Source organism: Pristis pectinata, chromosome 9, assembly GCF_009764475.1.
Source record: "Pristis pectinata isolate sPriPec2 chromosome 9, sPriPec2.1.pri, whole genome shotgun sequence".
NCBI lineage: Eukaryota > Metazoa > Chordata > Chondrichthyes > Rhinopristiformes > Pristidae > Pristis > Pristis pectinata.
The window spans coordinates 78,810,677-78,872,231 of NC_067413.1; the positions used below are offsets into that span (position 1 = coordinate 78,810,677).

The window sequence follows — 61,555 nt, forward strand, 5'->3', positions numbered from 1 at the left end:
ACTCTGGGGAGTTTTGTAGAACAGAGAGACCTAGGAGTACAAGTACGTTCCCTGAAAGTGTTGGCACGAGTAGACATGGTGGTGAAGAAGGCATTTAGCATGCTGGCCTTCATCATTGAGCACAAGAGTTGCAGTTGTTCAAGAAGTTGGTGAGGCTGCATCTTAAGTATTATGTACAGTTTTGGTTACCCTGTTATAGGAAAGACAGCATTAAGTTGGGAAGAGTGCAAAGATTTACTTGTGGATCTTGTCATTAACACTGAGGTGCAATTTGAAGACCTTGCTTTAGTTTTGATGGGATTCATGGCAGAGTTCTTAAACGACAGATCCCATTGCTTTTCCCTGCCACAAACAGTCATGCTTTCTACTGCATCATATTACATTTAACTTCCCCTCTACCAATTCTGCTTTTTACTGCTTCTCTAACTCATTTTTTACTTTTTGAATTAGCCATTGAGCCTTTAACCTTCGGTCCTTTGTCACCTCATCTTTAACCTTGCATGGGTGAATCTGCATTGCTACTGTGATGTGTGTAGACTGTAAAACCAATGATGTAATTGCAACTCTTTTAGATCTTCCCATTGGAAAGAGTTTCTTTTACAAAAGAATGGGATGGCTGTTTTAATCATCAATGCAATTATCTACCTAAGCCCTATTTAACATTAATTAGGACTATACACTGGATCTGTAATGGTTACTTTTCCAAGTGTAAAATATCTTTATCACATTGCATATTAAACATTTCCAAAACTAAGCAGAAAAAATCAAAATGCTTTTAAAAAAATATAGCCAACTGGAAAAAAATATCCCCCACACCCGTGCCCCAAACAATCTCCATCATAACAGTTACAGTACACATTCTAACAGTTGAACCCCTCACCTCATTTGTAAAATTGTGTCAGGTTGAAATATTTAATTGATTATATAGAGTCATAGCGTAATACAGCATGGAAACAGCCCTTCAGCCCAACTTGTCCATACCGACAAGGTGCCCATCTAGGCTAGTCCCATTTGCCTGCAGTTGGCCCCTATCCCTCTGAACCTTTCTTATCCATGTACCTGTCCAAGTGTCTTTTAAATGTTATTTTACCCGCCTCAACCACTTCCTCTGGTAGCTCATTCCATATGTGCACCATCCTCTGTGTGAAGAAGTTGCCCCTCAGGCCCCCTTTAAATCTTTCTCCTCTCCCCTTAAACCTATGCCCTCTAGTTTTTCATTCCCTTTCTCTGAGAAAAAGACTTCACCCTAACTATGCCCCTCTCTGGGTTTGTGAAGTTATGGAGTTATACAGGTTGCAGTGGATGTGATGCACATTTAAATTCACTTTTGTGCATTTTGAGTAGGTGATGAAGTATGTGACCCCATACATCTTGCCACTCTTCCTCTCTCTCAAATACTTTGCTACCATATTTCCCTCAGGCTTCGAGTCCTGGCACAGAGCTGAGTCTGGTGCAGTGTGGAGACAAACTCACAGGAAACTAGTTGGAGAACGAAGGAAAACCTGTTTAGGGGATGTCCCAGCATTCTAAACCATGTTCTTGTTATTTAGGTAGCCAAAAGTAGAAACTGAAGATCATCTCAACTAACCATCTCATAATACCTGCACATCACCTATTCCTATAAACAGCAAGGACTAGCCCTGATCCACAATGGGAACCTGATGCATTTCAGTTAGTGAGCCGTAGGAGGGAGTACTTGGTGAAGCACAGAGCTCAAACAAGGAAGTGTGAGGTTGAGTTTAGTTGAATCTCTGTCTAAAGCAGGCATTGTGGCCTCAGAACATATGCCTGAAACAAACTTGGTTGCTAGGATCTGTAGTAAAAAGATATTTTCAAGTGGGAGAAGCAGTCACTGCAGTTTGGGGGCAACTATGGGGGTATACCAGGTAGAGAAATCCAAGGTTGTTTGTCCATTCCTCCAATCTTAGATTCTGTTAAACCTCTTCCACATCTTTTCACCCCTTTCCTTTCACCTCACACATTCTTCATCACCATTCCTGCCTTTTAAATCTCTAACAAACAGCAGGCATTTCCTTCATCTTGCCCCACGTCTTTTGCATTATGCTCCTTGAATTGTAATCTATGGCAAAGTGTCTTCCTTAAAATGAGTTAACAGAAAATGAATGCAATTATAATGATATAAACAATTGCCAAATTATCTCAAAGCAACTTAAAGACTCTGTTCTCTGAATTGGGTCATCTGAAAAGGTAGACAAGACCTCAGTTTAAAGTCTCACCTATGATATGAGAAACGTTGAAGAGTGCTACATTAAACTCAATTAGATTATGCAATCTGGCTCTTGCAGGGATTAAGCAATGAACATTTTATGTACTTTAGCCAAGCAGATTGCCTGATAAACTATTCAGAATTAAGCATTTAGGCAATTATTGCTTAACATTTTTTTCCTCCACCCAAATTCTTCATCCTCAATTGTAGGACAAGCTTGATTGAGGTATGATTTTCACCATGCTTCCACCAAGTAGTCATTGTTGATCGAGTCAAAGCAGCAAATGGACTATATCCATGATTAAACTCAAATTGTACATACCCCAATGGCCTGCATGCAAACATTTCCCAGCATGGACATTGGAGGCCAGTGAAAGGTAGATTAGTTAATTGCTCCCCAGTCCAGCAGTGCGAAGATCAGTTGTGTACTTACTAACACATGCCAAGTCGGACAGGCCAGGAAATGAACCAAAAACCATTGGGTCTATAAAAGTTTATTTCAAACATTTAAAAAAAATGTATTATAAACCTCATGGCCAGTAATGACAGAATTGCCTCAACTTCTGTTAGATAAATTTTGCTAAAACCACCTGCAAGGGCTGAGACAATACCAATACAATGGATCAATAGGCTGGCACACCCACTAAATGACCAATATTTTTGTTCTGATTTCAGCTATTTCTTTTCTTTCTTAAAAATAACCAGAATTTAGAAAAACTTTTAAAACATTACACAACTACAGAATAGCACATAGCAATTTATTTTGACACAACATACATATGCTCTACATAGGCAGTTGGCGTACCATTTTTTTGATCATGGCAAAGGACATGCACCAGTATACCAAAACACATGTGACAGATTACAGCAGGAAATCTTAACCCATATGGCAGTATATTGGCATAACTAAACAACCCTTCAATATTTATGCAGCATCTGTGAATTATGTAAAAATTATATTATAATGTTACACAAATCCAGAGAATATGTAATCAGAGCAAATGCAGGATACAAATAACTGCTACATGTATGACATTCAAAACTTCAATCCCGCAGAAACAAAACCATCTCAAAAAAAGACAAAATAAAAACAAAAACACAACCTTCAAAAAGTGTCCAATTAATATGTGCTTAGTGAACACAGCATGCAAGATAGAACCTTCACACATAAAATAGCTGTTAAATGTTACAGAATCACTGTTTCCATCATACAAACTATGTACATTCTATACACAGTGCATCAAATGCTCCCTTTTCCATCTCTCAATAGCAGCAAGCATATCCTGCTATTGTGCATAGCAGTACAGTTCAGGAGAGGAAAGAGTGTCTAAATATTTTTATAGCTATTTAATAACCATGTACTATTTTGTTTTTTTCCCCTAAATGTATCAGTGCTACATCTCCACATACACTCCACGTTCTGCAGATCCATCTAATTAATTAAAATCTTTCTAAAGGGGGAAAAAGGAAAAGTAAACACGTATTTAGTGCAAATATCTAAGTTCAGGCAACTTTAACCCAATGTTTTGCCTGGGCATGGAAATGAAGAATCATTTGAAATCTGGGAAATAATTATTCCACATTCTATGAGACCCACACAATTTATTTCTAACTTCTGAGATACTTTTATAAAGTAAACCATTTGGTTTTAAGAACATACCTAGAAAGTAAACAAATTTATTTTTAAAAATGAGATGGTAGGGTATGTTTATCCCCCTCCAATTTGGTGTAAATTGAGTTGAGGAAGCTTCAGTGTATAAAGATGGATGTTATTGCTTGAACCATAAGGCAAAGCAATATGAACAGATTTACTGAGAAATTAATCCCAGATACTAAATAGATTTGTATAGCCAAGTTTGCAGAAAATAACCAGAATTAAATTAAATTGAAAATAGAAAGTTCATTAATCACAGTCAGCTGAAGTTGTAGCACAATATACGTAATTTTACTACTGCTGCAAAGTTGCTGCTAAAGTTCCCTCTTCACACTACTTATAACGTAACCAGAGTGATATCATAATGCCATGAAAATGATACCAGTCAGATGCAATGTCATTAAAATACAAATGACAGACATCTCCTTGATTTTTACCCACTTCCAAAACTAACATTTTTCACAGAAATAGATTGTAAGTGTGATGTTAATGCTTACTATGTTAAATAGAACATATTTACAGAATACATTTGGAAATATATTTATGAAAAATTGATAATTGTGATCTGTTATCTTAAGGTGCAACTGACTAATAATGGATTTGCATGCAATATCTTGCTTAAAATGAAGACCAGAGAACTAACATATTGTTTAATCAATTTACAACTTAAGGCAAACACATGCATATCCATTATTGGTTAAACATTTAAGTGCAAAGTATTATAGATTTGTGATTGTAACTAGATTTGGAAGAGGAATTGGATTAATTCATCTGTATTTACAGATAGCTTAGGTTACTGTAGACAGCTTAGGCTACAAGTGTGTGTGCAGTTCTCAGTTTCTTTATCTACTTTTCTGTTAGAAGGTATGGTGATAAGGAAAGTAGCAGCACAAAGAGCAGTTCAAAGCAGGAGTGTTATTCTATGCGAAAGGAGATCAGGAAATGTTTCTCCCTTCTGCTCATAAATCAGGGAATATGGAAATGATTGAAAGTGAACACACACTCCTGCTCCCAATTACTAGTAGACTTTAATGGTTACAAGTTAAAGTTTTCTGATAATGTTTCCGAATATGTAGAAAATTCATCTGTTAAAACAGATGTGCATATTTTGTAATGTGTGACCAACTATAATCATTTCTGATCAACAGGAATTAACAGGAATTAGGTTCTCGATCCTCACACATAAATACTATTAAGCATTAGAGCTGAAAATAATTTAAAGAAAATGTACCCTTTCCTCTCAATTTACAACTTTTCCCTGCTTCTACAATACATTCAAAACACCATCTCACATTTCAGAGATTTGTGTTAAATACTGGTATTTCAACATTGTGAAATAAAAAAAATCTTCATCCTGTCTACTTACATTATAAAAACACTTGGTTTTATGCTTCACACACTTATTTGATCATATTGACATATGTTCACAATAAAGCATACCATACAACAGGAAATTATCTTGGTTTTGTCAATTGCCAAATATCTGGTATTAGCTGCTTTAAATTTTCATGCTTGATTCCAAGCAACCAATCCTAATTTGTCAGTGTTTGGTTAACAATTTGGATCAGTTGTAAAAATATAACTATGTGACAATTACCCATTATATGGCATTATATCCATCGATAGCATTTAGTCTGTTCTTTTTACAGCATATCAAAGACAAAAGAGTGCAACTCAGACAGTACTTGTTTCCACCTCTCCATCCATGTGTTTCTTATATTTTAAATAAAGGCCATCTTATTAGCACATATTACACTTAGCAAAAGCAGCTTTTAGTTTTGGTTAGATTTGTCTATTACATGTCAGAATATTAAAGAGATTCAACCCTCCAGAAAAAAAATCACATCTAGGTAGGTTAGGAGCTAAGTTTATGACAGAAATTATCAGCTCGCAGTTTTAGTGTATATTCATCAGCTCCTAGTGTATATTCATGGCCAGTTACAGGATCAGAGCCCTGCTAGTGTTGCTGCCATTATAGGCATTAAGATACCTTCGAGCTTGTTCAGTCATTATTAGCTGATCCTCCGTCTTTCCACAAGCAACTGCTTCCCATTCACTGGTCATCTACGTATCATACAAAATAGAAAACAGTCATAGAAAATTTCCATAAAGTAACACACGTGACTTACAGGAACATGAAAAGCAATCCAGAGCTTTCTGACAGTCAGTCGTTCTTATAGAAATCTAAGATTTTGATAGATACTCAAAAGTTGCACCAGGACAAATTCTTGTATCATACATGCCATATTTGTAAGTAATTGTTCAGGATATATTTAATGTTATTTAGCAAAGAAAATAAAAGTACAGTTAGATTGTCTGACTTGTAAAGTCAGATTTCCTCATGACTAGAACCAACACAAAATTTCTATAAAGTTTAGTAGTTATGTTTATTATCTATGGTGTAATTCTTCAAGTCAGATAACCTCAAATTCAAGCATGTAATCGGTTTAGTTCATTGCCAGAACTGCCTTAACCAGTGTCACGTACCTCGTTTTTCTTTCAGTTAAAATACTTCTTCCTGGATTGCAAAAAACAACACCCAAAGCTTTAATCCCTTAATTTAAAATCAATAAGCATTTAGGTAGATGAAATAGAGAGAAACTGTTGTCATTGGTGGAAAGATCAAGAACCAGAAAACAAAGATGCAGGAGACTGGCAAAAATGACACAAGGAAAAAAAAACACAGCAAGTGGTTAGAATCCAGAACATACTGTCAGTGGAGTAGTGAAAGCAGACTCACAGTATCCAAAAAGCAACTGAATACGTAACTAGCAGGAAAATAATTGCACAGCTACAGGGAGAGGATGGAGGATTGGGGCAAGCTAAATTGCTCTTGCATAAAGCCAGCGAAGTCTCAATGATTGAATGACCTCCTTCCAGACTGTAACCTTTCCATAACTGGAGGGATTAAAACAAGGAGCTCTGGGAAAGCTGGTACAAATTTGGGAGGTTATAATATGCTCAAGTTCTAGGGAGAGGACAGGGAACTTTGGTTGGGAATAATGAGGTTGTGCCATTCAAAGTCAAGGGGAAGACTGTGTATATGGGTTGAGAAGTTTGGATGACATTTGTAAGGAAGGGCAGCACAGTGGCTTTAAGTGCTGCTGCTTCACAATTCCAGCAACCTGATCTCCGATGCTGCCCATGTGGAGTTTGCATGTTCTCCATGACCATGTAGATTGCCCTCAGGTGCTCAGATTTCCTTCCACGTCTCAAAAATGTGCTGGTTGGTAAATTGACTACTGTAAATTGCCCCCATTGTAGATGGGTGGTAGGAGAATCAGGATGGTGTTGCTGGGTATACGACAGAGAAGGCTACAGCATATAAGTGAGGGGAACGGGACTGATGGGATTACGCTAAGAGTCAACATGGACTTGATGGCCCAAATGGCCTATGTTGTAAGAAAATGAGAAAGAATATATTAATTAGGTTGGCAATGGATTCAAGAGTATAATGAATCGATATGGCGGCCAAAATCACCAAGGATGGAATGTTGTGAGTTCAAGTGATAAGGGAGGAAAACAGTGAAGGTATCATGTCAAATTCCTTGCTGATAGGCAAGAGATAGTGACAGACAGGTGCGGGGGAGGACAGGAGAGTAGATCCACCAGAGGATGGGTCAAAGGTAAGGAGAGAAAGGAAATAAAAAACCTATCACCACCTTGTGCCTTGCATCTACCTATCACCACCTTGTGTCCACCCCACCTCCCCTCTTTTGTCCACCTATCACTGCTTTGCTTTTCCCTCCTATATATTGGGATTCCCCTTTTCCCCTCTTCAGTCCTGATGCTGCCTGGCCTGCTGAGTTCCTCCAGCATCATAGTATTTTTCATCTAGACTCCAGCATCTGCAGTCCTTTGTTTCTCTAGTGTTCATGGACTGTTCAGAAATCTGATGGCAGAGGGGAAGAAGCTGTTCCTGAAACGTTGAGTGTGGGTCTTCAGGCTCCTGTACCTTCACCCCGAAGGTAGCAATGTGAGGAAGGCATGTCCTGGGTGGTGATGGTCCTCTATGATGGATGCCGCCTTCTTGAGGCACTGCCTCTTGAAGATGTCCTCGATGGCGGGGAGGGTTGTGCCCATGATGGAGCTGGCTGAATCTACAACCCTCTGCAGCCTCTTGCGATCCTACACATTGGAGCCTCCATACCAGGCGGTGATGCAACCAGTCAGAATGCTCTCCACCATACATTTGTAGAAATTTGCAAGAATCTTTGGTGACATATCCAATCTCCTCAAACTCCTAATGAAATAGAGCTGCTGGCATGCCTTCTTCATGATTGCATCAATATGTTGGGCCCAAGATAGGTCCTCTGAGATGTTGATGCCCAGGATGAAACTGCTCACCCTTTCCACTGCTGACCCTTCAATGAAGAAGAGTGTATGTTCTCCTGACTTCCCCTTCCTGAAGTCCACAATCAATTCCTTGGTCTTGCTGACATTGATTGTGAGGTTGTTGTTGCGACACCACTCAAAAAGCCAATCTATCTCATTCCTGTACGCCTCTTCATCTCCATCTGAGATTCTGCCAACAACAGTGGTGTCATAGGCGAATTTATAGATGGCATTTGAGCTGTGCCTAGCCACACAGTCATGGGTGTAGAGAGAGTAGAGCAGTGGGCTAAGCACACAGCCTTGAGGTGTGCCTATGTCGATAGTCAGTGAGGAGGAGATGTTACTACCGATCCGCACTGACTGTGATCTCCCAATAAGAAAGTCGAGGATCCAGTTGCAGAGGGAGACTGATTAGAAGGATACCAAAGATAAAAGACATCCTTTTGGCCAGCATAAACATATGGGCTGAATGCCCCTCTTCTGAGCTATACATTTTTATAATTCTGTGAACTTCATCAGATGTCCATCTAGCTCTTCAGAGATTTGTTCAAGATGAATATGATTACATTAAACGACCTATTCATCATAAATCAGAACTTCAAATGTCTTGTTCTATCTTTCACCTCAGCTTCCTATTTCCACAATGTGACTGCTGGTCGGGCCACCTCTTGACTTCACATTTCCAATGCCCTCTTTGCATCGATAAACTATTGCAAGGCATTGTGGCTCAGACCCTGGCCTGCACTTAATGCTACTAATTAATCACCATCATCAACAACACAAACTTCCTGCTTCCACTGTTAAAGATCCCGTTTTATTTTCTCATTCATTTTTCCCATATTTGAAGTACCTTAGATTTTTTTTTAGGGTACACAGAGTTTATGGCCATCTGAAGTTCATTTAGTCCCATATGATTATTAAGCCTTGGTATGATTTACACTTCGATCTAGTGGAAAATTATCAAGTTTACTACAAGGCAACTATTCGATAGAAGCTGCAGCAACATTAAATGTTTTTTAAAAATGGCAACACTTGACATATAACTGTCGTTGTCCTATGCAAATTCAGTAACCCCTTTGGGTACTGATTTTGTTTTATCTACATTAGTTGGAGTAACCCCATTATTGCAGTCACACAGTGAAACTGCAATGTGCCTGACATTTCTGGGAGACTAATAAAACAAAGTGTAGTGACTTCCTATAGTCAAATTTCAAAATCGCTCTGAAATTTAGAGCACAAGTCAAAGTATAACAACAACATTTGACTTTGAAGATTAAACTAACAATTTGCATTCTCACATCAAGATCTTGACCATTTAAACAAAAAAGTGACTCATTATATTACTCAGGCACTCCAGAACTTAGAGTCTTGCTTCTTGATGAACTGGTTTAGTACATTAATACACAACAGTATAAATGTGACACTATTTCTCCATTATAATTTAGCAAAATGGGTCACATTATTGACAAGGCAAAATTACTCACCTTGCTAATGCTGAAAGATACAGGTCCCACGAATACAGGATTTGCAAGATAATTATACCTGATTATCCTCCAAATAATGCATTCTTTTCTTTCCAAAATCTTTATTCAAGCAAATTACAAATTATGGGGATGGTGGAATTAGTCTTTCATTTTCATTGAATGTAATTGAGGCAATACATGGAGGTGAACATTAACAGTGATCAATAATCAGACAGAAAGCCAGCTAAAGATTAATTTCTTGCTTGATTTCCTTTATAAATTTAAACACTAGAAACTCATTTTGTTTACTTTTCCTTGCCCAAAGTAAATATGCAATTATTGCTGAAGGCATCATTGGATACACCTGACAATAAGCTCAAGATTATTCTACAAACCTAGCCAAGATTTTTAAGAAATGGGAAGGTCTGCTAACTAGATGGCTTGGCTGAGTATCAAACACACAATAAACACCACTCTGGCCCAAAGAAGTATCACTTCAAATAACTTCCCAAGATGAATCATCTGAAAATTACTTCAAACATGAGACTACAGTCAGTGCGTATCGGTAATAACATCTCCTCCTCACTGAGGATCAACACAGGCGTACCTCAAGGATATGTACTTAGCCCACTGCTCTACTCTCATTACACTCATGACTTTGTGGCGAAGCACAGCTCGAATACTATCTATAAATTTGCTGATGACACCAATGTTGTTAGTAGAATCTCAGATGGCGATGAGATGGTGTACAGGAGTGAGACAGATTGGCTGGTTGAGTGGTGTTGCAATAACACTCTACGTCAGCAAGACCAAGGAATTAATTGTGGACTTCAGGAAGAAGTCAGAAGAACACACACCAGTCCTCATTGAGGGGTCAGCGGTGGAAAGGGTGAGCAGCTTCAAGTTCCTGGGCGTCAACGTCTCAGAGGATCTATCCTGGGCCTAACACATTAATGCAATCATGGAGGCAGCATGCCAGCGGTTCTACATCGTTAGGAGTTTGAAGACAAGTTTCTATAAATGCACAGTGGAGAGCATTCTGACTGGTTGCATCACTGCCTGGTATGGAGCCTCCAATGCACAGGATCGCAAGAGGCTGAAGAGGGTTGTAGACTCAGCCAGATCAATCATGGGTGCAACTCTCTCCACTATCGAGGACATCTTGAAGAGATGGTGCCTCAAGAAGACAGCATCCATCACTAAGGACCCTCACCATCCAGGATATGTCCCCTTCTTGTTACTACCATTAGGAAGGAGGTACAGGAGCCTGGAGACCCACACTCAATGATTCAGGAACACCTTCTTCCCCTCCGCCATCAGATTTCTGAAAAGTCCATGAACACCACCTTGTTATTCCTTTATTTTTGTAATTTATAGTAATTTTATGTCTTTGCACTGTACTGCTGCTGCAAAACAACAAATTTCATGTCATACAAGTCAGTGATATTAAATCTGATTCTGGACATATGGAATAGCCCCGCTCAATCGAAGATGGATCTCTCATCTTCATGATCCCCTCCATTCAGTCACCTATAGGAAAAAAACACTGCTTTTTTGAATGGGGATAACTTATATGATGATTATTATTATTCCTATGCTATTAGTGGACAGCATCAAATAGCTCATAGAGATAACTTTTAGGCTGTAAAATTTGCCTGAAAGAAGATGAACAGCTTCCATTTGACTTTATCCGATGAACCCAACCTTGGCACCATTCCTCACCCTTTGCTTGTCCTACCCCCTTAGCTTTTGTCAGTGTTACTACTGATGCAACTTTCCTGAAAAAAAAATCAAATGAGATCAAGAATTCACAACCAACTATTAGTGCATTGGAAGAGTTACATTTTCCCCAAAATTCTAAAACAATAGGAGTATCCATCAAACACTCCTATCAATTCTAAAACAACACAGAGGACAAAGGAAAACCATTGGCAAGGTTCTTCTCAATATTTGTGCTAGAAACCTCATTTGAAACCTTTGTCTGAAACCTGGTTGTCATTTTATAAAATTTTATGATCAACATTTGTTGTAGCTGTCATCAGCCTAAAACCAGTCAAACTCCAGAATGCTTCCAAACTCTGTAGCCAGTGTGTACTGGGTCCAAGGAAGAAATCTTATTTATTTTGGGTTGATCCATATTTCTGCTGGTTTCTAGGTCTTACTATGACTTCCAATATTACTGCACTTCTTTGCAAGGACTAGTTCTCTGCTGTACTGCCTATACTTCAGCATCAGGCTGCTTCTGTGGGCTTAGCTGACTCTGATCTGTTCCTGCTGATTCCCATCCTGCTCTATTTCCTATACTAAATGATCTCTACTTTATAGCTGCTCGGCTGCTTCCCATGCTACTATTTGATCTGCTCCACCTCCAGAACGTTATTACACATTGAAGACTGGTTCACCTTTTGCTCTTGATCGTGGGCATTCCTATCTTCTCTATAGCTATTCTCATTTGTGTTGTACTTCCAGGTTTACTCTTCACATTCCCATAACCTTTCTGCTATTGGTCCTTGTGTTTCAATATTAGTGCTTCTTGTCTAATATGCCAAATCTGCTAATGCAAACTCAGCCCCAATTTGAAATTTCCTTTCCCTCTCCCAATTTATTAACATAAAACTCTCTCCTAAATTTGTGCCCCTCCATCATGGAATTTCCCATTTGATCAGAACCCTTTTGTTGTAGCGAAGTTTGTTGTAGCAATCTGATGGGAAAAATTCAGTTAGAAATTGCATCCTTTAAGAGCTTGGTTTAGTGTTCCACTTTAACTTCTCTGGAATCTTTAGCATAATCACCCACAGTATTTCTGCTTCTATATTCTCTTTTATTGTTCAGCTCAACCTTGATTGCACCAGCTTAATTCCATTGATGACTTTCAACTTTATTTGTACATAACTTCCACTGATCCCTTATATATGGACAGCACAGATATCTCTTTATTGGTTTAATAACCACATTTTCTGATACACCTCTGTGAAGAGTCTTTGGATTTGTTGCGAGTTAGCATATAAATGCAAGTGCAACAATCTGTTAGAGGAACTCAGCGGGTCGAGCAGCATCTGTGGGAGGAAAGGAATTGTCAACATTTCTGGTTGAAGACCTGCATCAAGACAGAGCGGAGAAGCAAGATGGCCTGTATAAAGAGAAGGGGAGTGGTGAGAAAAGAGTCCAAGGTGATTGGTGGACTGAGGAGAGGTGTAAGAAGACAGGCAGGTTGCTCCAGATTCCAGTATCTATAGTCTTGTGTGTGTCCTTTATAAATGCAAGTGTTTGCTATTTGGAAGACAAACGACAATGGATATGACATCTTCCAATATGATACTGGTATAAACATAACCAATCCACAAAGCCCAATAAGCACCTGACTTAACATAACACCAATGTTTAGACGTAGGAACACACTTTTTTAGGATTCTTTAAGAAAAGGCTTTTGGAGTCAACACAAAATGCTGAAAAACTCAGATCAGGCAGCATCTGTGGAAAGAGAAACAATTAACATTTCAGGTCTGGGAACCTTAGCAGAACATTAATGTTTTGTCCCAGACTTCCAATTTTTTTTTATTTTCACGTTTAACTGGACATTGCACAAGTTCCCAAATGTTACTTCCAAGAAACCAGAATCTTTCACATCATGACTGATGTTCCGAAAGCAAAGCCAATACCACCCGGTTCTCCTTAACAGTCATGTCCATGCAAGTTGCTTGAAACAGCCCAACGTGAAGATATGCAAGATATGCAAGTAGTACAAGTTCCACTGTAGATTTTCTAGAAGGGTTTGTTACCAAAAGAATTATTTCTAATTGTCTTGCCCTTTCATACAAGGTGAAACGGTAAGACAATTAGGTGCAAATCATGAACCAAATTTTCAAGGGAATGACATGAATAAAGGAGAGCAAGTCTCTTGTCTAAAATTAAAATTTTCTAAAGCAAAAGATTCTCCAAGTTGGGTTTTGATTGCTTTGTGAAATATGTTAAATGAAGTAGTAATTTTTATATTATGTATACACACCACATAAATAAAAACAGTGCCACAAGCTTACCTGCAAAGGGATCTCAAATCGCACAGTTTTTGAAGTATTTTGCTGCTTTATTTCAGATAAGATAACATTCCTGCTCCAAGTACTTGTGGTGAGGTCTGATTTTTCTGGTAAAAGTGTTCTTAGTAATGAAGTGTTCAACAGGTTTTCAGACTGTAAAGGAGAGGCAATTTATTTTCCCCAATTCCTACATTACTTCCCAAGGAAAAAGGGGATGCAAGGTCCTAACTTTTACCCAATTACTTAAGGCTACCAGTAGACAAGTCTAATCTTAGCCCACTCACTTGTCATTTTTCCTTCCTTGTGGAAAGCAAGTATCTTAAAAAATTCAAAGTTCTTAAGAATGTAATTTTGACCAAACTAAACATTTTTGCCTCCTGAAGAGGCTGATTCTTGCTAGGGATAAGTTTCCACTGCCGCTAAAAGGCTATTAGCAAACAGTCAACAGAAAAATACCACAGACATTTTCCAGAAGGAGTCATTATTCAGAATCTAGAAAAGGGACATCACCTTTTTCTCCTGCTACCCGCAAAAGCTAGACTGCACAAGTGCCCTGTAGATGGATCCCAAAGATTAAAAACTGTATCTATAGTATAAAAACTACAAGTCTTCTCAATTTATACAAAACATCACCATATTGCTGTTTTTATTGCTTCCGTATCATAAACAAATTTGACCATTAATGTTAGGAAAGGTGGTATACTACAGCAATCAATGCTGAAGCCTCAACTTTTTACAATTTATATAATAATGGATGCAGGCAACAAAGGTATGGTTACTAAGTTTGCTAAAGGGATAAAGAAAGGTAGAAAGTAGGTTGTGAAGTAGACATAAGGAAGCAATGAAGAAATAGATTGGTTAGGTGATGGGGAAAGATCTGGCAAATGTGAAATTATTCATTCTGGCAGGAAATACAAAAGGCATGTTATCAAAAAGGTGAGAGACGACAGAGAACTAACATGGCTGTCCTAGTGCATGATACACAAAAGATTACTATGTAGGCACAGCAAGTAATTAGGAAGGCTGAAGGAATATTATTGTTTCTTGCTGGGGGAATTGCATATAAAGAAGGGAGGCTGAGTTTCAGTTATATAAAGCATTAGTAAGATGTCATCTGGAGTACTATGTATAGTATTGGTCTCTTTAAGGATGTTAATACATTGGAAACAAGTCAGAGAAGGCTAACCAGATTAATATGTGGAATGGGAGGATTATTTTATGAGGAAAGGTTGGACAGGCTATGTTTGTTTAGAAGATTGAGAGAGGGAACTTCATCGAAATGTGTACTTGAGGGGTCTTGACAGGATGGATGAGAATGGATGTATCACCTTGTGGAAGAATCCAGGATGACAGGTCACTGGGGTTTAAAAATAAGGGGCTTGTCTATTTAAGACAGATGAGGTGAATTGTTTTTATCCCCTCTGAAACCTGTGAGTTTCTGAACTCTAAGAGTGGTGGAAGTCTTTGAATATTTTTAAGACAGCTTCTTAATAAGCAAGTGAATAAAAGTTTAGAGATGGGCAGAAGAAGATGAGGCTACCATTGGATCAGTCACCATTTTAGTAAAAGACAGAACAGCCTCAAGGGGCTGTGTAGGCTACTCTTAATTCATATGATCATCTGCAAATCCGACTCCACACCATCCATAATTAACACTATTTCCAATTCTTTTACACTACCCACTTCCACCCCTATATCAGCTCGTCTACTGCTGAAACCATCATCCATGCAGGAGATTTATCTATTGGCAGCTCAGCTCAAGAATAGAAACAACAAACATCCAAGAAAGTGCAGACAGATGGACATTTGAGAGAAAGACTAGGAAACAGGTGATTAGAAACATTTTAAATGCAACATACATATCCCAATGATAAAATTAATCAGGAAAATTGTTAATAAGCAATCTCATTGTTTCATAGATATTTCCCCATTATAGCACACAGCATGAAGGTTGATGTCAACAGAACTAAACAGAAAACAGATTTAAAAAACCTATTTCAAAAGCCTACTTGAAACTAGAGTCAAGAACCACCTGGTCAAATATTGACACTGAATTACAAGTTAGACTTTCTAGTAAAATGAAATAACTACTAATACTAGGTCACACTGATATATAATTAATTTTTCTAAAATTGCAAAGTTTCTAGAAATAACACACTCACCTGCATATCTGAAACAGAGGTCTGTGTGATTTTTTGAGTACCAAAGTCATCCTTGTTCCAAGTATCTAAAACAAGAGATTTTCGTACTTTCTTGAGAGGAGCTGTGCGCTGTAATTTTGGTTGGGGGCCAAAGTGGAGGGGAGCAAAATAAAGAAAGAACAGGAGTAAAGATGAAAATCAGAAATCAGGGTCAAAATTCTTTTGCTCACAAATCATCCAGCAGAAGAAAATGTGAGCAACTATAATATCACCTCTTGCTCGCAGATTTTGAAAATTGGATCCATTCCTTCTCCAAGTAATATGTCAGCCCCAGTCTCCTTCTTCAAGACCTCTCGAATATCCTCTTCTAAATGTGCAAGTGATTGAGGCTAGGTAGTCAAAAGGAGTAATTACTTATTTTTAAACTTTAACACATGTACAGTTTAAACTGGTCATATTTTAGTATTAATATTTAATCATATTTTAAAAATGTTCTTTATATGTTCAAATTCAATGGTTCCTTTACAAATTAGACATGGTGCAAAAATACCCAGGTCAGGCACCACTCATGGAGACAGCAACAGTTGTTTCAGGTCTGTAATTATTTTTCAAAACTGGGAAAAACTAGTGATAAAAGCTTTAAGTTTTATTTGACAATAAACTCGACTCGACTTTAAGATGCTTTGGTTCAGTCCAGAAACAACCCTCCCCACCATCAAGCTTCTAGCCATCTGTCGTTTTAATTCACCATCAAACTTTGACACTGAACTACATATCCAACAAACCTCAAAGTAAATTGGAGGAATAGCATCTTCTCTACTGACAAGGCACATAATTGGTGTTCTGGGTTCAACTCTATCTTGACCAATTTTAGATAATCAGTAATTCTAGCTTTTCCTCATCATTGAGAGATACAGCATGTAAATAGGTGCTTTGGCCCACTGAGTCTGCACTCAAGTTTATTCTCCCCACCTTCCCATCAATTCAGCCCTCCCTCGGGACTACCACTCATCTAAGCCCTAGGGGCAATTTTTTTTTTACTATGGCCAATTAAGTTTTTGGGATGGGAGGAAAACAGAGCACCCAAAAGGAAATCCAGGCAGTCACAGTGAGAATGTGAAAATTCTACACAGACAGCACTGGAGATCAGGACTGAACCTGGGTCGCTGGACGTGAGGCAGCAGCTCGATAAGTGCACCATAGTGCTGTCTCATTTCACATCTCCAATATTCTTAACTTCTACTACCACCCCTTTTGTCATTGAATCTTTCCAGCCTTCTACCCTATCAGAGACCTTTCTTTGTCTCCTCCTTCCACCCCAACCTTCTCTGCATCTTAAAACTTGATTTATCTCTAAATTTCCCGTTCCCGATGAAAGATCATTGACTGGTCATGTTAAATTGTTTTCTCTCTTCAAAACTGCAGCACTCATTTTTATTTCAGATTTCCAACATCTCAGTATTTTGCTTTTGATTTGTAGAATTGGGAGTCTCTCAAATTTTAACTATTTTCATCAGTAAGAGCTGCAAAAGCACATCACAAAAGACAAAATATGTAAAACACTTGAGATCATCAAATTGTCATTAAGATTAACTTAAAAGAAGAAACTAAAACATCAGCTGCAATAATTGATAATTGTCTGAAAGAATAAGTAAATCAGAAAGCAAAGGACTAAAAGCTTATTTGCTGCAAATTGCCTTTTCATATTTAATTTTTCCACACAAGGCAAATCTGGCAGGTAATTTTAAGCGTTTTTGCTGCCACATCTCAGCAGAATTGCTTGGTTGATATTGTTAATGCTTTTTCCCCATTGATGGACAGTATCACTGTACATTCCAGTGAACATCAAAACCTACCCTTTAAAGGGGGCATCAAAAAGTGATACATAGCAGGACAGAACAATACAAGAATTACGCAAAGGACCTTAAGATAAGCGGATATATGCTGGACAGAACTAAATCATGAAGCATTGATCTACAATACTGTACTTACAACCATTCTAAGAGGCCCATATTTCTTTTCTTGGGCAGCAAGTGCATTCTTGAAAGGGGTAGGTGTCCTTGGAGTGCTGTCTAAAACTGTTCGTCTTATTGTGGGGGTCCTGAAACTACAAGATATAGATGTTATTTATGAAATAAAATACAGCAGAAGAAATGAAAAACCAAATTATGGTCAAAAAGAACAATTTCTAATGAAAAAAAGAGACACAAACTGCGGACATATAAAAACAGAGGGATAAAAGGGAAATTATTTTTTGAGCCAATGAAATGAGAACGAGCTGCACTCAGATATATTTCCATGTAACCAACTACTCAAAGGCAAATATTCAGCTTAGTCAGAGATTGAAACTTGTAGATGAATGTAGTCTCAGTGAAGCTCTTGATACCAGCCTGAACCTCATTTGTTGGCAGGTTTGGGAACTACAAAGACGAGAAAATATTTGATAATAATGAATGTGTTAATTCAGCCTAGCCTAGTAAGATTAGTCAAGATCAAAATGGCATAAATGTATTGATTCAGATATCAGCTGATTTCCCCAGAAACAATGTTCTATCACCACCCTCTGCCTCCTATTACCGGCCAATTTTGAAACCAATTTGCCAACTCGCCTTGGATTCAATGAGTTCTAACCTTCCGGACTAATTTCTCATGTAGGACTCTGTCAAAGACCTTACTGAAGTCCGTGTAGATTACATCAACTGCATTACCCTCATTAATACATTTTGTTACCTCCCTGCAAAGGTCAAGTCATATCAGTCAGAAAGAATTGACACCTCAGAAAGCTACGATGATAATCTTTGGTTAATCCTTAACTTTCCAAGTACATACTAAACCCATCCATCAATTTTTCCCCCGTAACCTCCCTAACACTGATGTTAGATTCACTGACCTGTGATTACCTGGAACCCTGTTGCCCTTCTTTATTTGCTGTCCTCCAATCATCTGGCACCCCACTCTGATCAGCAAAGATTTAAAAATATCTGTCAGAATATTCTCAATCTATCCCAGGATTCTGAGGTAGGCAAGAGATTACTGGGGCCTTGACAGAGCTCTTTGTATCCATCTCACAAAACTGATTTAAGTTTTCTGAGGAAGTAAAGGAGGACAGGGTGACCACAAGCAATCCTTTATGGGTTATTGGCTGTACTATCCTCTATGGCAGCTGGTTATCTCTTTCTTGTGTTCTTTCCTATGGAGATGCCTTGCTCTGTAATCCCTATTGAATCAATGTCAACATATTGGATGGCACCTGGCAAAACACTACTTTTTGTAGAATGGAATCATGGTTGCAGTGAAATTCCCAACATCTGCAAAAGAACTAAAGATCATCATGCACTATTCAATAATATCACACTAAAAGGCCTTCTCAATGAATTATTCGCCTAAAGGATGATGCAGCATTCTTTATTGTTACTGATGCAGTGATGTTGACTATCAAAAGTGGACATGGAAGAAGGGGCACCATACCAACCTATTTAAATATGACAGAGTGAGTCTGTGAATAACCTTAAACAAACTGACAATTTATTTACTGATGGAGCACAGGGAGATGCGAGGCAGTCAGTTTTAAGGATGTACTTAAGCCTGCTCATGATCTCATATCAAAACAATTCAGAAGGGAACCCTAGTCTTTCTCACTTCACAGCCAGGGGTGGGATGTGAGGTGCTTGGAACAGAAAATGGAGAATTTTTACCATTACATTTGTGGTGATTTGAATTTGGATCCACTTGCCAACAGATTAAAAACATAAAAAACAAAATGATTCAGTAACCTATTGTAGCAACCAAATATGATTATTTTCAATGCTTTTACCGAAACACATTATAACAAGATTCCTCAAGCATTGCTCACGTTTTCCAAGTATTATGTTGTTAGTAAGTGATATAGCTAATGAGGATTTCTGGACTAAATCTTTCAGAAATAATTCCTTCTGTAAAGAGGCAAAAGAAGCAAAGATGCAAAAAAAAAACTACTCACCCCACATTTTCTTTTTGAACTCTAGGCGTTTGGTCTTTCCGCAATGGAGTTGTAACTAGAACTTTCTGCCCACAGACTGGAGTCGAAGTAAGTGCAGCATTATCAATGTTCAGGTGATCATTGCCAGAGCAGATATTAAAAAACTGGATTGCAGGGGAAGGAATAAAATGCAAATATGTAATACTTAAGTTTGGTGATTTTTCAGAATTTACAAATGATTATGTTTATATTATAAAATACTTTAACAAGGCAATGACAAAATAACTGGTAAAAAGAAAAATGAAACTGCTGTGAATAAGATATAATGCTAGAAATACACAATAAGTCAGCCAACATCTGCAAAAGATAAAAGATTAGTCATCTAAATTAAGTATTTTACCACAACAGCTCCTGTTGCAAAGTCCATCTACAAAACACCAATCTATTTACATCCCTACATGTTCGGAGACATGCAGTTTGAAATTTTCATGGACTTTAGTTTTTGGTGGTAATAAAATTCTTTCAGAAAGGTCAGCTAGCCTATCTCCTTCTTGTAGTATCAAAGGGTATAATCAGACTCCTTGGATGAAGATGTTCTCGAAGGAAGAAAGACTGAGTAGACTGGGCTCATGATCCCTAAGAATTTATAAGGATGAGAATGACAGAGCAGCACAGCAAGTCATGCTGCTACATCAGAGCTCAGTGACCTGGGTTTAGTCCCAACCTTCAGTGCTGCCTTTATGTAGTTTGCATATTCTCCCCGTGAGTGCATAGGTTAGCCCAGGTACTCCAGCTTCCTCCCACATTGCAAAGTTGTGCCAGTGAGTTTACTGGTTATCGTAAATTGCTCCTAGTGGGTAGTAGGAGAATTAAGGGATTGTTAATAGGTTTGTAACTGAAATAGGTTGACGGGAGATGTGGAGGAATTGGTTTGATGGGCTGAATGGCCTTCTATACATCTTGATTAAAAAAAACACAAAATTCTGAGGGGGCTTGATAGGTTAGATGCTGTGAGGATGCTTCACCTGTTGGAGAAATAAAGAACATCTAAGGCAGGACAAGGTGTTCCACCTCTCAAGGGGTTATGAATCTGGAATTCTCTACACCAGAAAGCTGTGGATACTGTCATTACATATATTCAAGGCTGTAAAAGACATCAGCTAATTTTAAATTATAAAGGAATCAGTAGTTATGGGGATTAGGCAGGAAAATTTGATTGAAACCAATGACTAGATTAGCAGTGACCTTATTAAAAGGCAAAGTATGGCCTACTACTGCTGCTATTTCTTGGGTTGTTATGCTCATTTAATCTTTATAAGTCAGACCTTTCTCATTCTTGAGCTCCTGGCCTTACAACCCTTACCCCCAGTTCATTTTAAATGCAGCTAAATATTATTAGTCTACTCGCAAGTACACGTGGCAAGTATGTATCTGGCTAATAGTTTTATAATCTCAGAAATAGTCTTGTACAATCCTTAGCAGTTTTAAAGTAGATCTAGTTAACCTTTCACATTTTTCTTAAACTACGAAAGTGCTACACAGGTCCTCGTTATCCACAAGGAGATGGAGGCATGGACTTCTGCGAACAACAACAAAGTCCCTCTGCTTTGTACCCAATATATTCCCCGAATAAACATAAATATGCCCCACATTCTAAAAGCATTAACACATTAATAAACACATTAAAACATTCAAATACCTAAAAAGATACAAACTAACAAACAACTTTCATTGAAGATACTGAAACTTACAAGCTGTGATAGGTTTTGAAATCACAAGGTGCAGCTGTATAAACACAATCTGCTTTCCTTCAGTACAGTGCATATTAGGGAGCCACTTGACATGTGCTCTGGAAATTTATCACCATATTTGTAACCAATGATAGGTCACTCATCATATAATGCATAAACAGTAAAACTCAGATAATCTGCTATCCCATTGCTCAAAAATCCTGACGGTTCAGCATCTGGCTCACCGGGTGAAGCTTCCCATGCTCATTTTAAAGCACATCTGGCCCCTATTTCCAACATTCCCTGGTTCATTGTAAAATATATTACACTACTATGTAATATCTAAAAGGAACTGAATTAAAAGTGTTTTGGGATATTGTTAGGAATAACTGCCACATTGGCAGATTTTCAGAACTTTGAACAAGTCCAGCTGATTCCAGATTATCAAAGCTTTATCGTATACATGCCTGAAAAAATTTTAGTGGGTGCAGGGCCAATCTCTCCAATGAAGATTCACAGATAGCAAATCAGTGGATGATGAGGACTGAATGCATATAAAAACAGTGATATTTAAATGGTTCTGAGAGTTCTACCTGAGATGGTGAAAATGGCAGTACTTTAACTGGAGTACTTTTTGGACTTGTAGTGCTGTTATCCATGAAGGAAAGACTGTTGCAGTCACTGGATGGAGATGGACCAAGACGCAATCTTCTTTTCCTCCTTAAAATGGTTGGTGGTGTGCTGAATTTAGCAACAACAGGGGATGTTATAGGAATGAGCTCACCCTGCCCACTACTATTACTGCAGGTACTTCTGCTCAGATCTGAAATGGCATGGCCATCAAAGCGATAACCTATTCCACCTTTATGTTGCAAACGTTCAAATTTAGCTGGAGTCTGTTTAGCAGGTGTTTTTTCATTAACTTCAGAGAGTTCGAAGTTAGTTAGTTCATTCCACACTACAGAATCCTAGAAAACAAAAGAAAAAACCCCAATTAAACTCAAACTACAAAATCTAAAGCAAAGGGTACAGTTTTAAGTTAAATTTACAGCTAATATTGCAGTCATCAAAAAACCTATGTTAAATTAAAAGAATCTTGAAATCCTGCATTCTCAAAACCTACTTCAGTCTTTAAATTAGTTGATGAGAAATGAAGAGAAAAGAAAAGTTGTTGCAGTTTGAATACAAATAGTTAGATGTCATCATATTCTATTGTTATGGTTACAATGGTTTAGTTCCACATATTGAAGAGTCAGGACTATAGCTGATAAAATAAAATCAGAATGCCCAAATTCAAAGCTATGAAGTTTCAATTCACACAAATAACACAAAGGAAATGCAAGCACTAGTTCTTACATGAATAATATACCTGCACTTAAAATAATTCTGAATGCTCAATTCACTTTATAAAAAAATATAAAATTGCTTCCCTCACAATCATTCACATTTGCTCACTCTGCATTTTGGCATCTCTCAATTTTTTTTCAAATGGGAGTCAATTTTATTCTTCCAGTATAAAGCTGGCAGCAAAGACATGCAGCAAAAGAATGGTTGCCCAGAAACTGGACAAATAGAAAAGGGAAGTAGCAATTTCATTTTTCCGAGTTCCTACTCAAACAATATTTGAATTTAGCTGGAGTCTGTTAGCAAGCTGGCAGAAGCAACAAAAAAAAAATCACTTTTTATGAGCAACTTGAATTAAGTAGTAGGAAATCAGGGATTGGTGCAGATTCTTAAGATTTTGCAGCAGTATCGAGGATGGATATTCTGTCGTATCCAAATCAGGGAACCAGAGTGGAGATGCAGGAAGGTCCCTGGAATCACACAATGATAGCAAAGATTCTGGTAGAGCAATTTAGAGTGAGGAGGAAGTTCTTCTTCTCCATATGTGGTTAGTGGGTCTGAACAGGTAATGGTGAAAGGTGGCACAATGTATATGTCAATGGCACTTTGCAGAGAAAAATGTAGTGATCTCAATAAGAAAACAAAGGTGAAAGTTACTTGCATTTCATTTTTTCTGCACATCCCCAAAGGCCTTTGCCTTTGCTGTTGTGCAAGCAAACCTTCCCTTCCCCAGTTTCCACAATTCCTGATAGGTCACAATTGAAGACATCATCTACTCTTTCTTCAGTCAAAAGAAGCTGCTACTGCCTTAACTATACCTCTTTGGCTACACTTGCTGTTCCTTCTAGTTATCACGCATAGCTGTTAGTAAATGGTGAATAAAGAAAGCCCTTGCCCAGCTTATATTTAAACATATCCACTCTCTTTGCAGGAGTTTGGACATGGCAAATAGCAAAAGAGAATGCCTGGCAGCCTTCAAAACTTCACTCCTATTGGGAAAACATACAGCAGTGGGTAGGAGTTACAATTTAGTCAGATCTCCAAGATTTTCCAGATCTGTTCTCAACTCTTGGACAACACATTCATATGATGCATCCGAAATGTTAATATTGAGCCTTCAATCGGCACTGTTTTTAATTTAACCCAATCACTGCTACATAGAGTCACAGAGAGATACAGCACATAAACAGGCCATTCTGCCCAGAGTCCACACTGACCGTCAGCCACTCATTTACATGAATCCTACATGAACCTTCCATTTTTTATTTTCCTCACATTCTCATCAACTCCCCCAGATTCTTAACACTCATCTACACACTAGGGGCAATTAAACTAGCAACCCATGTCTTTGGGATGTGGAAGGAAATCAAAGCACCCATAGGAAACCCACATGGTCACAGGGAGAATGTACGAACTCCACACAGGCAGCACGTGTCAGGATTGAACCCAGATCTCTGGTGTTGTGAGGCACATTATGGAAATTAGGTTTCCAAACAAAAATCAAAATTAATAAAAGCAACAAAAATCACCTCAAAAAGCACAACCCACGGAAATTTTAAATGAAATTTATCAAGACAATTGTTTTTTTTAACTGAAGTACAAATAATGCAAATGGTAATTTTTTTAAAAAACACAATACAATAAAAAAGTATATTAAGACATTAAATATGCATACTATTGCTGAGTGCTATAATCAATTACATGTTAACCAACTAGGTTTTATATTACTACGTTTAATGATAGCAAATGAGAAACTTACAGTTTCAATGAGTTCAAATGTCTTACTAAAATCAGGAATTGACTGCAATGTGCCAAGGACTGAACTCTCCTCCTGTGAAAGGAAACGGTTGAGAGAAGCCTGGTGTACTGGTGTGCTTGCTCCCTGAAGAGACTCCTTTGTACAAATTTCACTTGCCTTATCTTCCAAGCTACTCAAGGTACTGGATAAACTTTCATCACCAAAAAGACTTCTTGACCAGATGAAGTCAGCAGTGTCTTGAGACTAAAAACAGTGAACAAAAAAAACTTAATTCAAAATAAATAACTGTAATAATGTTTAGAATTTTTTCTTGTCTTTGCTGAAGCCATGATTCAACCCATTACAATCAAACTATTTAACCATTTTCCCATCAAAAGACAACTTTTCTACTACAAAAGAATTGAAAGACCAGCCATCGAAGTCCATAGCTGAGAGAAAACAAAAGTACACAACAATAAATCTAATACAATTTAAAGCCTAGAAATCTTTGGTTCTAATGCTCACTAAAACTGCAAATAAAATTCCTACAAATTTGGCTTGAATGCTACAGATGAAAAAATCAAATGTTTTAGCTTTTGAACAATATATTGTTTTTAAAATAAAGAATTTCCTTTTCAGACTGTAAATTTTGACATAGTCCCCAAACTTTTCTTATTAAACAGCAATGCCTGTTTAACTCAGTAAAGTAATAAAAAAATTTAACTACTCAACATTTCTTAACTAAAGTTCTACTACTGAAAAAGTTGAGACTTTTATATTTTTGAACATTACTGTTATGGTTATTCTGCAATATGTACAGGAACTTATGATTTAAGTTAATAGCATACAAAGATAGGTAGGAAATTTAGTGATGGAAGTAGCAGGTTGAAAAGTAAGTTGTGAAGAGGACAAAGCTAGAAAGAGATAAAATTAAGTGAGTGGGCAAAGAAATGACAAAAGGGAGTATAATTGGGGAAAATGTGAAATTATCAATTTGGCAGGAAAATAACAAAGATTAGCTAAATGGTGAGAGACTGCAGAGCACCAAGATGCAGAGGGATCAGAGTGCCCTGTTGCATGATTTGCAAAACAGGAGTATGCTGACACAGCAAGTAATTAGGGAAACTAACATAAACATTATTGTTTATCGTAAAGGGAATGAAAAACAAAAGATGGAAGGAGGTTATACTTGTTATATAGAGAATTGGTGAGACCACATGTGCAGTACTGTGTACAGTATTGGTCACCTTAATGCATTGAAAGCAGTTCAGAGGTGGGTTGACATGAGGAAAGGTTGAATCCACTGGAGTTCAGAAGAATAAAAGGACTTCAATGAAACAGAAAAGATCCTGAGGGGCCTCGACAGGGTGAATATAGAGAGGAAAATCTATAACTAGAGATCACTGTTTAAAACAAGAGGTTGTCCATTTAAGACTGAAATGAGGAGAAATCTCTGAGAGGATTCACAGTCTTTGAAACCGTCTTCCACAAAGGCCTGTGGAAGCAGAGTCATTGAATATTTTTAAGCAGAGATAGATATATAATTGAAAACAAGGTGAAAGGTTACCGTGGGTAGAAAGGTTACAATAAGATCAACCATGACCTCATTAAATGGCATCGCAGGCTCAAAGAGGCTGAGTAGCCTGCACCTATTCCTAATTCATTTGTCCATGTACTTTAATACTACAATTTTAATCTTCAAATATACTGATCGGAAAGTTTTATTTTCTCCAATCTGATTTTCTGAAAACTATTTTGTGCGATACTCTAAGCATTTCAGTTCTGAAAAAGCAATATTAAATCTTAACTAATTTGTGTCACAACACATCTCCAGACGCAGTTACCAACTATATGGGATCAATAATTACCGTAAGTGTTTGACAAAGTTGAGCTGTACAACAAAATAAATTTTTAAGCACCACCAGCATTCCTAGCAATTTCCATAGCTTTACTAGGGGGTACAATTAATAAAAGAATTTCTTTATATTTCTTCTTACTCCTATGAATGCCTGAACCACGCATCACTTAACTTACTCCAGGAGAAGAATTAGGCCATGTGGCCCAAAACTGAACTCCAAATGCAGCCTCACCTTGCCCTTTTTTCCCCCTTGTCAGGGGAAGTTAGGATCAAGAAAGGAGCAGTTACTCTACTGGGAGTATTCTGTAGGCCCCCCCGGTAGCAGCAGGGATACTGAGGAGCAGATTGGGAGGCAGATTTTGGAAAGATGCAAAAATACCAGGGTTATTATTGTGGGAGACTTCAACTTCCCAAATATTGATTGGCACCTGCTTAGTGTCAAAGGTTTAGACGAGGTGGAGTTTGTTACGTGTGTCCAGGACGGATTCCTGACACAGTATTGTTGACAGGCCAACTAGAGGGAATGCCATATTAGATTTAGTTTTAGGTAGTGAACTGGGTCAGGTGACAGATCTATTGGTGGGTGAGCATTTGGGGATAGCGATCACTGCTCCATAACCTTTAGCATTGTCATGGACAGGGATGGAGCAAAGAGGACGGGAAGATATTTAATTGGGGAAAGGTGAATTATGAGGCTATAAAGGTGAGAACTTGAGAGTGTAAACTGGGATGACATTTTTGAAGGGAAATGTACTATGGAGATGTGGTCGATGTTCAGGCATCTATTGCAGGATGTTAGGGATAAATTTGTCCCGGTGAGGCAGAGAAGGAATGGCAGAGTGAAGGAACCATGGGTGACAAGAGAGGTGGAACAACTAGTTAGGAAGAAGGTGGCAGCATACATAAGGTGTAAGCAGCAAGGATCAGATAGGGCTCGTGAGGAATATAGAGTAGCAAGGAAAGAACTTAAGAAGGGGCTGAGGAGACCAAGAAGGGGACAGGAAAAGGCTTTAGTGAGTAGGATTAAGGAGAATCCCAAGGCTTTTTACTCGTACGTGAAGAGCAGAAGGATGGCTAGAGTAAAGGTAGGACCAATTAGAGACAAAGGTGGGAAGATGTGCCTGGAAGCTGTGGAAGTGGGTGAGGTTCTCAATGGATACTTCTCTTGAGTATTCACCAAGGAGAGGGGTGAGAGGGGTCTTGATGACACTGAGGACAGTGTTGGTAAGGGTAATATTCTAGAGTATGTAGATATCAAGAGAGAGGATGTGTTGGAGCTGTTAGAAAATATTAGGACAGATAAGTCCCCGGGGCCTGATGGAATATTCCCCAGGCTGCTTCGGGGGGGGGGGGGGCAAGGAAGGAAATTGCTGAACCGTTGGCTAGGATCTTTGAGTCCTCGTAGTCCACGGGGATGGTACTGGAGGATTGGAGGGTGGTGAATGTTGTCCCCTTATTCAAAAAAGGTAGGAGGGATAGTCCAGGGAATTACAGACCAGTGAGCCTTATGTCTGTGGTGGGTAAGCTGTTAGAAAGGATTCTAAGAGCTAGGATCTATGAGAATCATGGACTGATTAGGGACAGCCAGCATGGCTGTGTGAAGGGAAGATCTTGCCTCACAAGCCTGATAGGGTCCTTTGAGGTGGTGACCAGGAAGATTGATGAGGGTAGTGCAGTAGATGTGGTCTACATGGATTTTAGTAAGGCGTTTGACAAGGTTCCGCATGGTAGGCTTCTTCAGAAGGTCAGAGGCCAAGGGATCCAGGGAGACTTGGCCATGTGGATTCAGAATTGGCTTGCCAGTAAAAGCAGAGGTTTGTGGTGGAGGGAGTGCATTCGGATTGGAGGGATGTGACTAATGGTGTCCCACAGGGATTGGTTTTGGGACCTCTACTTTTTGTGATATTTATTAATGACTTAGATGAGGGGGTGGAAGGGTGGGTTAGCAAGTTTGCAGATGACACAAAGGTCGGTGGTGTTGTGGATAGTGTGGAGGGCTGTTGAAGCTTACAGAGGGATATTGATAGGATGCAGAGTTGGGCTGACAAGTGGCAGATGGAGTTCAATCCAGAGAAGTGTCAGGTGGTACACTTTGGAAGGACTAACTCCAAGGCAGAGTACGAGGTTAATGGCAGGATTCTGGGCAGTGTGGAGGAGCAGAGGGATCTGGGGGTTCATATCCACAGATCACTGGAAGTTGCCTCACAGGTGGATAGGGTGGTTAAGAAAGCTTATAGGATGTTAGCTTTCCTAAGTTGTGGGATCGAGTTTAAGAGCCACAAGGTAACGATGCAGCTTTACAAAACTCCGGTTAGACCACACTTAGAGTACTGTGTCCAGTTCGGGTCGCCTCATTATAGGAAGGATGTGGAGGCATTGGAGAGGATGCAGAGGAGATTTACCAAGATGCTGCCTGGATTAGAGAGTATGGATTATGAGGAGAGACTAAGGGAGCTAGGGCTTTACTCATTGGAGAGAAGGAGGATGAGGGGAGACATGATAGAGGTATACAAAATATTAAGAGGAATAGATAGAGTGGACAGCCAGCACCTCTTTCCCAGGGCACCAATGCTCAATACAAGAGGGCATGGCTTTAAGGTAATGGGTGGGAAGTTCAAGGGAGTTGTCAGAGGGAGGTTTTTCACCCAGAGAGTGGTTGGTGCATGGAATGCGCTGCCTGGGGTGGTGGTGGAGGCTGATACGTTGGTCAAGTTCAAGAGATTGTTAGATAAGCATATGGAGGAATTTAAGATAAAGAGATATGTGGGAGGAAGGGGTTAGATAGTCATAGGTGTGGTTTGAAGGTCGGCACAACATGGTGGGCCGAAGGGCATGTATTGTTCTATGGTTGTCTGCTTCCACGAACCACCCGCCTGCCTCTGTCTCCCACCTCCATGGCTTCCCCACCTGGCTCCTTCTGCCCATCATCCTTCACCTCTCCTTGGTTCAGCCATCACCTACCAGCCCGTCTCACCACTCTCCCTCTCTTCTTCATACCGCCCATCTTCCCTCTCCATTCTGTCCTGATGCAGGGTCTTGACCCAACAAGTCTACAATTCCTCCTCCCCCATATGCCCCACTCCCACCCCTACCAGATGCTGCTCAACCCACTGAGTTCCTCCAGCAGTTTGTTGTCTTGTTCCTAATTCCAGCATTTGCAGTCTTCTTCCCATATCATAACTGGACACAAGGTTTTTTTTTCCCACATCACCTCTGAAATTTTTACAAGTCACTTTAAATCTGGTCCTTCTGCTGAAAGGGACAGTAACTATATTTATCCTATCTATGCAGGTCACAATTCTGTATACTCCTTTCAACTTGCCTCTCAAAGGAGAGAACAAATCCAGCTTCTCTAACTATACTTATAACTTAAATCCTCATCCCTGGAACTATTCTCGCAAACCTTTTCTTCGCAACGTTTCTAAAGTATGGTGACCAGATTTGGAAGCAATATCCTAGTTGTAGCTCAAAACTCTTTCCATAAAAGGTTCAAAATGACCCCCCTGCTTTTACACTCTAGTCTCTAATTGAAATTCAGGACTCATGGTTGACCAACGCCTCTATCTACCTGCTCTGCCACCTTCAAAAGGTTTATGCACATATTCATCTCGGTCTTTCTACTTCTGCAACCAATTTAAAATTGCTTCCCTTTGTTCTTCTTGTAAAATATGTCACTTCTTGCTTCAATTTACTAGTATGCATATCTGCTCATTCCTCCGACCAATGTACAAAGTTCCTATCCTCCTCAATGCTTACAACACATTCAAGCTTTTGCCATCTGCAAATTTATTACAATATATAGTAAGGACTTCAGACGTGTTTGCTGTGCAAGACTTCCAAATTTTCAGATGACAGAAATGTAGTAAGCAATGAGAAGAATGGTACAAGACTTCAATTACATTGAGTGGTGGAATCAGCAGGCATGCAACAGAGGATGTTTAATGCATTGAAGTTCAAGTGGCATATTTTTGCAAAGAGAACAAAGTAATATAGACTAAATGGTAGAATTTTAAAATAGTTGCAGAATCAGAAAAACTATGGTGCATATATCTCTGAAGGTGGCAGAGCTGGTTGAGAAAGCTATTAGTAAAGCATATGGGATTCTAAGCTTTATGTAGATGCATAAGGTAAAAAAAGCAGGAAGTTATGTAAAATCTTATAAAAGGTGGGTAGTCCAGATAGACTATGGCATCCAATTTTGATCACCACACTTTTGGCTGCGAGAAAAGATTTACAAAAGCAGTTCCAGAAATGTAAAGATAAAAATAGGCAGGATAGGAAGATAGAAGTATAGATTAAAAAAAATCAACCCTCAGTAATACTGCACATCCTCTTTCTCCAGTCTGGTAAAAATATTTACCATAACTTTCTGGCCCCGAGCTGATTTCTTAACCATGCAACCAATGATCCCTTATTCCATGGGCTTCAATTGTTCTAACCAACACTTAATGAAAACATTCTGAAAATCCAGATAAATGACATCCTTGTAAAGCCCTAATTAATCCTGCTCAGCAAAAAAATTCAAATCAGGTCAGTCAAATATGATGACTCCTGCTGCCCCTCAATCCCAAACTTTTCATCTGAGCTAAACACTAGAAAAATAAAATCAAATATTTATTGCCTGACGCTTTCACAAACCATCACAAGGATTAGAAGCAAAAAGCATTTTCCCAAGCTGACTAAATTTGCAACTTCAGTTTTCAGTTAAAGTAACATTCCATTTAAATTCATTCTGTGCAACATCTCTATTGATAGTTAATGAATTGTTCCCAAAAAAATGTGTTTATTCAATGATACTTGTAAATATACAGCCTTTGATTATATGATCAAAGTGCAAAATTGTCTTTTCTGCAGTTTGGTCACATTTCAGAATTTGGATCCCACATTTTAAATTATTTCTTACATCACAACAGCAACAGTAACAACTACTGCCCTAGTCCCATCCAATTCTTAGTCCCAAATTAACTTCAGACAGGCTCAGGATAAATTTCCTTGCCCTCAAAATCTGCACTGCTACCAGCTTGGGCACACCCCTGCCAAGAAATTTGGTTGAGGCAATGCATAAAAGCACCATGTGATTACAATATACAATTGATTTGTAAAATATATGCCCATTTTTAAAAAAATGCTCAATTAAGCAATTATACTTGTAAAACACATTAAGGTATCCATTCAAAAAAGCTCAAAAATAATCACAAACCACATATTCCAAAGGACAAACGTATTAAAACAAATAGCTTTAATGCATCCAAACAAAAATGTTATTTCTCAATGGATATTAATTTCTAATAAAATTCAATGATCTAGGTTAGCGGAAACATCATCACAACTAAAGGCTAAAACAAGAAGAAAGCATGGGTGAAATAGTAAGTCCAAGATGAAAAAGGCTAAACAACTTTAAAGGCTGCGAGTGTACAGAATCCTTACAGCTCCTACTCGTTTCCTTCTGACTTCATTCTCTGCTGACATTAGGAGTAGTTCAAGTTCCTTTATTCTTTTCTCTTTATCAGGATCGTCATCAGTATGTGGTTGCTGAAATGAACATGTAACAAGAGAAAAAAGAGAGAAAGGACAAAAATGGAGAGTGACAGGAAAAGAGACTAAGAAATGTTGTTTACTCTTTCATTCAAGTGCATAAACTTACAAGGCTATCAATAATACAAAGTTTTTAAAATCTGGTACCATGGAAAAATAAAATCCTTTAACAGGATTAATCAATCATGAAATAATAGCAACAAATGAAAGGGCCAGTAACATGCTTTTCGCTGTAAAAGATTTAATTTGCTTATAAGACAGATTAAGTGCCAGATAGCAGTGGAATAGTAGTAAAAGCTTTGAAGTGGATGACAAATCTAAATGGCTGTATTTTCTATATATTGATGGAATATAATTTGAAATAAAGTTGAATGAGAAGCTGCCACAATTAGTTTCAAAAATATGCCTGATGTCTGGATTCAGACATGCGATGCATCATGGATAACCTAGGCAGAATACAGATAAAGCAGTGCATTGTCATATGAAAATGCCAGAAACATTTCAATAATATCTCATCCTAAACCTGGCAAGATATTAAAAATGTTTGGCTATTGATGTATATTGACAAGAAGTAGATCAGTTACAATTAATAGTAGCATGCAAAAATACTCTTAAATCCCAATAAAAGCCTCATTAATTCAAAAATATATTGTTCTTACTTGAGTTAATCCTGTTGTGGAATTATCTATGCAAGGTTCTTCTGAAGACAAATATGGATGTCTTAGACCCTTTAAGAAAAAATAAGATATCTCAACTTCATTTCACAATTGTTAAAACAGTTATTCAAAACTCAGCATCAATAATGTTGCTGCATATGAATTCATGAATTACTCAAGAAAAAGTGCATATTTTACTTGAGTAGACACGGGAATGAAAAACTGATTCTGGAACTGCACTGGGTTCAGAGGACTCCTAGCTGGTACTTTCTGTTGCTGCATACTTGGAAGCAAGTCACATTTGGATGCCTCTTGCAGATATCCTTCTTGCTCAACCTTTCTTCTCATTGTGGAATTCCAGTGGTTCTTGATTGAATTATCTGTTCTGTACAAATTTAATTTGACATATATTTGCATTAAAAATAAACTACTTAAAGGCTCTGTAGATTATTATTACACAAACCACAAAGAGGACCTTCTAAAGCAGACAAAAGTACTTGGATATTTCAAAAATTACGAAATAAAAAATATCCTTGCAGGAGGGTTTGCTAGTGCTGCTGGGGGGGGGGGGGGGGGGGGGGGCGGCGGTATTTAAGAGTTGCAGGGGGGTGGGAACCAGAGTGACAGGACAGCAAGTGGAGAGGCTGTGGGGAAAGTAGATGTTAAGACTACAAGCAAAGATGGAAACTGAAAGGTTGAGTGTGGTGGGACTAATGTTGTGTCTATTTCAATGTAAGGAGTATTGTAGGTAAGGCACATGAACTTAGAGCATGGATCCGTACATGGAATTATGACGTTGTAGCCATTAGTGAGACGGTTGCAGGAGGGGCAGGTCTGGCAGCTCACTGTTCTGGGGTTCTGTTGTTTTAGACATGATTGAGGGTGAGGTATTAAAGAGGGAGGGGTGGCATTACTCATCAGTGAAAACGTCACGGCAGTGCTCAGAGAGGACATACTGGAAGACTCGACTACTGAGGCAATTTGGGTGGAACTGAGGAATAAAAAAAAAGGGACAATCATGTTAATGGTTAATAGACCTCAATAGTCAGCAGAATTTACAGGAGCAAATTTGTAGAGAGATAGCAGACAGTTGCAGGAAATATAAATTTGTGATAGAAGGTGATTTTAACTTTCCACATATTGACTGGGACTCCCATACTGTAAAAGGATTGGATGGGAACGAGTTTGTCAGATGTATTCAGGAAAGTTTCCTTAATCAATATGTAGAGGTCCTAAATCAAGAGACTGTGATACTGGATCTCCCCTTAGGGAATGAGACAGGGCAGGTGACAGAAATGAGTGTAGGGGAACACTTTGGATCTAGTGATCATAATTCCATTAGTTTCAAGATAATTATGGAAAAGGATAGGACTGGTCCTGGGTTAAGAGTTTAAGCCGGAGGAAGGCCAATTTTGATAGCATCAGAAGGGATCTGGCAGACATGGATTGGGATAGGTTGTTTTCCGGCAAAGAGATGCTTGGTAAGTGGGAAGCCTTCAAGAGTGAAATATTGAGAGTACAGAATCTGTGTGTTCTCATTAGGATTAAAAAAAAGGCTAACAGGTTTAAGAAACCTTGGTTATCAACGAATATTGAGGCCCTGGTAAAGAAAAAGGTGGTACATATCAGGTATAGGCAGTTAGGATCAAATGAGGCACTTGAGGAGTAGAAGACATGCAAGAGAATACTTGAGGGAGAAATCAGGAGGGCTAAAAGAGGACATGAGGTTGCTCTGGCAAACAAGGTGAAAGAGAGTCCAGAGGGTCTCTATAGCTACATTAAGAGCAACAGGTTAGCAAGGGACAAAATTGGACCTCTTGAAGATCAGCGTGGTCATCTATACGTGGAGCTGAAAAAGATGGGGGAGATTTTAAATGGATTTTTTTTGCATGTGTTTACTCGGGAGACAGACAGAGTCTATAGAACTGAAGAAAAAAAAGTAGCGAGGTCATGGACCATATCCGGATTACAGAAGAGATACTTGCTGTCTTGAGGTGAATTAGGGTGGATAAATCCCCAGGGCCTGACGAGATGTTCCCTTGGACCTTGTGGGAGGCTAGTGCAGAAATTGCAGGGGCCCTGGCATAGATATTCAAAACCGCCATATCCAGCGGGCAGCGGAGTGAGAGGGAGCAGAGTGGTTGGGCTTTGGCTCAAGGGGCTTAGGCATGAAGGGGCGAGGAAAGATAGGTGACTTGAGTTAAGGAAGGGGTACGAGTGCGGTTTCCTGTACTCGGTGTCAGATGTGGGAGTTCCCGGAGTCTCCCTGCCTCCGGGAAGGCTACATCTGCACCAGGTGTGTCGAGCTGCAGCTCTTGAGGGACGGTGTTAGGGAACTGGAGATGCAGCTCGATGACCTTCGTCTGGTCAGGGAGAATGAGGAGGTGATAGAAAGGAGTTATAGGCAGGTGGTCACACCGGGGCCACGGGAGTCAGGCAAGTGGGTCACAGTCAGGAGGGGGAAGGGGAAGAGTCAGGTACCAGAGAGTACCCCTGTGGCTGTACCCCTTGACAATAAGTACTCCTGCTTGAGTACCATTGGGGGAGACAGCCTACCTGGGGGAAGCAACAGTGACAGTGTCTCTAGCACAGAGTCTGGCCCTGTGGCTCAGAAGGGTAGGGAAGGAGAGAGGAGGGCACTAGTGATAGGGGACTCTATAGTTAGGTGGGCAGACAAGCGATTCTGTGGACGCAGAAAAGAAACTCGGAAGGTAGTTTGCCTCCCAGGTGTCAGGGTCCGGGATGTTTCAGATCATGTCCAAGATATCCTGAAGGGGGAGGGAGAACAGCCAGAGGTCGTGGTACATATTGGTACCAACGACATAGGTAGGGAAAGGAATGAGGTCCTGAAAAAAGACTATAGAGAATTAGGAAGGAAGTTGAGAAGCAGGACCTCAAAGGTAGTAATTTCTGGATTACTGCCTGTGCTAAGTGACAGTGGGTATAGGAACAGAATGAGGAGGTTAAATGCGTGGCTGAGGGATTGGAGTAAGGAGCAGGGGATTCAGATTTCTGGATCACTGGGGCCTTTTTGGGGCAGGTATGACCCGTTCAAAGAGGATGGGTTGCACTTGAATCCCAGGGGGACCAATATCCTGGCGGGGAGGTTTGCTGAGGCTACTGGGGAAAGTTTAAACTAGAATTGTTGGGGGGGGTGGTATCCGAACTGGAGAGACCGGGGAAAGAGGTGTTTGGCTCTCAAGTAGAGAAAGCTAGTAGTAGGTACGATAGGCAGATGATAGAGAAGGGATGTGCTCAGACTGGTTTGAGATGTGTCTATTTTAATGCAAGGAGTATTGTGAACAAGGCGGATGAGCTTAGAGCTTGGATCAATACTTGGAGCTATGATGTGGTGGCCATTACGGAGACTTGGATGGCTCAGGGACTGGAATGGTTGCTTCAAGTGCCAGGTTTCAGATGTTTTAGAAAGGACAGGGAGGGAGGCAAAAGAGGTGAGGGAGTGGCACTGTTGATCAGAGATAGTGTCACAGCTGCGGAACAGGTGGACATCATGGAGGGACTGTCTACGGAGTCTCTGTGGGTGGAGGTTAGGAACAGGAAGGGGTCAATAACTTTACTGGGTGTTTTTTATAGGCCGCCCAACAGTAACAGGGATATTGAGGAGCAGTTAGGAAAGCAGATCCTAGAAAGGTGTGAGAATTGTTGTGATAGGGGATTTTAATTTCCCAAACATCCACTGGCATCTCCAGACAATGAGGGGTTTAGATAGGGTGGAGTTTGTTAAGTGTGTTCAGGAAGGATTCTTGACACAATATGTAGTTAGGCCTACAAGAGAAGAGGCTGTGCTTGATTTGGTATTGGGAAATGAACCTGGTCAGGTGTCAGATCTTTCAGTGGGTGAACATTTTGGTGATAGTGATCATAATTCTATCTCCTTTACATTAGCACTGGAGAGAGATAGGAACAGACAGACTAGAAAGGCGTTTACTTGGAGTAAAGGGAATTATGAGGGTCTCAGGCAGGAAATTGGAAGATTAAATTGGGAACAGATGTTCTCAGGGAAAAGTATGGAAGAAATGTGGCAAATATTCAGGGGATATTTGTGTGGAGTTCTGCATAGGCATGTTCCAATGAGACAGGGGAGTCACGAGAGGATACAGGAACCGTGGTGTACAAAGGCTATAATAAATCTAGTCAAAAGGAAAAGAAAAGCTTACAAAAGGTACAGAGAACTAGGTAATGTTAGAGATCTGGAAGAGTATAAGGCTAATAGGAAGGAGTTTAAGAAGGAGATTAGGAGAGCCAGAAGGGGGCATGAGAAGGCCTTGGCGGGCAGGATTAAGGAAAACCCCAAGGCATTCTACAAGTACGTGAAGAGCAAGAGGATAAGATGCGAAAGAATAGGGCCTATCAAGTGCAGCAGTGGGAAAGTGTGTATGGATCTGGAAGAAATAGCGGAGGTACTTAATGAATACTTTACGTCAGTATTCACTACGGAAAAGGATCTGGGGGATTGTAGTGGGGACTTGCAGCGGGCTGAAAAGCTTGAGAATGTAGGTATTAAGAAAGAGGAGGTGCTGGAACTTTTGGAAAGCATCAAGTTGGATAAGTCGCTGGGACTGGATGAGATGTACCCCAGGCTGCCGTGGGAGGCGAGGGAAGAGATTGCGGAGCCTCTGACAATGATCTTTGTATCGTCGATGGAGACAGGAGAGGTTCCAGAAGATTGGAGGGTTGCGGATGTTGTTCCCTTATTCGAGAAAGGGAGTAGGGATAGCCCAGGGAATTATAGACTGGTGAGTCTTACCTCAGTGGTTGGTAAGCTAATGGAGAAGATCCTGAGGGGCAGGATTTATGAACATTTGGAGAGGTATAATATGATTAGGAATAGTCAGCATGGCTCTGTCAAGGGCAGGTCCTGCCTTACCAGCCTGATTGAATTTTTTGAGGATGTGACTAAACACATCGATGAAGGGAGAGCAATAGATGTAGTGTATATGGATTTCAGCAAAGCTTTTGATAAGGTACCCCATGCAAGGCTTGTTGAGAAAGTAAGGAGGCATGGGATCCAAGGGGACATTGCAGTGTGGATCCAGAACTGGCTGGACCACAGAAGGCAAAGAGTGGTTGTTGAAGGGTCATATTCTGCGTGGAGGTCGGTGACCAGTGGTGTACCTCAGGGATCTGTACTGGGACCCTTGCTCTTTGTGATTTTTATAAACGACCTGGATGAGGAAGCAGAGGGGTGGGTTAGTAAGTTTGCGGATGACACAAAGGTTGGGGGTGTTGTGGGTAGTTTGTAGGGCTGTCAGAGGTTACAGAGGGACATAGATAGGATGCAAAGTTGGGCCGAGAAGTGGCAGATGCAGTTCAACCCAGATAAGGGTGAAGTGGTTCATTTTCGTAGGTCAAATATGATGGTAGAATATAGTCTTAATGGTAGGACTCTTGGCAGTGTGGAGGATCAGAGGGATCTTGGGGTCTGAGTCCATAGGACGCTCAAAGCGGCTGCGCAGGTTGACTCTGTGGTGAAGAAGGCATATGGTGTATTGCTCTTCATCAATCGGGGAATTGAATTTAGGAGCCGGGAGGTATTGTTGCAGCTATATAGGTCCCTGGTCAGACCCCACTTGGAGTACTGTGCTCAGTTCTGGTCACCTCACTACAGGAAGGATGTGGAAGCCATAGAAAGGGAGCAGAAGAGATTTACAAGGATGCTGCCTGGAATGCGGAGCACGCCTTATGAAAGCAGGTTGATGGAACTCGGCCTTTTCTCCTTGGAGCGACGGAGGATGAGGGGGGACCTGATAAAGGTATATAAGATGATGAGAGGTATTGATCAGGTAGATAGTCAGAGGCTTTTCCCCAGGGCTGAAATGGTGGCCACAAGTGGACATAGGTTTAAGGTGCTGGGGAGTAGGTATTGAGGAGATGTCAGGGGTAAGTTTTTTTTTTACTCAGAGAGTGTTGAGTGCTTGGAATGGGCTGCCGACAATGGTGGTGGAGGCGGATACGATAGGGTCTTTTAAGAGACTGTTGGATAGGTACATGGAGCTGAGTAAAATAGAGGGCTATGGGTAAGCCTAGTCATTTCTAGGGTAGGGATATGTTCAGCACAGCTTTGTGGGCTGAAGGGCCTGAATTGTGCTGTAGTTTTTCTATGTTTCTATTCTTAGCCATGGTTGAGGTACCGGAGGATAGCTAATATTGCTCCGTTGTTTAAGAAAGGCTCTAAGAATAAGCCAGGAAATTATAAGCTGGTGAGCCTGACGTCATTTGTGGGTAAATTATTGGAAGGTATTATGAGAGACAGGATATATAAATATTTGGATAGACAGGGCCTGATTAGGGATAGTCAACATGGCTTTGTGCGTGGCAGATCACGTCTAACCAATCTAATAGAGTTTTTCGAGGAGGTTACCAGGAAGGTTGATGAAGGGAAAGTGGTGGACGTTGTCCACATAGACTTTAGCAAGGCCTTTAACGAAGTCCCACATGGGAGGCTGCTCCAGAAGGTTAAGTTGCTTGGCATTCAGGATGAAGTAGTCAATTGGATTCAACATTGGCTAAGCAGGAGAAGCCAGAGAGTGGCAGTGGATGGTTGTCTATCTGATTAGAGGCCTGTGACTGGTAGTGTCCCACAGGGATCAGTGCTGGGTCCTTTGTTGTTTATCACGTATATTAATGATTTAGATGATAATGTGGTAAACTGGATCAGCAAATTTGCAGATGACACCAAGGAAGGCTATCAAAGCTTGCAAAGTGATCTGGACCAGCTGGGAAAATGGGCTGAAAAATGGCAGATGGAATTTAATGCAGACAAGGGTGAGGTGATGCACTTTGGGAGGACAAACGAGGATAAGACTTACACAGTGAATGGTAGGGCACTGAAGTGTGTGGTAGAACAAAGGGGTCTGGAAATACAGATCCATAATTCCTTGAAAGTGGCATCACAGGCAGATAGGGTCATAAAGAGCTTTTAGCACGTTGGCCTTCATAAATCAGGGTATTGAATACAGGAGTTGGGATGTTATGTTGAAGTTGTATAAGACATTGGTGAGGCCAAATTTAGAGTATTGTGTGCAGTTCTAGTCACCTATCTACAGGAAAGATATCAATAAACTTGAAAGAGTGCAGAGAAAATTTACACAGATGTTGCCGGGATTTGAGGACCCAAGTTACAGGGATAGGTTGAATAGGTTAGGACTATTCCCTGGAGCACAGGAGAATGAGGGGAGATCTTATAGAGGTATACAAAATTATGAGGGGTATAGATAGAGTGAATGCATTCAGGCTTTCTCCCCCTCAGGTTGAGTGAGACTAGAACTAGAGGTCATAGGTTTAGGGTGAAAGGTGAAATATTTAAGGGGAATCTGAGGGGGATCTACTTCACTCAGAGGGCGGTGAGAGTGTGGAATGAGCTGCCAACGGAAGTGGTGGATGCGGGTTCAATTGTAACATTAAGAGAAGTTTGGATAGGTACATGAATTAAAGAGGTATGGAGGGCTATGATCCAGGTTCAGGTAGATGGGACTAGGCAGAAAACCAGACCAACATGGACTAGATGGACTGAAGGGCCTGTTTCTGTGCTCTAGTTGGTAAAAGAATTTCTAGCATTCATATCAAATAGTTTTAAAATGAACAATAGCTTAAAATAATACATTATTTTAAACATAGCTACTGCTAGAACTTAACTGCCAACCTTTTTTTTAAAGAAACAGTCTACCCATATTCATAGACCCTAACATTCAAAGGATGGTGGAGAGTGCACAAGTATGTGGAAAATCTAGCAGAGTTAGCAACACAAATGTACCAAAGGCATAATGGAAATCCAGAAGAGTTCTATAGGCATAGTGGAAATCCAAGAGAGTTCTATAGATAGAGGAATATAGAAAAGGTAGCCCATGGATTAGTGGTGCCTATTAAAGGATAAAAATGGGAACTTGCAATATGGATGATCTGGGCATTATTAAGGTACTAAATGAGCATTTTGCTTCTGTCTTCACCAAGGAGGAGGGTGCTTCCAAAGTTATGGTGAAAGAAGAGGTAATTGAGATAAACGAAGTAGGTTAAAAATTGATAACATGGAGGTATTATATAAGTTAGCTGAAAAAGTAGGCAAGTCAGCAAGACTGGATGGGATGCATCCTAGAACTTTGAGGGAAGTACAGGAGGGAAATTGAAGGATACTGGACATAAACTTTCAATGCTTTTTGAATAAAGGGTGGTGCAAGAGGACTGGAAAGCAGCAAATATTACTCCCTTTTTTGAACAAGGATAAGCCAGTCAGTTTGACCTTGGTGGTGGGAAAGCACTTATAAGTATTAATAGTTACCTGGAGAAAAATGGATTAATTCAGAACAAGGCCCTGATGGATCAAGGGCAAATCATGTTTAACCAATTTGATAGAAGTTTTTGATGAGGCAACAGATAGAATTGATTAGTATGCTGCAGTCAACAGGAGCAGGGGGATCTGGGGAACATGGGTGCATATATCACAAAGCAGGAGGGCAGGATGAGAAAGCAGTTAATAAGGCATATATAATTTTGTACTTTATATTCTATGCCTTTATTGATAAAAGCAGGGAAGTCAACCTTTATAAAATACTGGTCCGGCCTCAAATGGAGCGTGGTGTTCAAATCTGATTGCCATGTTATAGAAAGAACACTAGGGCATTAGAGAGGGTCAAGAAAAGATTTACAAGAAAGGCTCCTTGGATAATGGACTAGTTACAAGGGTAGACTGGAGAGGCTGGAGCAGTTTTCCATAAAGAAGAGGAGGGGAAATTTGATACAAGTATATACAGTAATGAGGGATTTGGAAAAAGTGGATGGTGTGACGTACTATTATCTTTGTTTTAATCATCTTTTAAATTTACTTTATTCAAATAGGTTCTCATTGAATTATTCATCTGATATGAAGCATTAATGTTATCCACACAGTTCTGGTTTCTGTTCCTCTTTCGTCATGTGGGAATTTAACTAGCCCGCACCCAAAACAACTAAAGGTTATCCATTATTCTGTTCACTGCTTTCTTTTTAGCAGATTTCCTCCAATTCCACTGAAGTTAGCTCAAGAAATTCTACATTAGATTTTTAAAAAATATTTATTGATTCTTCAGGATCTGCATTTGCTAGACCATTTAAGACTTAACTACATTGGTACGTTTGGAGTCACAGAGCTGGCAGATTTCCTACCACAAAGGGCATTAATGAACCAGATGGGTTTTTATTTTTACTATCAAATTAAACATTTTCATATTTTCCCCCATTACTCTCTATTTGCCTGATCTTTGCCTACTTACAGGAAATTATAGAGGGGTGCAGGAAATGTAGAGCTTTGATATTGTTGGGGGGAGTGGGATGGAACATCAGTTTCCCTAATATTGGTTAGGATAGTGTTGAAATACAAAGAAGGAATATCTGAAATGTATGCAGAACTCTTTTGCTCACTGTTTTTAGCTCAGTAAAGATGACATTGCTTGATGTGTGATAAGAGGTGGGCTTAATGTTGGTGGCAGAACACTTGGAGAGCAGTGATCATTGAAACTTTTGCTTTGATAATGGAGAAGAACACAGCAACCTATGGGTTGCAATGACTAGACTAGTAATCCAGAGGCCTGAATTAACAATCCAGAAAATGGAATTCAAATCCTGCCCTGGCAGCTGTGGAATTTGAATTTAGTTAATTAACTGGAATTTTGGGGGGAAAAAAAAGTCATGACCCCAAAACAAGTGTATTTTAAAAACCCATCTGGTTCATTAAGGCCCTTCACTATCCTAACCAATACTGGGGAAACTGATGTTCCATCCCACTCCTCCAACAATATCAAAGCTCTACATTTCCAAGTCCGTGACTCCAAACATAACAATGTAGTTAAATCTTAAATGGCCTAGCAAACCCAGATCCTGAAAACTCAATAAACATTACAGCAAAAAGATCCAATGGGCTGCCCTGCTGCATGACAAAGAGCACATTGCTGGAGCTGTCCAGAGAGCACTTTTACAAATTCAAAAATATGCAATTAATAATAACATGGGACTGTTTGATCCTACACTGAACACAATCATTAGGAAAATATTCCATTCATTAGGATCAGTCACTAATCTACAAATACAAATGAATGATAATTTCCTGGAACATTTTCAATATTTCAATAAAAAAAAATTGAAATTGTAATAAGTGACTTAACATACCTTCCAGGAAGTAACTTTGCGATCTCTGCCCAACGATTTCCAAGACGCTTATGTGCTTCATATATTATTTTGTCCTCTTCTTCTGTCCAGGAAGATTTCTTTACTTCAGGATTTAAATGATTGTGCCACCTTTCCCGACACTGTTTTCCAATCCTGCCTTTTAGGTATTTGGCAATCAATGACCATCGTTTTGGACCATATTTCTGTACCAACTCAATTACCTGTAATAAGGTAGAGCAAAAGTAAAGTTGAAGTGTTATACCACTAGTATCCAATTCCATACATTGCACAGAAGAAAAAAAATGGTCATGGTTTTCTTTTGCCGAAATCAATCTGTTAAAATAAATAACCGCAAGGGATTTCATATGTCAATTTTCATTTAGATTTTGATTTATAGAATAACATTTTCTTTTCCATCCTCCTCAAATTTCTTCACTCCTTTTTGCATTAATTCTATACGGAGGTACAATCTACAAATTCTGGCATCCTCTCACACAAATATATATTCTTTACTTGAAAGCTTAGGTGAGTAAATTATGAAAATGTAATTTCAGAATCCCATCCTCAATTCAAGTCCTTACCAATGCAGCTAAAACTAGTTATTTGATGGGAATAAGTGATTTTCTGGTCTACATAGTCCAGCTTCTCAGTTACTTATTCAGATGATCCACTAATATAAGGGGCTAGTACTGTTTCTACGTGGTTTCCTTTCCATTTCACAAAACAAGGCATTTTAAATTACGAGCTATTTCACAATTTTAAACAAAATTCCATGGAAATAGTTTCTCAGAAGCTGAAATTTGTCCTTAAAACATAAATATCTGGATTAGCATTGCCACAGGTATTGTACTGAACACTATCTGTTGATATATTCATCAAAAATAATAAAAGAGAATTGTCAACTTTCAGCTACTGTCTGGTAAGTGCAGACTTGAGCAGGTCTATTCCAAATGGAGTCCAGTTGTGGAGACTGGATGTGCTGAGATTCTCAAGGCAATATTCCAGGGAATCCACTGCAGTAGTCTCACGCCAGGTTAGGAAAGGTTAATTCAGTCTTTTTTACAAAAAAAATTCTTACTGTTCTCAATTACTTTAATGTTTTAATTAACTTCTATAAGTCTATCCTTAATTTTTATAAGAAGTTTTATTATTTAAATATTTGAAGCATTTTTCACAGTTTTTTTTTAATGTTTCCAACTTTTAGAGATATTTTAAAATACAACCAAGCCTTCACACCTCGCCTCCTGTCAAAGCCTGTTAGGATATTCTGGTTCTGGGCCTCAGTAGTATGCCATCAGAGGCCTGGTCACTACCAATATCTCACCTCTGGGACAGAAGTTAACTAGTCTGGTCCTCCGGAATCCAGACCAGGTCAGTGAAAGCAAATGGGCAATGCAGACAGCAAGCTGAATCCAGCTCAATTTGGCCCTATTGGCTGGATTTTACTGCTCACAGTGAGGAGATGACACCCATTGCCGACCTTAAAGAAAGTTGCACCCAAAAGACTTAAGTCTTTTTCCAACATTAGTTGCTACAGAAATTAGTTAACGAGTTAAGGAGGTCCCTGCCATTCAGCAATCCTGATTTCAACATGCTGACTGGGCAGCCAATCGCATCGAAGAATTTGCATTAACACAGTTATTTTAAAAAAAGCACAGATTTTTAAACATTTTACACTGTGAAATCAAGATTTGAACATACACATGATCAAGGTAGAAGCTGAAATTGGGGAAAAAAATCTATTACATCTTGAAATATTTACTGACAGAATTACAGCCCACCAAGAAAGATTCTTTTAGGGCGAGACAGTTTACAGTGACTGTAACTTAGTAAGCTCTTCAGATTGTATAAATCTTTCACCTCTTACTAAAGAATTCACTCACATCTCACATAACTATGCATGGTATTTATTTTGCAGCAAATTTGGTTTGTAAGTATTTGAGGTTCTCATCAATTTATTTCTTCCCCTCAAACATGGAAGAGAAGGATCCAAAATGGCAGAACCACAAGCAGCACTGCATCACCAAAGTCAACTTCAGGATCTCCACACTGAAATACAGGAAGTCCCCAGATTACGAACGAGTTCCGTTTTTGAGTCTGTTCGTAAATCGAATTTGTATGCAAGTCGGAACAGTTACATACAGTTCACATCTAGCGTCAATTAGAAATCCCTGGATGTGTTACCACCAAACAATAACGTTAGCCTACGCCAACGCATGGCGTTGTTCTCCCTCGGGCTGACGGACTGCTTAAAACGTGCAGTGTTTTGAGCGTCACGCAAAGTAGTCCGTCCATTCTTTAGTATGAACCATTGTGTGTAACTTGATTTTTTAAAATAATAGGCTTTATGGAGGTCGGTTTGTAAGTATGAGCGTTCCTAACCCGGGGACTTCCCGTACACATGCATAGAAATCATGAAAATACTTAATCTGTAACAATGTAATAAAGATGAACATTGATTAAGTTCTTTCACTCCATCATTACAGGCAGAAGTCCGGGCCACTAAGCCAGTATGTACGATTGGTTACAAAAATAAAACCCAACACAACCAATCTGAACTAACTGGAGTGTATGTACTTATTCCCCCCCCCCCCCCCCACCCCACCCCATGTCCAATCCTCATTAAACACCATTCTCAAACATGCTGTTAATCTGAGCAAGGATAAAACACAAAATATCGAACAAGAACAGAAAGCACATGCAGTAATATTAAGAAAAAGTCATCCTAACTGGGATAATACACCAAGCCGGACCAGCATAGCAGAGTCCGACCTGTTTCAAACTCAAATGTTTTACAATATACTTCCTATCCAAACCCAAGTGGTTCCTAACCACTTCCAGTTGGTAGGCCACCTTCCAAAGAGAACAACATTGCACTTATGAACCCTGCCTTGCCATTACAATCGCCGTATACAACATGGAGCTACATGAACTAAGGAATTACGGAAATTTTATAATAATTATAGCTCAAGGTGCTGTAAATCTTGGATGCATAACAAGAAATTGCTTATATAGTATTTTCAAGGGAGCAATAACCTTTCTTTACCTTTTATAGTGATAGGGTGAACCAATAATGAAAGATTTTACATTAAAAAGATTAACATGGTGTTAACCCTCATGTCCAGCGAAAAATGTGGACAACATGGGATTCTTTATAGAAAGACCTCTACAATAACACACCAAAGAGTGTATATTTTCCTTCACACATTAAAAATCTCTTCCAGAAAGAAAAGAGACACAATTTTAAGAAGTTCCTACAATGATAGGCAAGGCAATGAATTCACAAAAGGTTCTTGTGATCTGAAACAGACAGATTGACAGGTCTGATACAGTATGACATAACTATGGTAGTTTCAGGTTCATAATTCTCTTACCTTTTGATCTTCCTCCTTTGTCCATGGTCCTTTTATTAACTCTGGATTCAAGACTTTTTGCCACCGATGCTGGCATTGAACATCTGTTCGGTTCTAGGATATTTTTTAAAATTCTTGATTAGATATTTAAAGGTAGTTTCATTAACCAAAGCAAGTTTTCAGGGTTTTATATATATATATACACACACATAAATAAATAAATAAAGGCAATGAAGTATCAATGGATTTAATAGCAGACAAGAGGACCTTCAGATGAGTCACTTCCTAAATTGGAAAATAGAGTGGGACTAAAACAGGGTGCACGCCCCCACGATCTGCATGCAAAACTTTCCAGCCAGCTGCACTGCCCATCATTTTGGTTAAGTGCAAACAAGAGACATCCTCTTTCCAACCAATAGTGCAGATGTTACACTGCCTAGATGCCTAATATCTACTTCCGCCCCCAGGTGCAAAAATTGGCTTGTCCTGAGGCCATAGGTGCAGCAGCCTTGAAAAACGCAAATTCTAAATGCCACATCAATGCAAGCAAAGACACCTATTTATCGCAATCACCACTGCTCCCATTCTCAAGACACCCAGATCTCCCTTCTGATTAAAAGTTCTCACCTTTCTCTGATCCCCAATTACCTTCCTCCTTGAAATACTTAACCTGATCCCTAACCTTTTACATCAATTCATAAATAACACATTATAGTGGCACAGATAGTAGAGCTGGTGCCTGACAGCTCCAGAGAAAGATCACTTACAAGAAAATGACTAGCAATGAAATTCCAATCTTCTGTACCATGTTCTTCTACCAGCTTCTTTAACTTCTCATCCTGCTTAACACAAGGGGAAAAGAAAATTACCATTAGTAGATGAAAGCTACAGCCATTATGGCAGAAATTAGCACAGGCAAGATTTATTTTAAAATGTGGCAAAAGCGTCTATAAAATGGTATAATCGTTAGAATTCAAACAGAAACCAGGTTACACCTTTAGTACTTCAACATTTATCACTGCAGTCAAATTAGATTCATAATAAAATTATTTCCTGTAGAAGTTTGATGATACATGATATGAGCTTGACATGTTGCACTAAAATTGCAGACTACAAGTTATAAAGCCATGCACATATTCTGTTAGACTATTCAGATTTACCTCGTCAGGTATCCATTTAACTTTGTTACAGAGCTTCTTTGTACCTCTCTGTCGAGGGATGTCATAATCACGATCTTGGAACAGATGTTCATCGTCATCATCTTCACTGTTTCCAAAAGACAGATGTTGATATATTATTTTATGCTTTGAAATTAATTAGCACAACCTCCAAAGCTATGACAAAAGTCATGAATATAAAACCAAACGGTACTTAGTTTTGCCTCTCCTCCTCAAAACAATGAAAGTAAAAATTCATAAGGAAAAAAGTGAATTCTGAAGATTTCAGATTTACATCAAGTTCAGTATTTTGTCTAAGCCTCATATTTTCCATCTCCAAGCTAAAAATAAATGCTTACAGTATATCCATGTTGCCATTCATTTGCAAATACTTTAAGTCACTGATACTATTGTGGTTTAATTAATCCACAAGAAAATTGCCGATATCAAGTTAAACCTTTAAGACATGCAAAATTCAAACAGAAAACAACAAAATAAGAATTGCATATAATCTACTCATAATTCAAACTACCTGCTAACCATATGTAGAGGTCCTCCCCAAGTTATGACAGGATTCTGTTCCCGAGAACTGTTTATAACCCAAACAATTCCAAAGCCGGAAATGAGGCCACCAATAATATATTTAAGTAAAAGCATAGGCCAACCAAGGGCAATGTGTAGTTAAACCAGAGCACTTAACTTAGCCATTTGGATTTCTCTGCAAGATGCAAGGATATTGTTGTTGCAGCAAAACTATTATCCATTCTAAGTAATATCCGTACTCTGTATGGAATAAAGGACTGGTTTGTTTCATTCATGCTGTATGAAGATTAAACGTGTACTGTGATCCCAACCTTGCACCAGAACTGAGTTTCCACACAACAGAAGATGCCTGCGACCCCCACAGCAACCGGCAAATCCATCCACTGGTCTCCCAAACGCTCATTCGTATGTATGGGCTTTCCATAAGTTGGGCATTCATAACATAGGGAGAACATGTACTTCAATCTTACTTTCCTGTTAATTACAATGCTTAATTCAGATCACTGATAACTCACATCTTTCAGCAGAAAAAGTGACAGAATTATGAGGAGGCATGTAAAAACAAAGTTCCTTCACCTTTATGGGCCAAACTGGCACGTGCTATTCCTGCATAAACTCTATTAAAGGATTAACTTTCTGGAGACATTATTCCCAGGTACCTACGTCACAGAAATGCCCAATCTTTTTGCATAGCTTATACAGATATTAGTAAAGATCAATATCAATATTGCACCTCACAACCAGCAAGCATTCCAATGGATAGAAGCAAATCAGCAGAGTAAACTGGAAGCTGTTCAGTCTCCACCTCCAGGCCAGAACTAAGGCCAATCCAACCACATGTCAAGCTGAGGATTGCTCATGCTAAACTCCAAGTCACCAGTGACTCATTAATTGAAGCACACAAGAGAATGGGGCTTACACTTAACATCTGCAGAACAAAGCCTCCCTCCCAACCTATTCCCACAGCATAATATCACCTCCTAAAACTATCCTGGAAAACATGAACCATACCTTGGGAGCCACCTCACAGCAAAGGGCAGTCCTGATGATGAAGTTTGCCATCACCTTCAGTGGATGGCATATTGGAGCATGGTAACAGGAGGAAAGAAATGAGTATAATTATGATGTTAAAATTATCTTTGAATATTTTCAAGCTAATTTGGATTTAGTGTTGTGGATGAGTGTTTATTAGGATATATTGCAACTTCAGGAGTAGGCCAGGATGGCTCATCTGCTTCATATCTGCTGAAGGTGTCTCCAAAGGTCACAGCCTTTGTTTTGGCACTCACCTGCTGGACTTCCTCATCAATGAGTATGTAGTTACATAGAAAATATGAAAAGGGTAAGCCATTCAGCCTTTACACTTGCACCACCATTCAATATGATCATAGCTAATTGCATTGAGAGGTCCTTCCTCCTATTATGTATTCATTTCTGAATGGTCTGAAGAGGCATTGCATAGGTTTGATCTGATTCATTAGTTGTGAGATTGCAGAAGTGATCTGCAGTGGCTCCACTTGATTTTACAGTACATTAAGTACTAAATCAGCAGCGTTGCTGTGGGCAGGGCTTGCTATGCTGTGCAGAATTCCACCGTTGCTCCTAACTCTCCATGATGCCAAAATAAATTTCAATACCTGTAGCTCAGAGTGATCAGAAAGTCAACAGGAAGCAACAAACTGGTCCACAAATTTCTCACTGGTGTCAAGGTAATTAAAACCGAGGTGAGGATAATCCTAGCAAGGGAGGTCACTTTCCTTGTTCAGGTTCTACCCTTACTGGGACCACAAAAGCAAACAATAATTGTAATTATCTCTGTGGTTTGGTCAGGATATAGCAATCAAGGTAATTGGAAGGTGTCCTGTTGCGTTCCTGGTTAAGGTAGAATCAGGGACCTACTGTTTTAATGTACATAACGCACATGAGCCTCCTGTCTAACTCTGGCAGTTGTCCTGTAATTAGACAAATCAAGATTACCACATCACGGTAATTCACCTTTTCAATTTTAAATTCCTCTTGCTCCACTTCCCAGGAAGGAATTCTAATCCTGTTTACAGATGCAAATATTCTTACATCTGCTAGTTAAGCAGATTGTTCCATCCAATACTCTAGAGGCCCCCAATTTAGTACAACAATCTACTGTTAATTTGAAACCAAAGTAAGCAAGTTAAAAGAAAAATGGAACAAAACTAAAAACATCAAGGGGAAGTAATCAACAGCTCCAAATGGCAACTGATACAAAGGTTGAACATATCAGGAAGAAAAGAACTCAGCTCAGATGATAGCAATTAAAATGATTCCCGATGGCAATGTTGACAAATTCAGTTTTCAATCCTCATGAGTATTTATAAGAATATCTCAGCCATCATACACATCTTTGTAAAATTTCAGAGACTTAGATGGGCAGAGAGAGGGTGATTCTGCAAGATTTATTTGGATAGTTAACCCTTAGTTTTACACTTTCCCTAGATTTAGGTCAAATAGATTTAAATCAAACACATATTAGCACAGATAGAGAACTTAAAAGGAAGAACTTAAAAGAGCTCTTAAAAGCAGAGCCCAGAAATCCTAAATCTCCTGTTCATCACTCTGTCACAGAAGGCTAGAGGAAGTTAAGGAAACCAGTTGATTCACAATGGTCAAAAAGGACAACATCTAGAAACACTGTAAGTATTTAAATTCGTATATACTTTTTTAAAATCTGTTCAATACAGTACCGATTTAATGAGCCTTAAGAAGTCCACTCTCCTCAATTTGTAGCAATCTCAAACACAGATTATAGATTGAGATTGAAGAGCAAATAAGTGAATCTTGGCAACTTTTCACTTAATACCATCACTGGGCAGATATAACAACTATACAATAGCCACTCTTCTCTTAACCTGTTTCCAACTGAACACTGCCCATGACAGGAACCACCCCTCTAAAGAATGATTCACTGAACATTTCCCATTCATCCCCATCAATTCACTTCTTCATCCTTTTCCACAGCCAATGGAAAATGGAGTACTACCTGTCAAACAACAGTGGAACAAAGTGAATTTTTAAAAAAATTGCATTTCTACCAGAGAACAATTACAGCATGGTATATTCTTTATACATCACCGATTAACCACAGAGTTTTACTTTTTCTTTACCTACCATAATGATGTTCCATATTTCAACAACCTTCCAGGTGAAAATTCCCCTCCCCACCAATGCTAAATCCTCTCTAAATCACCTTTGCTTTACATCAAACCTATTCTTTCTAGTTACATTCACCTCTGTTAAGGAGAAAGGTTTCTCACTATCCATCTAACCCAGGCTCCTCCTAATTTTCTATGCCTCAATCAGGCCTCTCTCAGCCATCTCCAGTCCAAGGAATAAAAGCCTATACAGTCCCATCTCATACCTGAAAGCTCACATCAGACAATACCCTGATGAATCTCCACTGCAATCACATCTTTCCTTTCTATAATGTGATGACCAGAACTGCACACAGTGCTCCAGCTATAGTCTAACTAATGTTTCATAAATTATTACTATAACCTTTTGCTTTTATATTCTATGCCCTGGCTAATAAAGGCAAGTATCCCATAAACCATGTTAACCACCTGTACCACTGCCTTCAGGGATCCATGAACACCAAAGTTCCTGTGTTCCTCAGTATTTCCTGGAGACCTACCATCCATTGTGCATATCCTAATTTCAGTAGTGCTTACAAAATGCAGCTAATTTTTCATGACAAAATTCCATCTGCTATTGCTTTACCCATCTTATCAACTTATCAATTCCAGTCTGTAGCCAAAGACTACCCTCTCACTATCAACAACACTAACTGCAAACTTGCTAATAATACCTCCTCCATTCATATCAAGATTGTTCATGTATTTAACAGACAGCAAGGGTCCCAGCACTAATCCTTGGTCACAGGCTTCTGACTGGGGGAAAAAAAAGCCCTTGACCATCACCATCTGCCTCCTAACACTAAGCCAATTACAGATCCAATTAGCCAAACTGCCCTGGATCCCGTGGGCAGTTATCTTCTGGACCAGGACTTTATATATTGTTCTTTAGATGAGAGGTTTTTGCCTTCAATAAAGCATGTTGTTTTGTTGGTAGCTCTAATTCTATTATTTGCCTTAGTTAGCAGCAAAGAGCAAACAGGCACATTGATGACTTACACGTGGAAAGCATAGACCTAAAGTCCAGAGACCTACAAGGCTTTGGTGACCTTACATGTACCACAAACTACATGAGAACATACCCAAAGATTTCAGAGCTACATGTCTGATGTATGTAACCAATGAGCAGAAAAAAAAATTCACAAATACATGGCAGGATAAATACCCTGGTTAATAAAAAAAGGTGCAATTTCCAAACCTTCTTGGATCAGGCATTGCAAGAACACTTAGTGTGTGATGGAAGAATTCAGGTAAAACTATTTAACACTGAGGACTAAAATAGATGACACAAAATAGATGGTATCATTGAGTGAAGGTTATTAAAAATTAGGGGAATCTTGATCAGTTGGGTAAGCAGACTGAGGAATGACAAATGGAGTTTAATTCAGATAAATGAAGGGTGTTGCATTTTAGAAAGTCAAATCAGGATAGGACTTTCATAGTTAATGGTAGAGCCTTGGAGAGTATTGTAGAACAGAGGGACCATGGAGTTCAGGTACACGGTTCCCTGAAAGTGGAGTCACAGGTGGACACAGTGGTGAAGGTGGCTTTTGCCATGTTGGCCTTCATCAGTTAGGGCGTTGAGTATAGGAGTTGGGACATTACGTTGCAGTTGTACAAGACGCTGGTGAGGCTGCACTTGGGAGTATTGCGTTGGGTTTTGGTCACCCTGGTATAGCAATGATGATATTAAACTGGAAAGAGAGCAAAAAAGATTTATAAGGATGTTGCCAGGACTCCAGGGACTGAGTTAATAGGGAGAGGTTGGACAGGCTAGGACTTTTTTTCCTTGGAGCATAGGAGACTGAGGGGTGATCTCATAGGAGGTGTATAAAATCATGAGGGGCATAGATAGGGTGAATGCACTCAGTCTTTTTCCCAGGTTTGGGGAACCAAGAACTAGAGCGCACAGGTTTAAGGTGAGAGGAGAAAGATTTAAAAGTTGGCCCTCAAGTTCCTTTCATTTATCTATTTATTGAACACAGAGGGTAGTACATATAATGGAATGAGTTGCCAGAGGAAGTAGTTGAGGCAGATACAATAACAACTTTAAAAACACAATAACAACTTTTAAAAGACATTTGGACAGGAAAGGTTTAGAAGGATATGGGCCAAAGACAGACAAATGGGTCTAGCTTGGATGGGCATCTTGGTCTGCATGGATCAGTTGGGACAAAAGGGCCAGCTTCTGTGCTCTATGATTCTATGACTTAACATTCAAAGGAGTATGTAAAATGGGAATCTGAGGCAGTTTGGTTTAGGGTGTAATTCTGGAGTGTAAGCAAAAAGGATGATCATTCCTTCTTTGTCCACAGCATCAGTTCACACAGTCAGAAAGCAAATTTGTTACCCAAGAACTCCCCACAAAATGCCCACAAAGTGGGAAAGACCAGTGCAGCAATGGTGGGTGGTAGCCACAGAGAGACACTCCACACACCAGGATGCTGTAACCACACCATGGAGCACCACAACTATTGGGATATTTACCACTATAGACTCAGGCCTACAACGCTTTTGAGATTACCAAGTCATGATTACAGTAAACGGGTTATGCACTGATGGTATCAATTAATAATGGTGCAGATCACTCCTTTACATAAATGAGCAGTTATTCAGTACAATTCCACTGGTGAACTGTTGTACCACTCTAAGTATACTCCAGGGAGCTCCTTCAAATTCTTGGGGAAATGTTAAGCAAAGTCTGGCTATAAAAATATAAAGGAGGAGCGGCACATAATCATAGATAATTGCAAGATACACCTGATGCAGATGGGGGAACGAATTGACTATGGGCACTACATCTTGACTGGGAGGTGATCCATAACATCGATATGGCATTTATGAGCATGGCAGAAGCTTTTGGTGCTATGCAAGCATCTCTTCACTGTCTTGTATAGTAGTATTGTTAGGTGCAAAGTCCACATGTGCATTCATTTAGAAGCCAAGTCCATTCATTGTCAGCCAAGACCAGTTCCCTTTCAACTTAAGTCTGTAGAAGAGGAACTGCATATCAGCAACAGTGGGGTGTTGAAGGTCTGACACAATGAGTGAGCAACCCCATTGGCTGTGATCTCCAAGGCAGACAAAATTGTGTGATTATATAGAGCATACAAGGAAACTCAAAACAGAATTGTTAACAAGAAGCAATATCTGCTGCCTACCTCCAAGATTTGTGGAATTATAAAAAGGTCAGCCTGTCCCATGCCTGCAATGCAGTGGAATGTGGACTCAGGAGTCAGTCACAGGCACAAGTGGCTCTATGTCTATACCAAGTCACCACATCTTTCAGTCAGTAATGCAAAAGAGTTGCAAGGATCCTGAGGTAATGAAATAAGGTCAATGACATCCTCACTGTAGAGGACTAATACTAACACTTGAAGATACTCTGTGAGATGTTCACATAACAGAAATACAACATAAAACAGAAGCAGAACAAGTGCACCTTTCTGCAGTCTGAAAGGTGGTCTATCTGGGATCAAGAATCAACAAGAATGGACAGAGACCTGTCTAGATAAGGCTCGCAGCTGTGTTAATTCTTTTAAACCCAATTAATGTTACTGAGCTGTATTCCTTTATTGAATTGCTTCATATTACTTCAAGATTCTATTTAGTTTGGTCACCCTGTTGTGTAATAACTTATGAAGACAAGCAGTAACACCAAGGTGAAGAGCAATGGAAACCTTACAAGACATGTAGAGCAAAAAACTTGGTAGCAACTCTTTCCTTGTCTATTATGATTTTCAGAAACCAGCATGACTATTTGACAGGGTAACCCAACGATGCTTACCCCAACCATGTGCTGAAGTCATCACCCCTGCAATAGAATCAGACCATGAGTTACCATTTGCTTACACTTCTGCACTCTCACCTCCTGTCAGATCGAAGAAGAGACTCCAGCAACATTTTTTTGGGTGTTACCAAATTTCAGGAGTTTCTGTTTAGCAGGCACACAGACCATAAAAATCTGGTGGCTATTCTGACAAAACTAACTGCAAAGACAGCTATTCTGACAAAGCTAACTGCAAAGACTAGCCATCCTTTTGTCCCTATTCAATTGAGTACTGTACATTAAAGCAGAATGTACTATTGCAATGTCCTTATGAGGTGGCAACAACAAAAAGGGGCAAGGCATTTTCCAACTGCATTGATTTTTCAAGACAGTCAGTAAGTTTGAGAGAAGCACCTGTACAAGAGATTCTTTTGAGGATGGTGTACAAATATACCTCATCAGAGTAGTGTTATTTGGAGATGGGAATGACTTTCTGGAGAAGGAAACATGAGTCACCAGTGCTGCGGTGTCTAAAGTGCAGCCAGAATGTTGATTCCAAAAGGTACCAAAAGCACACATACCATAGAACATCCACTCTCAGCTTATGGGAATCATCCACATGAATGCAGTAGCCAGAAATGTACTAGTCTGGGATTGTTCAGCACATGGAAAATCTAGTGAAATCCTCCTGGCTGTCAGTACTGTAGGCCTGAACAGCCAACGCGAGCATGGAGGTGGTTGGCTCATCCTTTCCAATGCATATATGTTAATTTTTCTCATTTGGGAAGCAGAATATTTCCTCCTGCTGGTTTGATATCCAAATGCAGTGACTGGGAATGTTGCCATTTGGGTTATGTACCTCTACAGAGCAGATCATACAGGCTCCCAGGCTTTTGCAACCCATGGAACTGGTTTCTGACAGTGATTGGCACAGTTTGTCATCTTCCTTTACTCTAATGGAATCCATCATAGCTTAATACCCACATACTTTTCAGTATGTAATGGGGAAGCTGAGCAATCAGAACTGTAACAGAACCAAGGAAGTTATTCAATAAGGGATCTAAGCAGTTCATGCATCACCAGCTGGCATCGTTTCTGCCTACATACAAAGTCATCCGACTCTACACTACTAGTATTCCCTATCAGGGACATGATGGGTCAACCTTTGTAGGCATAGCCGAGCTTGGAAGGACTAGTGAGGATAAAGAATGGGAGCTAGAGGGGGAAGTACAGGTCATAAATCTCAGCTGGGAGACAGATTACTCCAGCCAACAGGCCAAAGATGATTTAAGTTGAAGCTGTAGATAGATTGTGGAAATACTGGTAGTTATATATTATATGGAAATGGAAGGCAAAAGTCAAAAGGTTAGTTTAGATCAACTGCTGCACGTACGATACCCAAAAAGAGTGTGATCAAGAACACGAAGTGCAGGATAAGCATGGATTTGAGTTACAGGATGGGATACAATGAGTAGAGAACATAACCTTCAGCAGAAGGTAATCCACCAGAATTGAATGCAGCTGGAGTGGACACTTAAGGGATGACAAAAATCATCTTCGTAGATCTCAAGAGGTTAAGAATACAAGTATATTGATGGGTTTAATTGATAATTGTGTATACTTATGTAATACGCAACCTATTGTATAATTGTGTAAATAGATGGTGAGCACGAGTTTAGCTTCTGTTTAAAAAGGAAGCCAGTTACTGTATGCAAAAGTGTTAGGGGTATCTTCATGAGAATAGTACACCATGTGGCATGACCTCCACATATTGTTTCACTAAATACTGCTGTTCCATGGAGAGTTCTTGCCTTCAATAAATGATGTTCTGCTGAAAGCTCTGTTTACTCATGAAGGCAGAAACACAAGAGCCTACCAATCCTACCACTTAAGAGCATTTTCTCAATGATGCAAGCAAGGACACAGTATGATAATTGGCTCAGAATCCGTAAAAGATATTCAAGCAACCTCACTTGATATCATTTATAGAACACAACATTTGATTACTATACATAGCATTCACATTTCAAAACAAAATGCACAAATAGCATTTATTTAATAGGAAACTTTAATAAACTAAATTAGCTGTTACAGAATTTATTCATTCGGCAAGTTATTTTAGCAATGAGTTTTAAAACGTGTACTTTGAAAACCTATGTTGATACGTTGACTATCGTTTTTAATGATGGAGCACCATTTGGCACTTGCATAGAGTTTGAAGCTTACACCACACAGCAAATTTTGAAACATTTTACACTATCAAGATGAACTTAAGTACTTCAGGAGCTATTGCTCAAAAAAGTGCAAAATATTTAATTCTATACATTAAAAAAGTGATATTCTCAGAGTAAACACAGGAAGCAACACTGAGAAAAAAATTAAGTATCCTGACTGGTTGCATCGTGGTCTGATACGGCAATTCGAACATAAAGTAAGAAGCTGCAGTGAGTAGTGGACTCTTCCCAATACATCATGGGCACATCCCTCCCCACCAATGGTAGCATCTACAGGAGGCACTGCCTCAAGAAGGCAACATCTATCAATCAAAGATCCCCATCATCCAGGTCATGCCATATTTTCGCAGCTACCATCAAGTAGAAGGTACTGAAGCCTGAAGTCCCACACCACCAGATTCAAGAAAAGCTACTTCCCCTTAACCATTTGATTCTTGAACAAACCAGCCAAATCCTGATCACAACAGTTTAGTAACACTGACCATTTTGATCACTTTGCACAACAATGGATTTTGTTTTTTTTGTTCTAATTGTGTTCTTTCTTGTAAAAATTGTGTATAATTTAATGTTTAATTTATGTTCAACCAAATATTTAATAAACAATCACAGTGGATTTCAGATATGCACTAACAAATTCTAAATATTCCTCACTTTACAGTTTGGTGCCAATTATGAACAAATAATTTTAAGAGCAGGGAACACTGAAGTTAAACCAAAATCTTGTGATCACATTGCAGTCTTATTAACAAAATAAAACCAAGATTATCCCTGGTTAAAAAAGGTTATGAACTTTCTAGGAGATAATTTTCCAAGGTATTCAGATATTGATCACTGTACTTTGGATAGGTTATGGGGAGAAGGAAAGCACTCCACTACGTTAACATTTCAGATAGTGTTCAGTTAAATATCTTTGATTGAAGACAGTAAATCACATGGGAGGGGATAACTAACATCTCTGATTCAAAATAGATGGAAGTTCTGTGATTTATTTTACAATATCCCACTTGACTGCTGTTGGTTAAATTACTGGAGTACATTTAATGAGCTTCAAAAATATATTCGCTAGAACCCTACAGAGGTATACATACACACCGAGATTTACATTGGAAAGTGGTCCATCTTGTTGTTCTTGCCTCATATTCTAATCCAACGCAAAACAAAGAACATGGACAATATTACTCCACCAAGTCTATTTTATCATAAACGTCCGATCATTGTTAATTTAACCCTACCATACACCAGAAAGCCAAAAACCGAAACAATTTCAGCTAAGCCTTAGTAATTGAAGCTCTAGCCGATTTTATTTTTTTGGCATGCTTCACTGACCAGTTTCACAACGATGTTATGCAGCACGCCCAGCCATGCATGATGTGGCAAATTGTATATGTACAAGGACATCTGGATGACAGATTGAAGGGTACAGAAGTAAATTTAACCTAACTGGCGCGTTACACCTGGTGCACTTTGACTTTAGCGGTTTTCCTAGCAACTTTTATCACACTCGTAAAACGTTAACATTCATAAATAATTTTTTCTTAATGCAAAATCCCCAAATGACAATAATGCAATTATACTGAACATGAGAACCAAAAGTATAACAATCTTGCGTTTTTTTTGACATTGCGCCGACGTCGCAGCGTCAGTGTAAGTTGCCGCAGACAGCTGACAGCAGGCGCAACTTTCACCTGGCAATGAAATGAAGAGACAGTGCGTGTAGGGGGTAATGAGCCCTCCCCGATCGCGGTTTAAGTGGGAAGCCGCTGGCTACGCACTCACCTCCGAGCTCGCTTGGCCATCATTGACAGGAACCGCTTCGCCCCCGACACTCACTCACTCAAGTCACTCACACCGGGGCTCCGGCAAAGTTGGCGCCTAACAATCACTTGGCTGTGGTGCCGGACACCGGTTGGCCAAGGGTCGCTGCTTGCTGGCTCAGTGCCGAGAGTGGAGTCACCATAGTCCCGGCAGCCGTGCCTCCGCCGGCCCTCCCCGCAGCCGCTCTCACGCTCCGGCTCCGTTTCTATGTCCCGCCAAATCTCGCGCCAGCCTCCCTCTCAAACATTCGCCAACAGCATTTGAATGTGCGCACGCGTCCCGACCGTTCATAGGCTGGGAGGCGGCAGGGCGGGCGGCCGGAGGAGCTGGGAGCGCCAGTGGCTGCGCGTGCGTGTGACGCCGGGCGGGTTGGGGTGGTGCCGGACCGCGCTGCATCACGGTGATTGTAGTTCGCCCCGCGCTGTCGGCAGTCGAACGGCGCGAAATGAACAGCGGCAGCGCCATCTTGTGGGCGGCCTGCATAGTGCTCAGTGTTTCAAACTTGTGCCAGTTTTTCGACCCTGTGGCGTTAGCTGCAGCGAATCATGGAATATCGTCCCTCTGATATACTTCTCATCCTTTTGCTTCTCTCATTTTCTGTTTTTCCAGCTGAGAGATGTTTGGTATTGATGTATTATTGTCACTTGTACCGAGGTACGGAGAAAAACTTGTGTTGCCTACCGTTCGTGCAGATCAATTCATTAGACAGTGCATGGCGGTAGTACAGGGTAAAAACAATAACAGAATACAGAGTAAAGTGTCACAGCTACAGGGAAATGCAGGTCGACAATCAGGTAGATTGTGAGGTCAAGAGTAGTAGTTACAAGCAATGCCTGCAGCTTTAGCGGTGGAGATCATGAGGAAATTAACCCCTAGCAAATCTGTTTTCATCCCCTTGAAACATTTATGCTCATGATACACCCATACACCCCATCGTAAGAACTCTTCCACACTAGCACTACTGTTCAGCTGCCTTCACAGTATTTGATTCAGTTCCATCTATTCCACCAACTTACAGTTGGATGGGAGGATGGAGGGAGTAGTTTGATCAAGGGGTTTGGGGAAAGAGTAGGAAAATGGGTTGAGGCAAAGACTGGATCAACTGTGATCTTATGGAATGGTAGAGCAGGCTTGAAGAGCTGACTGGCCTACTCTTGCTCTTATTTCTTATGTTCCTTATATAATGATAGGTGGTTGGAAATAGTGTTATTCTGCATGATTCTTTTGTCCTGAACAAAGCATGAACTAATGACTTTCTGATCCAGGTGTGTGGAAACTTTCCTGACACCTAAAGAACAACATTTTGATTAAAGCTTATATCTCAAAACAATTAAATTGGAGTAGAAATTCTGGCAATAGTTATGAGGGATTTCAAGGTCTAGAGATGGACATCAGGATGCAAGAGCATTATGGAGTAGTGACCAATTAATACCACAGAGGGGGAACATTCCAGTTCTTCCTGGATTTTGGATGTACAGAGGAAGGTGTGATTCACGTGGTTCTAGAAAATAGATAGACATTGTGGTAAGGTAATGTGGGTGTAAGTTGAAAGCCTTGAGGAGGTGGGAACCATCTGATGGAATCAGGACCTTAAAGTTTTGGAAATGGGAGCATTAATTCATATTGCACAAAAGTAATCTGATACAGCCTCTAATTTGTAATAGGTAAAAATAATCTAGTTGTAGCTCCTGATTTTGTAAGAGTATTGTAAGTCTCCAAAGACAATTCAAGGGTTTGGATAGATTTGGCCTGTATCTGCTGGAGTTTAAGACCATAAGATAGAGAAGAATTAGGCCATTCGGCCCATCTAGTCTCCACCATTCAATCCCCACTGATTTTTAACCCCATTCTTCCACCTTCTCCCCAGAACCTTTAACCCCCTTACCAATCAAGAACCTATCAATCTCTGCCTTAAATATGGTCTCCACAGCCCTCTGTGGCAATGAATTCCACAGATTCACCTCCCTCTGCCTGAAGAAACTCCTCAGTTTTAAAGGGACATCCCTTTATTCTGAGGCTATGCCCTCAGATCCTAGACTCTCCTACTAATGGAGACACCCTCTCCACGTCCACTCTATCCAGGCCTTTCAGTATCCAGTAGGTTTCAATGAGATCCCCCTTCATCCTTCCGAACTCCATTGAGTATAGCTCCAGAAACATCGAACACTCATTTGTTAAGCCTTTCATTTCTAGGATCATTCTTGTGAACCTCCTCTGGACACTCTCCAGGGGCAACACATCCTCCCTTAGATACAGGGCCCAAAATTGCTCATAATATTCCAAATGCAGTCTGACCAACACCTTATAAAGCCTCAGCAGTACATCCTTGCTTTTATTTCCTAGTCCTCTTAAAATGAATGCTAACATTGCATTTGCCACCTTTACTACTGACTCAACCTTCAAGTTAACCTTGAGGGAGTCCTGGTTCAGGATTCCCAAGTCCCTTTGCACCTCTGATTTCTGAATTTTCTCCCCATTTAGAATCGTCTACACCTTTATTCTTCCTACCAAAGTGCATAACCCCACAATTCCCTATGCTGTATTCCATCTGCCACTTCTTTGCCCACTCCCCTAACTTGTCCAAGTCCTTCTGCAGACCCTGCCTCCAACATACTACCTGCTTCTCCACATATCTTGGTATAATTTGCAAACTTGGCCACAATGCCATCAGTTCCTTCATCCAGATCAT

At 39.7% G+C, this 61,555-nt stretch overlaps 1 protein-coding gene across 1 annotated transcript; it reads right to left on the reverse strand.

Moving 5' to 3' along the window:
- Positions 1-4,518: 4,518 nt before the first annotated feature.
- On the reverse strand, positions 4,519-59,052 carry mybl1 (v-myb avian myeloblastosis viral oncogene homolog-like 1). The gene is made up of 16 exons (XM_052022608.1): positions 58,828-59,052; positions 47,345-47,450; positions 46,952-47,023; positions 46,206-46,298; positions 42,832-43,052; positions 32,872-33,058; positions 32,677-32,745; positions 31,910-32,014; positions 24,646-24,888; positions 22,136-22,510; positions 19,834-19,976; positions 17,847-17,961; positions 16,127-16,243; positions 15,876-15,983; positions 13,717-13,866; positions 4,519-5,945 (listed from the first exon to the last, which is right to left on the reverse strand). The coding sequence occupies exons 1-16, from the start codon at positions 58,848-58,850 to the stop codon at positions 5,820-5,822; spliced, it is 2,253 nt and encodes a 750-aa protein (XP_051878568.1). The 5' UTR covers positions 58,851-59,052; the 3' UTR covers positions 4,519-5,819.
- Positions 59,053-61,555: the final 2,503 nt, after the last annotated feature.

Coding starts and splice junctions, on each gene's coding strand:
- mybl1 (XM_052022608.1), bottom strand. CDS start 58,850: ATGATGGCCAAGCGAGCTCGGAG. Junction 24,889..31,909: donor GAAGGAAACGAGTAGGAGCT/GTAAGGATTCTG, acceptor CACTGTTTTTAG/TCTCAAGACACTGCTGACTT. Junction 19,977..22,135: donor TGCCATTTTCACCATCTCAG/GTAGAACTCTCA, acceptor CCTGCAATCCAG/TTTTTTAATATCTGCTCTGG.